Raw genomic sequence first — 71,329 nt, 5'->3', positions numbered from 1 at the left:
GGCTTTGACCTGGACAGAATGTACCAGTTATGCTGGCCCTGCCCTTAGGAGCTGACAGGCAAAGGCTGGTAGCAGTCACTTGATTTTGGCTGTTAGGGGTGGACACAGTGGTGGCTGCTGCGGGTGTTACCTGGTGGGTGGGGTGGTGGAGAAACAGGTGGGTTCTTTCGCACGCCTTACATTTGTGAAGGCGGTTTTGTGCTTGGGGGCTGTTCGTGTCTTCGCCTCGCAAGCTGTTGGATGCCTCTGCTCCAACAGAGGCTGATTTCCCAGCCTGAGGCTTGCTCAAGTGCTGCTGTGGGGAATGCTTTCTTTGCACACAGGCTTGTCACCCAGGCTCTCTCTCCAGCATGCCTTCTATGACAGGGAGCAGGTGGGCAACCCGCAAGGGCTGTTTTGCCTGGGATGGCACCAGAAGCTGAGGGGGCAGGAGATGCCTGAAGGTGAGGGATCTAGTCAAAGGAGGTCAGCTGTGGCCTGGGCTGGAGGCTGGCTCCACAGTCCAGGGGTCACAGAGGTGGGCCAGAGGGCCCCACTAGTAGTGAGAATGTGCACTTTGCTCCACAGGCCCAAGCCGTGTGCTGCCGGCCTTGCTGGCGCTGCCTGTGGCATGGGTGGTTGCTGCTGGCAGGCTGGTGAGCTGCAGCTGAACCTGGTTTGATTCAGGTGAGGGTGGAGACACCAGAGCAGCATTTCCCAAAGGCTGTTCCACTGAATACTGATTCCATGGAACCTAAAAAGGATGAATGGGTTCTGGGATTGTATGAATTAAAGCAACACTGAGAGATATAAAGGGAAATGGATTTCTTTACTGAAAAAATGTCTCAAACTTATAATTTGCTAAAGAGTGTAGTAAACCTTTAGGCAAGAATTAGAGTACATCTATTTCCCAAAACTGTTTGACTATGAAACAGTTTTTGGGAGTAGCGTCTCTTGGGGTAAGTGCGCCACAGAACACGCTTTGGGAAACACTGCCTGTGCTTGCCTCGTATACTGAGTTTCTGTGCCCAGGCCAGGTACTCAGATCCTCATACCAGGATGGTGGATTAAAAAAAAAAATTTTTTTATTCTCACTCAAGGATTTTTTTTTTTTAATTGCTTTCAGAGAGAGAGAGAGAGAGGAAGGGAGAGAAAAAAAAAAACATCCCGGGCATTGAACCCTCTACCTTTTGGTCCATGGGATGACTCTCCGGACAACTGAGTCATACCAGCCAGGGCGTGGATGGTGGATTGTGAATCCAGCTATTGGTGGGGCTACTCATTGGTACTTCATACAATGCTAGTCAATGAATATGTCACAGAGAATTCTCTAGAAAAAAAGACCTCTTGATATTAAAACAATACTAAGAATCTTAAGCTGCCTTCCTCAGAATTGTGCAAGTGACTTAAGGAGGAGATAAGAGGTGCCTGCCTGTAGCAGGGGGGATGCCAGTGGTAAATAAGCCCAGCCTTGAACAAAGGAGAGGGGAGGACCAGCGTGAAGATGAATCTGCAAGGAGTGTAAGGTCACATCTCAGGGCTGAGTGAGAGGGAGCAACACAGTATGGTAGTAATAAATTGGGTTTTAGATTTGGATTCAAATCCTTGCTCAGTTACTCGTTGGATGAGGAATCCAGGCAAGTTTCTTACTGATTCTTAGCCTCAGTTTCCACATCTATAAAATGGGGTTAATAATATCTATCTCCCAGGTATTTGTGAGGAATAAGTAAGACAATACCTGTCAATCACTTAGCACATGACGTGCCACAAATCAGGAGTTCAATGAGTGTTTTTTTAAAAAGCTCTGATGCAGCCCTGGCTGGTGTGGCTCAGTGGATTGAGTGCCGGCCTGCAGCCCAAAATGTCGCCAGTTTGATTACTAGTAGGGGCACATGCCTGGGTACAGGCTGGGTCCCCCCGGTTGAGGGTGTGTAAGAGGCAACCACACATGAATGTTTCTCTCTCTCTTCCCTCCTCCCTCCCCTTTTCTCTAAAAAACATTAAATAAATAAAACCTTTTAAAAAAACGTTCTGATGATGCAGCAACAAATATATGTCAGCGGATGGAAGGACCCAGGGGCTGAGCGTGCACTGCCATACACAGAAGGCAGGCAGACAGGGGCAGGGGAAGTGAGTGGGTAGATGGAGTTTACCCTGGTGCGTTCAGGATGGCTGAGTGGAGGAAAGGAAAGGGGTGCAACACAATTAGTTTCCTGCTTCTGCAACTAGGGCCAACCTGGTTTCAACTTGGCTTTGCTACCCCCAGTCAGTGCACCGAAGGGGAAAAAAACCACTAATACATGCAGTAAACTCTAACCTGTGCCATTTAGAGTCTAGAATCCCTTGACATTCAATGTGGCCTCAGGCTGCAGCCTGGAGGAGAGACCACTGCAGCTGGAAGCCTGGCTTCAACTCCTCAAAGGGAAAGAAAAGGTCGCTGGCATTTGGGGATGCCTGGAGCCTAGTGAACCCAGCAATGAGCTGACCAATTCACCCTCTGGCTGTAGAGCTCCATCTCAAGAGGTGATTCATATCCTAATGGAAGGGAGGAGGCAAGATAATGAGCAGCTGCTTCTTCTGCCCTCTGTGTATGGTGTGCTGCCTCCAGGCCAAGCACAGGCAATTTGAGGAAATGATCTGAGGGTTCCAGGTGAGCCCTGAATGCGGTGAAGCAGTTTGTACCACATGAAGGGAAAATGGGGTGCAGCTGGCTTGTGAGTTATTAAGGCCACACCTGGCCAGTTTCAAAGAGCATCCTCCTTGATGTGGAAAGGCTTCCTGGCCAGTCTCTGCCTGGCTCTCTGAGAGATGATAGGTGCGGTGAAGGTGGTGGCAGGGCTGTTTCATGCGGGAACGGCCAGTGCTGCCTGGATAAGGGTCTTTGTGGGTGTGGTGGATGTGCACTCGGGGGGTGTTTAAATCACACCAGATGGAAATAGCATCAATAGCCAACTTATTATGTTATGAGCCTTTCCGCATGCTAACTCACTGAGCCCTCACAACCCTGAGTGGTAAGTTTTCTCTTTAGCCCCATTCTGCAAATGGGAAACTGAGCCAAGGACAGGTTGAGTAATTTTGCTAGAGGTCCTATTAGTAGCAAGAACCAGGACTTGGACCCAAGCAGTGTAGCCCCTGGACGTAGGTGCTGAACCACTGCACTTAGCAGAAATGGAATTCAGCGGTGGGCTAGATGCGATCCACAGGAAGAAGTATGAGCTACTCATTTGGCTCTGCGCTCTGGGAGGCAGGGTTGAGGTAGCTGGCTGTGTCAGGAACAAGTTCACACCAGAACCAAATATCTGAAGTACAATCCTGTTGCAGACAAAAGCAAAGAACCACAGAGGCAGCTCAGATACATTTTACTGAGCAAGTTGCTTGTGACCCTGGCCAGGGTTTACTGCCCCAGATCCATGTGTGATATTTGGGAGGTGGAGATGGGGGTATCCCCTGGCCCTGCCGCTGTCCCATATGTTTCAGGGTCAAGAGGATTCTGATTCCCAAGAAGGAGGAAAAGAACACTTGCTTGGCACGGCTTGAAATCCAGTTCCAAATTGCAGTAACTGTGTGACTTCGGGAAAGTTATTTAAACTCTCTGAGCCTCAGTTTCCTCGTCTGTAAAATAGGGGTAATAATGTGTACCTCCATAGCATTACTATGAGGATTCGATGGAACTATGACTCACACAGTGCTTGGGGAATGGTAGGTGCCTGGTCAGTGCTGTTTCCTCTGTATGCTTGCCTTCTTCTCCCTCTTTCCTAGAATAATATTATTTCCTAGGGTGAATTAAAAAAAGAGCAAGGGAAAGGCAATACAGCTGCAGGGCCTACAGCCCCCCTCAAATGCCCACAGCAAAGGAGAAAGTTATTTCTTTCTTTTTTTTTTTTTTCTGGGTACCAAATTACTTTATTTGAAGGAATGGTACAAATGAAGGACATAAGTGGATGATTGGTACAAGTTATAGAAAAGGTAAAGGTAACTCGAACATGCACATACTGCTTTGGTGTCCGGGGAAGTCACTCCCGTAGCTGTGGGAAGGCAGCCTAAGGCTTAGCTCTCTGTACTGTCTCCCAGAGTGTGCTTGTCAAAGAGATCCTCTGCCAGGCCAGCGGCAGGGGCTCCCAACCTGCGCAAGTTGGTTACATGGTCACCCAGTTCTTTGATGGATTTCACCCGCTCATCCAGGTAGTGCGTCTCAATGAAGTCACACAAATGAGGGTCATTTTTTTCAGCAGCCAGTTTGTGCAAGTCCAGCAGTGACTGATTCACACTTTTTTCCAAGTGCAATGCACATTCCATTGCATTCAGACCATTCTCCCAGTCATCACGTTCCGGTTTCTTGATATCCTGACGAAAGATTCGGCCACCTCGTTGGTTCTGCAGCTTCATCAGTTTCTCGGCATGTTCCCTCTCCTCATGAGATTGGTGAAGAATATACTTGGCAAAGTTCTTCAAAACCACATCATTACGGTCAAAGTAGTAAGACATGGTAGAGTAGGAAGCGTAGAGCTCCAGGTTGATCTGGCAGTTGATGGCGGCCTCCGAGTCCCGGTGCTAGTTCTAGCGCACCTGCGAGGTGGACGTGGTCATGATGGGCGGCTGAGGACAGGCGGCTTCGCGGGGCTGGATCGGTGGCGGAGACCTTTGGGCGGTCCGAGGGCGCTGTAAGCAGGTGGCAGAAGGATGGATCTGGGAAGCTGGATGGAATGGGGGTGGAGCGCCGGGTTCCGTTCAAGCACTGTTGGAGCAGGAAACCACGGCGACTCTCAGCGAAGACTGTGGCGCAGGATCAAGCCACCCGGCTTTTTTAGCAGGAGTCAGAAAGTTATTTCTGATTCCAGTTGTTCTTGGGAGGATGGGGGTGCAAAGAGAAGCCCTTTGGCCCTGCCTGGTCTCTGTGGTTGTAATCACCATGACACTGATTCTGCCCGAGGAACTGACACCAGAAACTGCACAGGTAAGGGAGATGGGGCTGAGGGGGTAACTGGGAATCTAGGCAGGAAGCTGCACCTTGGAGAGGGCTGAGGCCAGAAGAGGTAGCTCTGAGGCCCTAACTGAAGAGGGAGGAGAGGATGGTGACCCACCTGGCAGGAAGGCCAGCCTGTCACCAGGAGACAGCCACCATGGAGTCCTAGGTTCAGTTCACAGCCACTCCCTCCCTTCCCTTGCCCTTCCTGGAAAAAGCAAACCAGGTGGGTTTTCCCACTGGCAGCTCAACCTACGCTCTGAGCTGCCAGGAAAGAAAATGGCCAGAGAGAGGAGGCAAGTGGAGTGCATCCATTCATTCATTGATTCAACTGATATTTACAGAGCACGAATTTCCTCCACATGTGTACCAGGCCATAGACTACTTACGCAGGCCTCACTTTACATCAGCACACTTACTAGCCGTATGACCTTAGTTAAGTCACTTAACTTCTCTGGACATTTTTTTTTTTTTTTTAATATAATGAGTAAGAAGTCACCAATGTGGTATACTGCAGGCATTCAATGAATATTGTTTCTCTTTTCCCCCACCATTTCCTCCTTTCCAAATGTCTGCGGAGAGAGGACGATCAGAGGCAGCCAGCATTCATTTGCATGTGATTTTATACAAATGTGGGATGCTTTCAAGCTGGGGAGGTGAAAAGCTGCCGGAGACCCACTTTTGCCTTCACTTGCTCTGCCAACCATGCCTGTTCCGGTTTTCTATTTCTGCAAAATGAATCATTCCCGCAAATAGTGGCTTAAGACAACAACAATCATTTTATTGTTACCCCTGGTGGTTCTGCAGGTTAAGTGGACTTGATAGGTTGTTCTCACTGAGGATCCCTTGGGCAGTTGCAGTCGAATGGTAGCCAGAGCTGGAGTCATTTCAAAGGCTTCCTCACTCGCATGGTTGGCATTGATGCCGGCCTGTGAGTAGGATCTCAGCAGGGGCTGTCGCCCGGACCCCTACACGTTGCCTCTACGTGTGGTCTGGGCTTCCTCACAGCATGGCAGCTGTTCCGGGAATGAGAGTTCCAAGACAACCAGGTGGGAGCAAAAATATTACCTCTGCCTAGTCATAAGTCTGCCTAGTTTCAAGTCGAGGAAGTGCAGACCCTGTCCCTCAATGGGAAAATCATCAGTGTCACCTCGTAAGGATACGTGGGGTGGACAATCTTGCTGTAGCCATCTTAGAAAATACAATCTGCCACACCGGCCAACTAATGGCACAGAGAAGACAAGGTCCCTTCAGAAAAGCCTTTGAGTAAGAGGTGGGAGAAGGGGGATTCAGACACCACCAAGGCAGTTTTTGAAAATCAGGAATTCCAGAATTGGATCAGATTCTCCCAGAGGGCAATGGGGCAGAAAAACAGAGAAACGACAGAGCAACATAGACTGGTGCTACGGGAATTTGTTAAGTTTAGGAAAGAGCATCTGACCTTTCTCTGGTGTCCTGATATTCTTTCAGAAGACCTACTTAAGCTGTTGAGGAGGACCCTGGGAACTCAAAGGATGGGGAACTATACTGGGGTCAGAGGTCAGTGGGCACTGACCCTGGCACCTGGTGAGGAGAGCTTTAGCCTTCTCCCTGACATCCCAATCCCACCTGAAGGTAGATGGCCATTCCTACCGGGAGATGATAGGCTGATCTCTTCTCTGCTATGCCTGAAACAAGCCCATGTCCTGTATAAGCAGAAATCACCACACATGTCCACTATTCAACCTATTCCTAAAGACTTAATATATATGAGAGTGAGTTTGGAATTAGTCTTTAAAAAAGTAATTCTCCAGGCAGAAACAGAATGAAATATATGGAGATATACATGATCACTCCCCATGGAAAATAAAAGAGGGAACTCTCCCTGCTCCACCCGATGTGAATGAGGCAGAGATTAATCTAACAAAATCAAATGTATAAATTATAAATGGACAGGAACTGGCACAGGCATAAGGTGTCTGATAGTGTGCTGATGGAAATGAAAATGAGGCTTGAAAGATCAATTCTGCTTTTAAATCAGCTCCCGTCCTGCTCATGCCCCTGGGCCTGCCTGGCAGAAACACCCTGACTTATCAAATTAGAAAATACCCCATTCCCAAGCCTTTAGAACATGCACTTTCAAAGTAATTAGTAATGTTTTGGATGATGTTTCTGTGCGTCACCAGCAATAATAAAAAGGCCATAAAAGTTTGAAAGCCCATATTTTTGCTGCCTGGTGCCTGATGTAAATCAAACCCACTCTTCAAAGGGATAGACAGGAGGTTTTATGATGTGGGCTGTTGCTTGCCAAGGGGAGAAGGGTGGGTCTAAATCTGGGGGCAAGTGTCACTCGCAGTCCAGTCATTGCTGTGTGACCCTCAGCCTGTCATTTAACCACTCTGGGTTTATTGTTCTTCCATTTGTCTACCCACTTATAACCTCACCTACCCATTCAATGAACTCTGTGAGTACCTACCATGTGCCAGACATTATGCTGCTACACATGTATTTGGTGCTCACTAAATATAATCAGTATAATTCCCCGTCTTCAAGAAATTCCAGGTCAAAGAATATAAACAGGTAGATTGCAACACTACCTCGTTAGTGTTAAACCCAGCTGCTGTGAGCACAGGGTTTGAAGACGGACAGGTTTATAAAGGAATAACGATTGTTTCGCCTGACAAAGGATTACTCCCTGCTAATGATCATCTGGCCAGAGCTTTACAATGTGTCCTCCGAGAGTCTTTAATACGACCTCTGCTGAAAGAGCAGAAGAGGAAGGAAGCTTAGGTTGCAGCCAGAGCTATTCAGGTGAGATAAAACAGAACTTGACCACGCATGTTGTAGGTGGACGAGTGAGATAGCAATGGTTGATGCAGCTCCTGAGGTTAGAGACTTCCTCTGTACAGCTAGGAACTTGCATAGGACCCAATAAAAGAAGGTGTTCCCCATAGTTTTCTTTAACAAATGAATAAACAAATGCTCCATTGCCTGACCTTATTTCAGGATAGAACAGATCCTGCCCTGTATATACAAACAAGGTACACACTTACATAACAACCTGGCAGAGGGGAAAGATGTGGCCCTTCCCTGTCTGATATTGTTACTCGTATCCTTTTGAACGAGATGGCTCACTTCCTTTTTAAAATGATGTTATTGAGGGTGCAATATACATGGAGCAAAGTATGTAAATCTTAATCAAACATCTTAGTGAATTTTTCCATCTGTCCACACCCATAAGGTGCATGTAACCATCCGCACCTCAAGATAGAGAACATTTCCTTCCCCTCATAAGGCTCCTTCGTGCCCTTCCCAGCTCTGCAGAGGAAACTAGTGGCTCTGCTAACCCTTTCTGTAGATTCTCCTACCTCCATGTTCCCATTCTGTATGGAAATAAAACTATTCAAAGATAAATTCGTGTTCATTTTAGGAAAAATAATTAACAGGTTGATTTTATTCCTCCTGACATTAGGAAACATAGAATCACTAAATGTCAGTTCAGGCAGGGGCTTTGCACGTCTAGGTCAAGAGCTGCTCACCTTTTCAGGAAGTAGGACTTCTTTTCAACATCAATTTATTCCGCAGACCAGAGGTTCCCAGGGCTGGGTGGAGGGGAAATAATGGGGAGTTAGTGTTCAATGAGCACAGGGTTTCAGTTTGGGAAGATCCTGGAGACAGATGATGGTGATGGTTGCACAACAATGTGAATGTAAATTTTATGATAAATTTTATGTTATGTATATTTACCACAATAAAATAAAAAAGATAACGTATCATTTAAAATGAAAGAAAATAATGACCAAAATCCCTGCGAATTCTGTGACCGCTTCAAAATAAATTTTCATTGTGTTAATAACGGGAGATGCTATGTTCATTTGGAAAACCATCGTTCACATGAGTGTGAGAGCTACTACGAACGGCCAGTGTAATGTACACGCAAAGATTCCTAAACCTTAGCAATGCCTGCCATACCCCTGCCTCTTCCCAGTCTGTGACCCACAACCGAGATTAACTCTTCATTCCAGCACACTCAGTTGAAGCCACTGAGGCTCAGAGAGGGGAGTGACTTGTTCAGGATCACACTGGCCTGTAGCAGAGCTGGGAGAAAACCTCTGGGCTCAGGGCCCTCTAGCAGGTGCCGTTGTCTCTGGACCACCTCTGTTCTGCGCCACCTGAAAACCACATGTGCTCTTCTGAGCCTCAGTCTTTCTTTCCTGCAAATATTTAACCAGCTGCGATTACCAGCCTGGGGACACCTCACTTGCCTGTCCCATCAAGGCAGGAAGTAGGATGTACAACCAAGAGATAGGGCTTCCAGATTCCTTGGTAATTAGACCCTGAAGCTCAGTGGGGAAGAGGGGGCTGTTACAGGCTCACTCTTATCATTAAGGCTGTGTTATGGCTCCTGTGAACCAGGGCAGATGCACCTGGAGGCACAATGTTCAAAGCCGAAGGCTGAGAGTCAGTTTCAGAATAGAGGTGCTCTCCGAGGCAAGAGTGGGTGCCTTGGCTATTTCGGCCAGCAAGAGCTGACGGTAAGGAACGCTTCTCTCGCACAAGCTGTGCAGAGCATTCTGTACTGTGGGCTGTCCTGCCCCCGCTTTCCCTTTCCCAGGCTTGGTAGATGCTGCTGCTCCCCAGCCCCCTCCCTGACACTGCTAACGACATCCAATTAATTCAGTGTAATTTGGTTCATTACAAGCCCTTAGATTGGTAACAGTGTTTTCTCTCGGAATCCAGAGCAGTCTTCCTGGATTTCCTGAAAGGGACAAGGCTCCGAGATGAGGAAAGGAGAGAGGGCAAAGTCCTGCTTTATCTGCCCAGTTGAGTACCTAGGAGCTGGTGGGTGCCTGAGACAGGCTGGGCTGTGATCACTCCAGCAAAACACGTCCTCCCTGGTGCCCCCACAGCTCTAGTTAAAAGTGTGATGTAAATGGGGACATGGCAAGACACCCCAGTGGGATCATCAGGCCACCCTGGGGGCCAACCCAGAGGCACCATCCTTGAAGGGCTAGAGATGTTGGCTCTGTGCTAAGTGGGCCTGTCTTGAGGATTGTGGGGGCTCCGTCAGGGTCCTGGGGAAAGGAGAACCCTGGCTGTGGCCAAGACCCAGCGCTTAGGAGAGCCAGAACCTGCCCACGCAGGGTGCGGCCATGAAGGAGCGCTCGGCCACGGGAGCGGGCTGGGCAAAGGGCTAGGAAGCGTCTCAGAATCGGGCAGCCTGGGACTGGGCTCATCGTCAGTCCTCACCTACGGTGTGACCGTGGCCTCCCTGAGCTTTATCATCTTTGATGAAGAGCAAGATAATGATATTCTTCGGATTGGGAAAACAAAATGGCCTGACAGGAGGTCTTTGATACGATGGTTTAGGGAGGCGGCTCAGCAGGCAGACAGCCTGGATTGCAATCCTGGCTCCACCCCTGGGCCACCTTGGGCAAGTCACTTCGCCTAGCTGAGCCTCAGTTTCCTCAGTTGTGAACCAGGGATAACAATAGTATCTGCCTCATCCAAATGCTGGGAGGATGAAATGAGCACTTACAGGAGTCTTGGTGCGCAGGGTGCACACCGTGCGTGTGACCTATTACTACTTTTATTAACGATACGTTTCGAGTGCCTAGCACCCTGCATGGAGGAAACATCATGAAGACTCTGAAGTGGTTTATCCCTTCCCTCTCCTCAGTGACTTAAACCCCTCGTTTTGAGAGATATTAACCCCTACTATTTCAGGGGGTTTCTGCGTGGCTCTTCCAGAAAACCTGTCCAAAATGCTCTCTTCCCACCTCAGGAGGAAATGATCTGCCCCTCGCACCCCAGTGCAGAGATAGAGACTTTCACTGGAGCCCTTGAACTTGTGGGTCGTGGTGGTCTTTTTCCTCTGGGGACCGGGGGCTGCGAGGACTGCGGCATCCTTGTGTCTCCGCACCTCTCCTAGCACCTGGCCTGTGGGGAGACGCACAGGGAGGACCTTCAGGGTGACTGGGGTGGGCCCGAGGGCCATGTTAGCTGGATGTGGGGGAAGACACGTGACAAGATGAGCCTGTGCCACTGAGCGGCTGCCCTATGAGTTGGGAGCAGCAGGGCCCACGCCCTGCAAGGGCCAAGCCTGCCTCCTTCTGAGACGCTGCATTCTCCCCAAACCCTTGGGAAATGGAGAGGAAAGGGCTGGGATGGAACAGAGGGGGGAATTATGCAACTATCCCCCTGTCCCTGCTCATGTTCCAACCCTCCACCCGACCCCCACCCTTGTTAATCTCCAAGTCTGCAACAAGAAAATCTCAGGAGAAGCTGTTGCAAACCTGGAATGCCCAGGCCTCTCCCCAGACCAATTAGATCAGAACTCCCCGGGGACGGAACCCAGGCGTGTGTATTTTCTTGTCAAATCCTCAGGTGATTCCAGTGTGCCACCAAGGTTAAAAATAATCAGATCGCCTAGGGAGAGGCACTGTTTCAGAGTCTCAAGAATTGCAGGATGAATGATGTGTCTCAGCAGCTCCATCGATTCGGGTTTCCGGCAGTGCTGTCTTAGAGGGGAGATGCAGAGAGTTACTGATGTTTACTGGGCATCATCTACTACTGGGCACTGAAGGCAAAATGCCAATAACCCACAGCAAATATCATAATAGCAACACTTATTAAATGCATACTGTGTGCCCGGCATTTACCAGACATTTGTTAATCCTCACAAAAATTCACAAATTGTTTACCCCCATTTTAGAGATAAAAGATGTAGCAATACCATCACCACCCGAATTAATTTCACCCTCCTACACCCAAGTCTGCTTATTACAAACATCTGCGAGCTTGGGGTTTTTTTCTGGTCCAGGAAACTGAGGGTTGTTTTGTTTTTGGTTGGTTGGTTGGTTGGTTGGTTGGTTGGTTGGTTTCTGGCCAAGGGAGCATGCTGGGACCACTCACAGAACAAGCTGGAAACATCTTCAACCAATAATGGATGGAGAATCGGTGGGTCAACACTCCAGTTTTTTCACCCCTTGGCTGGGATAGCTCTGAGGTGTATTCTACACCAATGACTCAAACTTTGCTGCGTATAAAATCACATAGGGAATATAAAAATTTTTTCAAGACCCAGGCCACATCCCAGACCCATTAAATCTGAATCTCTGTGGGTAAGACGCGGGCATATGTATTTTTTAAAGTTCTCGAGTGATTGCATTGTTCAGCCAAATTGTGAGCCTATAGTCTACATTGTTGCTCAGCATTTCCCAGCAAGATTGAACTCCAATTACCCAGTGTGGTAATTTGCTTGATAATGCACCCTATTTGGGGTTTCTTGCTTTCTCTCTCTCACTTCCTCATTTGCCTCCTAGAACTTCCTGGGATCACCTCCCAGTACACTTTCAATATTGAATCCTGGTTTTAGGGTCAGCATCTGTGGGAATCAAAGAACGCTAAGATCTGGAAAGATTAAACATCTTGTCAAAAGCCTCACAGCCAGAACACGGCGGAGCCAACATGTGAGGTCCTGCTCTCCGCAGACTTTGTGGTATGATGGAAGAGACAGGTATTCAGAAAAGAACAATATAAGATAAAAAGAAATGAAAGATCAAACAGCTCTTCAAACAAATGCCAGAGGAACATTAAAAAAATTCAAAACCTCACTCCTACAATTAAATGTGATCAGGAATCAGGAAATGCTACCGGAGTTGGAATCCTTTACGCTAGGCAAACGGGAGGAATTTTCCTCGTGGAGCTGGAGGCAAGGTCGTTGCCCGTGTTGAACCAGCAGGAGCAGAAGCCCAGAGACAGTGTCCAGGGCAGATCTGGACGAGTGAGTGATCAGTGGGGATGCGACGTGAGCTAGGGCTGGAGGCGGAGGGCAGGAGGCTGAGGCAGACCCTGAAGATGAGAAGCTCCTCGTCTTCGTTCCCCAGGGTTCTTTCTTAGCCCCCCACATTGGGTCTCCTTCTCAGGCATGGGTGGGCAAGAGTCTTCTCCTCTCTGCAAATTTTGACCCAGAATGTGAGGGCTAGGGGCCAACCTCAAGGACATCCTAGGACAGGGGTAGAAAGGGGAGAAGAGGTCCACTGATATCAAGTCCTGATGGTGAACCTGGGCTGCTTATGAAGGACAGTCATCCCACAGGGACACAGTGCCAGCGGGTGGTGGTCTGCCCTAATCCCAGCCACCTCTCTGCTGCTCGCAGCACTAGCTTCTCTTGCCCAAAAGCCTCAGTCTGCTCCTGCTGCAAGGCTCTGTCTCTGCTGCTCCCCCTGCCCTGAGAATTTCTTCAGCTCTCAGAATGTTCCCTTTTCCCTATCACTCAGGGCTCAGCTCAAATATCACTTCCCTGAAGAGCCCCTCCTGGGCTACCTTCCTCTTCCTCTTTCCCTTCCCCCCAGTCTCTCTCACAGAACCTCCTTTTATTTTCTTTATCTCACACAACATATTTGAAATTCATCTTAGATCTCTTTCTGCTTCCTTCCCTATCCTGTCAGTCTGCCCTTCCAGGCTCCTAGAACAACGAATGATTGAATGGGGTAGGTCCAGAGGGTCATGCAGCAGGGCCTGGTGACAGAGGGGGGTCCGGGTGAATTCTTGGGGGGTGGCAGGAAGAGCAAGCTGTCTTTGCTCTTCCGCACTGCACACGTGATGCTGAGCTGTGCTCCCGCGGTCAGGCTGGCCTAAGTGAGCAGTTCCTAGCAGTGACCAATCAATACTGATAGAGGAGCTAAATCAGGTTAAGACCCAGCTCTCCCAGGTTGGTGTCATGCCATAAATGGCTTCCCAGAAGTCTAAGATCAGGGGTGCAACTTTCGCTCCACTCCCATCCCCCACCTCCTGCAAGGGGCCCCTCCCCTGCCGCCCAGGAAGCCTACCCAGCTGCATGTATATGTGCTCTGGGCTGTTCCTCTTCTTCTGCCCTGCCTCCCTCTAATCCCAAGCATTAGAATGCCCTTTCCTTATGCATTTTATTTCTGTGCCCAAGGTCTGAGGTGGTCACGCTCACGCTGACATTTAAAGACCCAGCAGAGAAATCAATCAGTGTGGTCTGTCCTTCAGCGCCTCAGGAGCCGGTGTGGCTGAGCCAGGCCTCATCTGGCTCACACCCTATCGATTTGTAATGGTATCTGTGGGCTGGTGAAACCGTGTGGGGGACCTGCTTTGAGAAGATGGGAGGCAGCGAAGCAGAGTGGTCAGGAGCCTCAGGAACCAGACTGCCCAGACTTGAATTGTAGCTTCTGTCATTTGCTGGCTGTGTGACCTGGGCCATTTGCTGGACCTCTCTGAATCTCAGTAAAGGGGGCTCTCTGGAGTATCAGCACCAGATGACTGCAGTGAAAGTAGAATGAGTTAATAAATGGTGAGCAGGCGAGTGACAGCTGCTACATCAGTGCTATATAAATAAACATTAGTTATTGTTATTGTCTTTGGACTGCGGATAGAAACAGTACCTACTTCCTAAGATTGTTATGAGGACATAATGAAATAGCTCAGGTAGAATCCACTTAGTGTGTTGGAAACACTCAATCGATATTAGTTCTGCCCACAACTGAAGGAGACTCAGCCTGTTAACTAAAAGCCAAGGATAAGGACCCCCTGAATTAATGATAATCATTAGGAGTAAAAGAGGGCTCGATTCATGCATTCACATATTAGCTAGCTTTTGGCAGGAAGATGGCTGACAAGCAGAGCGAAGTAAGCCTGCTAGGAGTCTGACTGGGAGTCAGGCAGCGGGAAGCTGCTTTGTCCCAAGGAGCTTGTCCAGTCCGTGATGAGATGGAAAGCCATCTGGGCCAGGGGGGTCACGGGTGCTCATGTGACTCCCCGAGCCTGCTTAGTGAGCTGTGGGAGGTAGAAATCCTCCCCCAAGCAGATCCGGCTCCCAGTTTCAGAGACAATGTCCTTTTTATTTCTACCCAGTGCCTGGGCCAGGACCTGATCATATGCCTGTTTGGATTGAGGGCAAAGGGGAGAGAGGGCCAAGAGGGAGAGGATTAAGAATTACCCAAGTGCCATAAACATGTCTGGAAACAGCCCTCAGGATAGGGGTGCGACAAAAGAAAAGTACCTGGAGAAATGCTGTGTCTGCGGGAGGGAGAGGGGAACCAGCCGGAACTGGGCTGTAGCCTGTGAGTTTTACATACGTTCACTATGCATGGAAACCCCTGGGAGGATGGAGCAGAAGTGGTGTCTGAAGTCACGTGGCTTATAAATGGGGGAGCTGGGCTTTGAACCTAGGTTTGTGTGTTCCAGAGCCTGTTCCCCTGACTGATGGTGCTGGTCAGAGTCTTGACGGAGCAGAGATAAATGAGAAATCTTCCAAGGTTTACCAGGCCTTCTGCAAAGGGAGGGTCCACTGTGTTGGGGAGATGCCAATAGTCAAGTCACCAGAGAGGAGGGTTCTGTCGTGGGTCAATGTTAGTGTGGCTGTGGTTTTGTGGATGATGCCTCCAGGTGCTCTGTGCTCTTGACTCTCATTCTGTGTTCATCTTCAGATTAACTCTAGGTCACAGGGATCTTGTTAGCAAGGAGAGGTGCCCGAGATATAGACATACTTGTTCCTGTTCCCGGCGAGGCGCACTTCCCATCGCGACTTGCAAGTTTTGGACTGTGGGGCAATGTGGGGTAGAGGAAAGAATATAGATTTTAAAGTCAGACTGGCTCCGCCATCCATTAGCCTGAAAGTTCCTTAACCTCTCTAAGCTTCAGTTTCTTTCCTAATCTGTAAAATGGAGTTTAATAAAATCTACCCTGAGGGAGCTGTTGTAAAAATGTGCCTAACCCAGTGCCTGGCTGGCAGTAGGGGCTCAATGAATGGTAGATATTTTTGGAACACATTAACGTTCTGGTTTGTCAATAAGTCTTTTGTGAGTTGGTCTTGCAGCCAATGGGTAGCAGTCAAGTCAGGGTGAGAATCCCATCAGTTTTCACAGAGCTAGATTCTAAAATGCTGACCCTTGGGAGAGAAGCCTGGGAGCTGGACCCTTGGAGGGATAGGAGGCGGTCCGAAGCAGAGGGGGCGCAGAGAGGCGTATTTGAGGAGGAGAGCTGGAGGCCAGGGCGCTTCGGAGTCCCCAGCTCTGAGAAGACCCCAGGAGGCCGTCCAGGCCGAAGGCAGGCCCACAGAGGGAGGAATGGCAGGGAAGCCACAGGCTGGGTCAGCCCCATCTCTGCTGATCGCTTGCACGTTCACAGCTCCTGGGAACTTAGAAAAAGCAGATTCCTGGAACCATCCTTGAAAATTCTCATTTAGTAGATCTGGGTTGAAGCCCATGAAACTGTGTTTTTAAAACATTCTTCACTGCTGTACAGTATGTATGGTAAGATATATAAGTATATAAAATATAAATATGTATATGTATAGGCTTAAAGTATTTTGAAAGAATACACAAAAATGTATAGTAATTGCTTACGGGGAGACCTGAAGGTGAGGTATATAAAGAAGACTTAGTTTTCATTTATACTGATCTGTGGAATTGAAATTTTCTTTATCATGTATATGTTAAAATAATAACATTCATCATTATAATTTGAAAAATAACTATTGAGGGGAAATTTATGTAACATAAAATTGGCCATTTTTAAATGAACAATTCAGTGGCATTTAGTACATTCATAATGTTGTGCAACCAGCAACACTATGTGGTTCCAAAAAAATTTCCTTTTTGCCAAAATAAAACCCCTAACCCGTTAAGCAGTTTCCCCCCATGACCCCCTCCTGGCAGCTGCTGGCAATGACCAACCTTTGTTCTGTCCCTATAGATGTGCCTCTTCTGGATATTGAATTTCACTTTATATGATTTCATATAAACGGTATCATACAATGTATGTTTTGTGTCTGGCTTCTTTGACTTGGCATAATGTTTTGAGGTTCATCTACATTGTCACATGTATCAGTTTTTCTTTCCTTGTTGTGGCTGAATAATATTCTATTGTATGAGTATACCACAATGCCTTTGTCCACGCATCTGTTGATGAACACTTGACTATTGCAAATAGTAGTAGTACTGTTATGAACATGCACATACATATAATTTTTTGAGTAGGTTTTCAATTCTTTTGAATTCTCATATGGTAATTCTAACTTTTTGGGGAAACACCAAACTGTTTTCTATAGCAGCTGAAACTTTTACACTCCAAGTAATACAATTTTAAAAGTTCCACAGGTATTGGGTGCCAAAGAAGGAAAAAATGTGCTCTGAAACTACTGTTTTCTAAGTTGGAAAATTTAAATTATTTACCTAAACTCTAAGCAGGCTTTTGGTGCACTGTCTGACTGACCCTCTGCGCCGCGCTTGCACAAAGAACGGCCCTGCTCCCCACCTTCCTCCCGTCCATGACTCACTTGCCCTCCACGCACTCAGTTGCTTATAACTTGTTGTTACTTTGAGTGGAAGTTTTTAACTGCTCCATTCTTCATCTTTTCATTGAAAGGCTGTCCATGGGATAGGAATTACAACCTTAGCTACTGTCATCTGTGTTGTTTGACTAGCTGGCATGTTACTAGCTGCACTTCCCAGGGAATCAATTCTTTAAGTGTGGATGGTAAATGATGAAAACCTGGCACATAAATAAGACGGCAGGCAGCGCTCCACCGACACCCCTCAGGAAGCGATCAACTTGGCCCCATGTGCCATAATCAATGTGCCCAAGCCAGGACCATTCATTCACTGGGAAATAACCCGCCTTCCCTCCCTCCCTCCCTCCCTTCCTTCCTTCCTTCCTTCCTTCCTTCCTTCCTTCCTTCCTTCCTTCCTTCCTTCCTTCCTTCTTTCCTTCCTTCCTTCTTTCCTTCCTTCCTTCTTTCTTCCTTCCTCCTTCCTTCGCCTTCGTTTTCTCTTTCACTCAACAAACATAAAGGAAACAGAGCACCTAATCAGACAGTGTTCTAGATATTTTTATTTGAGCTGTATTGTGTAAGACTCATAATATGAAGATGTTCTTCTCAATTCAAAATGAGGACCTGGAGATTCAGAGAAATTAAAACATTTTTCCAAAGTCACGCAACTAGTAAGTTATAGAATCAGGACTTGAAGGTGGGTTCCCGAGTGGCCTAGATTATTTAGAATTTCTTTTCTCTTCCTCTTCTTTCTTCCCCTTTCCCGTCTCTGCATCCCTTCCTTCTGCACTTACGTCCATCCCGCTTCATGTGCCAGGCACCCAGCATAGACACAAAGGACGCCATAGTGAAGAAGATGGACAAGCACAAACGCCCATTGCTCTTTCACTGAGTCCCATGATCCCTCAAACCTATTCCATCTTTTTCTCAAATGTTATCTCTTATATAATGGACAAATGTAGCAGATCAAAGAGCTGCGATGTTGAAGGGGGATTAAATTCAGCCCCAGGTTGATTCTTCCATTGATAGAACCCCAAAAGTTCACGGTTCAAAGATGTGATTAATAAATCCCATCATGCCTCTCCCCTGCTCTCAGACCACTGGTGGTCCAGGGCCGGCAGATGTTTCTGACATGAGGAATGGTCAAGATCCAAGTCAGGCCTTCCATGTGAACTGAACCACATGGAAGGTTTGGGGAAAGCATTTTCAGAAGTGCTCTTCTGTGTGTAATTGTGAAGTTCATGGAGTGAGTGGCATTTCTTCAAGCTGAGAGGCAAGGTGAAGGCTCCCAGGCTGAAAGATTACCATTCTTAGAGAAAAATGCCCTCAGGACATGTGCACACCAGCTCACTTGCAAACAGCGCTCATCCTGCATATGCAGGTAAGTTTGTGTTTGTATCATGCAAGTAAACATATGCTGAGAGGTAGCAATGTTTATTTTAGTGGAAGCATTTATTTTAATAGCTTTATAAATCACACCAGGATTTCATTTATAGCATCATTAAGGATCTGAAGGGATCACTCAAATGTTTGAGTTAGACTTTACTGCTGCAATTTATGGGAAATACATGCTATCACAGGTCTATTGTAATTCTGAGCAAAGCAGAAGGGTGTTAAGCTTGATCTCACATCCCTGCTCCCCTAAACTCCAAACCTTCCCAGAACCTACATTTTAGAGTAAGGGGTTGTAGACAGTGAATGAGGAGACTTTACTAGTGTGGCCTAAAGAGGTCAGGATTTGAAATGGGAGCCCCAAATTCTAGGCTCTTTGCCATCTAATTGGGGGACCTTGGACAAATCATTTAAAATTTCTAGGCCCTTTTCCTCAGTTGTTTAAAAAAAAAAAAAGGAGTAATAATAACACAGCCTTACCTATGAAACAATGTAACATCGCAAGGTTGTGGGTAGACCAAAGTGAGATAAGGGTGTGCTTGGTAAACTATATGGCTTTTGTAATTCCCTGTCTCGCTCTGCTGCAGAGTTTGGGGGCTGAGATGAACCAGGGGTTTCTGAAGGGAGGTGTATTTGTTTCCTGTGGCTGCCATAACACATTACTGCAAAGGGTGGGTGGAATGGGGATCTTAAAACAACAAAAACTTACTGTTTCATGGTTCTGGAGGCCAGAAGTATAAAACCCAGGTGTTGGCAGGGCTGGACCTCCTGGATGTTCTGAAGGTGAACCCTTTCCATGCCTCTTCCAGCTTCTGTGGCTCTGGCCGTCCTTGGTGTTCCTTGGCTTCAATCTATGTAGTAATTCCAATCGCTGCCTCCGTCTTCACATGGCTTTTCCCCTGTGTCTGTCTCAAATCTCTCTCTCCTTCCTCACTGGATTTAGAGCCCACCCTAAATCCAAGATTATCTTAAGATCCTTACCTTCATCACATCTGCAAAGACTATTTCCAAGTAAACTCACATTCACAGGTGCCACGCCTTAGGACTTGGACATATCTTTTTGTGGGGCGACCGTTCAACCTACTACAGGAAACAAAGTTTAAATCCTTTTCAATACTTACCTGGCAGGGGAGATACCATGATCACGAAGGTGGTTTTCCCAGGGCGAGGCTTACCCATTGCACTCCGGATGTGCTGACCCCTGCGATTTCCCCAAAATGTGGGAAACTCGACTGCATAATTTGTGGTAGTGGAGGACTGCGTTCGCGCTCTCCCCTGAAAAAAAATAAAAATAAAAATAAATAAATAAATAAATAAATAAATCCTTTTCAAAAGAGGAGGCTAAAACTAATGGCAAAGGTGAGGATCTGGGTCAGGCTGCTGAGGGTGGGAGGTAAAGGAGGAAGGTTGGTGGGGGGAGGGACTGGATTTTACAAGGTATCTGTGAGGTGCATGGGCTAGATTTGCACCCCCAGAAAGCCAGACTGAACCGGACTCCCTTGTCTCACGGTAGGAGTCCAGAATTTGGTGCTACTGGTATTAGTTGTTCTACCAGAGGCATCGATAAGAGCATGGACTGTGGAGTCAGCCTGCCTGGGTGCAAAGCCGGGCTGCGTGACTGGGCAAGTTCCTTAAGGCCCTGCTTAGGTTGAGTTCCCTCAGAACAGAGCCTGGGACAGGATTCCCATGTCCTTGATTTATTGAGGGAGTGCTCTTGGGAGGACAGGGGTGACAAGCCGATGAGGAGTGGCAGATCGAAACAGGGATGCAGTTCTAGTTAGAGTCTAGCTTTTGCCTGACCCTGCAGGGAACTCGAGGATGAATTGCACCATAGAGTCGGTCCCACCTTGTGGTGGTTCCACCATGCGTGCTAGTCATTGGCTGAGGGCTGCCACAGTGCAGGGAGAAGCAGTGTTGTAACTCACTCGGTGAGATCACTTCCATTCAACCAAGAGTAAAGCTCTGGAGAGGGAGCAGCTGTGAGTCATTAGCAGCTAACACAGCAGCTGGGGGATGGATGCACCTACTCAGCAAGGAGAGCTGTGTCCACTACACTTAACTTTGTTTAGTATAGTCTCCTCATCTACAAAATGGAGCTGATAACAGTAACTATCTCATGGGATTGCTATGAAGTTTAAATAGGTTAATATGTATGAAGCTTGCCACATAGGCATGTTCAGTAAATCTTAGCTATGATTAGTGTGCTCTTTATTGCTGGGTAACAAATTAACCCAAAATTTAGCAGCTTAAAACAACAAATATCTGTTCGAGAACTCAGTTTCTAAGGGTTAGGGATTGGGACTGGTTTAGCTGGGTCGTTCCGGTTCAGGGTCTCCCATCCCTGAGCTGCGATCAAATGCCATCTGGGGCTGCAGCCGTCGAAGGCTTGACGGGGGCGGGAGGGTCTACGTCCAAGATGGCTCATTCACAGGGCTGTTGGCAGGAGGCCTCAGTTCTTCATCACATGGACATCTTCATAGGCTGCCTGAGTCTTCTCATGTCATGGCAGCTGGCTTCCCCCAGAGTGAACAGTCCAAAAGAGAACAAAGGGGAAGCTGTAGTAGCCTTTATGATCTAATCCTGGAAGTCTCATACCACCACTCCTGCTATATTCTTTTTGTTTGAAGTGAGTTACTAAGTCAAACCCATACTCAAGAGGAGGAGAATTAAGTTCCACCTCTTGAAGGGAAGAGTATCAAATGATGTGGGGAATTTTACATTCACCACAATTAGCTATTAATTTCTATAGCAAGCTCGGAAACTATTATGTTGCTTTCCAAGGGAAACCTGTGTTTGACAAATGAACACACAAGTGGGCAATGAATGAATCTCAAGTGAGGGATCATTCAGGCATTGGAGTAAAGGAGCTATCTTTGAAAAGGAGCGATTTCCAGGGCCCATCAATAATACCATGCCTTCCGTTTGCACACCAGCAGGCCACCCCTGCCCCAGGCAACTCTGCTTCTCCTGGTTTACCAGTGGGCCCAAGAGCCTGCATCTGGAAGCTCAGCAGGCGACTATGGTGTGCAGCCGAGTTTGAGAACCTTGGGTGTAAGCAATTATTGTACTCTTCCTAGAAACACACATAGATCCTGATTCTGCTTTGCTCCATCTTCTAGCCTCCTGGCTTCACACACCAAATCCAGTTCCCTTCAGATGGCATTTCTGGCTTGTTGGACTTTGTTTTTCCACGTGGTTTTCAGTGTTGTTTTCATTTTCCACCAGCTCCAAGGAACCCCCAGCTCCTGACGGGCCTAGTCTCTGTCTGCCATGCCCTGGGGGCCAGGCTTAACCCACTGTCCTGTCCCCTCTCTCCAAATACTTATAACTTCCGCTCTTTGTTACTAGATCTATCAGCCCTCACCATCAAACCAAAAAAGAGGGTGGGAACAATTATTCAGATAATTCAGACTCTCATTCAAGCAAAAATGATTTTTTTCCCCCTCCTGAATGATCCAGATAATTGTTTTAATTCTTAGCTGCATTTTGTCTCTGGAACCCTGGCCTCTTCATGCTGTGGCTCTCGTTAAAATTTGGTCCCAGTGATAAATATTTCTGATTTAATTGTTTCCTTCACTCATGTCCCATAGGGCACATTTTCAGGGAAGAGGATCTATAGGTAAATGAAAATTAACTTCAATCTTGGGCAATGTTAGAATCAAAATAAAGCTGTCGCAGCAGACCTGCTGTCTGCATTTCACTTTCTGGAAGGGTCCGTCTATTTCATCCATTCCCCAACCCTGACACAGGCAGCAGCAAGGAGCAAATTACCATTTATTAAACTCTAATTATCTTTCCTATTTTCAATACCATCCTCTGTGTATGTGTGCAGCACACAAGCCTGTACTCCACTGCCATTAAATTAGCAATAAGTCTTGTTAGCATAACATCCATATTTATAGACAGTGTTGAGTGATGTTGTAGTGACATGGTGCAAAGTTGAATGCCCTTAATAGAAGGTTAGGGACATGTCCTCATCCTGGAGCGATTCAGGCACAGAGCAGATGTAGGGGATTTGAGGGGACTTAACAAAGACTTAGGCTGTTTGGAGACAGCGTCAAGCCTTTCATTGGAATCTATAAAAGTTCAAGCAAAGACATCTCATTTTGGGAGCAAAGCCCATGCTTCTTTATTTGGGTGTCACAGAGACCCAGAGGCTGAGAGGAAATGACAGTGTCATATTTTGTGGCTTGCAGAGCAACCATTCAGAAAGTGCACTGCAGACTCTGAGCTGAGTTTATAAAACTGGGTTTATACCACTTCTCCAGACCCAGGATGCCCAAGCTGGGCTTCTGTCTGAGCAAAAAATGTTACTCAGAGGATTCTTTCATCATTGCCTCCTATGCTAGGTAACCCTCAAGTGCTTGTCAGGACAGTAATATGTGACACGTCAAGTCCTCTATCTTACCAGTAGTGAAAGGTTAGCGATACACCGAGTTAGCCCAGGTGTATGGGTAAAATAGGGCTGGTCGATCTGGCTCAACAAATCCAAGTCTGTACATTTACGAAGTCCACGCCCTTTTCAATAACACTGAGCATCTAGAAATTCAAAGCAGACTCTTTTATTTCCTGTTTTCCAAAGCAAAACATTGCCCTGGCTTCTGAAAAATGTGCAGATTCTGAGCCACCATCCTTCAACCAAATGCCTCCCAAAGAGGCACAAAGTGACCTGCCCACTCCACAGGGTTCTGCTTCTCCTGCATGGGTCCCAGTTCCACTGCAGCTGCCAGGTGGTGCATCCCACCTGGGGAAGCTGCGTGTTTCACAGGCTGCCCATCCACCCTTCCTGCTCTTGGTTAGGTTCAGTAGCCTCTAGACAAGACCCAGGTCTTACCTGGTCTCCCACTTCTCTTTATCTTTACTCATGGGATTTAGAATCTGGGAGCTATAAGGAACATAAGGAAGAACCTGGCCCGATATTTGCATTTTGCAGACAAGTCCATAGCACTGAGAGGATGGGGCCGGGAGTGCCTAAGGGTAATCCATCCCCCCCTTTGCAGACACCTGGCTTCCCTTCACCTATTGTTCAGCGGGGCTGGCAGCTCCCTGCAGTGTAATCACCCTTAGCTCATTAACAAGCTGTGCTTATTTGCATATCTAAATATCCCAGTACAAGGAAAACAGAGCCGCGTACATCTTCCCCTTCTGTATAGACAGGAAAAGGGCAGGGAGGAGGCCGACAGGAAAGTCAGATCACATACTCCTTCCTCTGTCCCCCCAAATTCACCTGTTGGTCAGTTTGGTTTTTTTTTTTAAACATCTCATTTGTTCCTTACAGAGAAAAAATTGTTAAACTTTATCTTGTATTTACTCATTTCTTCCTTTTCATTTGGAAAAGCTGTGATCCTTTCTTGTTTTTGCCTCCCTTCTTTTTACCTTTTCTGGCTCCGTTTCTGGGAGAATACCCTTCCCCCTCTTTAAACACACACACACACACACACAAACACACTCCATTGCCTTCTACATCCATCAGCTTTATGCAAATGTATAAACACAACCACCCTCTTTCAGGATGCTCAGAAACAGGAACTGTCTATCTATAGATCAGCCTGATTACAGTTCATTTTTATATAGCTTGAGAAGCGTGAAAAGTCACAGGCTGGGGATAAACCAGGCCTGAATTGCTATACAGATGATTGTGAAACACGTAGATCATTTATTCCAGAAGCACTTTAATGGGCCCCCAGGATCCACCCTAGGGATTTGTCAGTTTGTAGGGAAAGATGATGCTCGAGTGATGCCTTCTAGAGCGGTACCATCTTAATCATGCATGGGCGTGGAGGATGCCCATCTCTGCCCAGCTTCCAGCTTCCTGGGAAACAGCTCCTAAACAATGGACCCCAGGGCAGGGAACCAGCCCTGAGAGACGGAGTGGCTGGGGGGAAAGTCTAGACAGTAGTTGGGCTTGCTCCCAGCTTTGCCGCTCGTTCCATTCTGTCTGCAAGCATTTATTGGACCCTCTACTGTGTGCACAAGCCTCCACTAGTTCTGAACACATTTATTTAACAAATGCTTCTAAATGCTTGCTAAGTGCCAGTCACTGTTCTCTTTTACAAATGCTACTCATTTAATTCTCATCACAATCCTATGAGGCAGCTTCTATTATTATCCTCACTTTACAGATGAGGAAACTGAGGCACGGAGAGGTTAAGCAACTTGCTCAACGTCACAGAGCTCATAAGCAGGATGCCAGGATTCTACCTCAGGGAGCCCGGCTGCAGTCTGTGCTCTTGCCCCCATGCGGACTTTCCGTGTAGCTGGAATGCTGATAGGATGCAGTAATGACTACTGTTGCTTCTCCAGCACTCAGTCACCCTTCCTCTGCCACCAGCATCCCTGTTCTCCAGGTGGCTGGGGTGGGCGTGGCTCCATTTCCAGCTCCAGGAGTGGGTCTTTATCAGTTTAGGCCAATCAATGTGTCTTATCCCCAGCCGTTCTGATTGGTCAGGGACTAGCACGTGGCCGGAGAACAGGAGTCCTTGAGATTCTAAGGGAGATATTTGTGGAGACTTCTGCCTGACAGTGTAATGTGAGGAACGAATGCTGCGGTGTGAGGGGAAGGGAGAGTGGAACAACTATCATGTGACATTTAAGAATGAACATGTAGAAGGCAGAGCAGAGAGACAAACAGACAAATTAAATTCTTGGTGAAACTGTTACGCTGCTGGATCAGGCTTTGCCTGAAGCTACTACTTCCTCCAAACTTTGTAATTGTCTGACACAGAGTAGGCTATCAATAAATATTTGTTGAATACATGGGGTAACAAAATCCCTTTATTGCGTAAGCCAGTCTGAATTGGGTTTTCTATCATTGCCAATTGAAAGATTCCTAACTAAACACACACATACCAGTGACAAAATAAATACAAGGATAATGTGGTATGGCGCTGGCTGGTGTGGCTCAGTGGATTGAGCGCTGGCCTGAGAACCAAAAAAGGTCACTGGTTCAATTCCTGGCCAGAGCACACGCCTGCATTGTGGGCCAGGTCCCTGGTTGGGCAGCATGTGAGAGGCAACCGGTCGATGTGTCTCTCACACATCCATGTCTCTCTAAAAATAAAGAAATAAAATCTTTTTTTAAAAAAAAGAAGAATATGGCATCTATGTATATAGCACACCCTGATCAAAGTTCCTTTTGTTAAAACAATGTTTTATAAGATAGGCAGTGGGGGTTTTGCTCTCTTTAACCACAAGCATCTTGACCATAACGGGCATGATTCCCTGGTCTGGATGCCTGTTTATAACAGTAGGTTTTTCTAAGCTGGGACTTTCTGAAAGCGACAAAAGGATTTGTTAAGGGTAAGTGAATCCTAGATGTAGGGCTGATGCACATTCTGCAAGGAGACCTAGAGGTAGAGTGTGATACATATTTATGGGCTATTAACGACCTCACAGTGATTCCTGCTGCAGGTCCCGTTCCAAAGTAGCGGCTGTCCTCGTGGCCTGCTCTGACTGCGGGAGCCATTGCTGGTCAGCTAAGATCCTCTTCCTGGGTTCCCACTGCTTTGCCCTGAGCTCTTGGAGCTGGGGCCCAGCCTGCTTCTCCCTCCTGGACTTTTATTATTAAAGCCTAGAATTTGGTTCTTTATTTGCTCAATGGTCAAACTTTAAAAACTGGGTTGCTCTTAGCCCATCTGTGGAAGGCTGTTTTCCTCTTTGCATTCCTCTAGCTGGGGCTGTGGGGTTGGCAGTGCTCTGCTCCCAAGCAAAGAGCCCTGTGTTTGCTTGTCTGCATGTAGCCTGGTGGCAGGGAGGGGGCGTGGAGCCACAGCTCACACCCTCCTCCCCTCCAGGAGTCACTCTCTGTTAGGATCCAGTCTGAAAAAACAAACCCATGGTTGTACAGAATCACAGAAGGTGTTGAGGACACCAACCTCTCCCAAATCAGAAATTCGTGTCACATATTCAATTACAACTACACCAATATTTTATTTCTCTGACCCACATCATGACCATTTCATGGATCTTCAACATTTCACTCCCCTTACTTCTTCAAAATACCCAACTCCTCTTGTTTTCAACGTATATCAGATCTGTTTGCAAATGCAAGTTATGAATTTTCTCTTCTGGAGAGTTCCCACCCACTCCTTGCCCCACCCCTCTGGATTGTGCCTCTCTCTCTCTTGTGGACCACAAAGCACCGTCTTTAAAAAAAAAAAAAAATTAATTTTTTAGAGAGACAAGGAAAGGAGGAATAAAGAGAGGGAGAGAGGCTTCGATGTGAGAGAGAAACACAGATCGTATCGCCCCTCGTATGTACCCCACCCGAGGCATGTGCCCTGACCAGGAAGAGAACTGGCAATCTTTCAATTTGAGGGATGACACCCAACCAACTGGGCCACACTGGTCAGAGCTGACCACAAAGCAATTTCTGAAAGGTTGTGTGTGTAAGGATAAGTCTTAGGAATACTCAGGAACATAAGAAAGCCTGCATGTAAAATGAGTGTGTTGAGAAGCTGGTATGAGGGTGCCTGGGCCCTGGCTGGCAAGCATTCTCTCCTTCCTCCCTGTACAACAGATCTTAAAAGCAGCAAAGTCCAGTTTTAAAATTTAGAGTCTCAGATTTTCTCCCCCCACGCCGTGGAGGCCAGAGGCAGAGACTTTGAGGTTCAATGGGTGAGTCTTATCTTAGGAAGGCACTTTCTAGGTCTTGTATATTCCCAGAGAGGCAAAGACATTTCTTATTCAAGACTGCAAAGATCTAAATGAAGGTTGTTATTAGATAAACAAACTCCCAAATCTTTCACTATGGTAAGAAACAAGAAAATAAATTGCCTAGCTGTTGTCTACTGTCTGGCTAGCATAATGCGAGCATCAGAACTCTTGTCTGACATGTAAACTATACTCAATCCTCCAGCCTCTTTAGTTCGGAGGTAAAAATAGTCCTCTTCCTAAGCCGTCATTCACTTCTTGCCCTGCTTCCTCTTCTCCTGGGAAAGCCCAACCTCCGGCTAATTCCTCTCCCACTGGCAGTGTTGCTTGCATGTGTCCCTGGTCTGGTCCTCTTGTCCCCCACCCCAACTCCATATTCCTACTTGGACTCCAGCTTGTCACCAGGTGTTTCCTGCTGATACCACCAGAAGATACATGACTGCTGATGCCTGTCAACATCTATGCTGACGCTGCCGGTGCCCAGTGTGGAGAGCTGTTGTATTTGTGCCAAGGGTACTACTGTTTCCTATGGCAGCCAGGCTATTTCTGAGTCATTGCTCGTTGTGGTCTAAGCTTCTAGGACCCAGGCCAGGGTATCTTAGGCAAAAGCTTTTGTTGGTGTTCTTCTGAAGTCATTGAAGCCCCCTTGACCCTAGAACTCACTTGCTCTCCATCCAGAGGGTCAGGACCTCCCAGGTAACCAGTTAAAGGACAATCTCAGAGACAGACATGTGACTGTGCTCACATCACCGCTCTGCCTCTTTATCTTTGAATTAAACTGGGATGCCTTTACTCTCTGTCATAGAGTCAACTCCTGTTAGCTAGGTGATTTTTAGCAAGCATCTTAACCAATCTGGGTCTTATTTTCTCATCTGTAAAATGGGAATAATACTCATCTCACTGGGTGGTGTACAAATTAAATGAGACTAAATATTGCAGGCCCAGGCATGGAGTAAATATTCAATAGACATTATCAGTTATTCTTAGGAAGCTCTTCAGCACCTAACCAGTTTTCTGAACACGCTGACCCTTGGGATTATATTATTATTTTAAAATTTTTTGTTTCCATTTATTGAACACTTTCTATATGCCAGGAACAGCCCTGAGTACCTGTCATTCATTATCTCATTTAATTTTCACAATAACCCTATGAGGTCAGTACTATTGAAAGCATTGGTTTAAGGTTGAGAAAATTGAATCCCATAGAGATCAGTTTGGCTTTCCCAGGGGCATCCTTTTGTTAAGTGCTAGAGTCAGGGTTTAAATTCACAACAAATAAACTCCAACGTTTGTGACCTTAACTGCTCTGATATAGTTACTCCAGGGTAACACAGCTTAGTTGCAAGCTAGTCCCTTGCCGTAGGATTTTTTTTTTAGACTATTATTACTGAACACAATTCTGTAATATCATATTAGGTTAACCAGGAAACCCCCAAAGCTGGGGTCATGATCCTCTAACTGTCTGGTGTGTTCTGCTCGTTTGCCCAGATATGCTGGAACAAGAGTGCCTCTCTCATTTCCTGATTCAAACCAAGAAAGTCCTGTTAAACTGGGTGGAAAGGGTGTTCCCTTTCCTTTGTCTCTCACAACTTTGGCCTTGGCCCTTTGCTTCCATGGCAAGGGTACAAGGAAAGGGACAGATATTTCACACTCCCCTTATTTAAACAATTTTTAAAATTATATAGATTGATGTTAATTTGTTAGCTTTTGAATAACTTCTTGTTTTGATATAATTTGAGACTTGAAGAAATGTTGCAAGAATGGTACAAGGAATTCCCATATAACCCTCACTCAGATGCACCAGTTGTTCACATTTTGCCCCATTTGTGTTCTCTCTCTGCATCTTTCCTAAGCTACTGAAGAGCAAGTCAGAGACATCATGTCCCTTTTATGCCTGAATGCTTTAGTGTACATTTCCTAAGGACATAACCTCAGTAGTCATCAAAATCAAGAAATTTTACATTGATACGAAAGAGTTACCTAATTGATAATTCATGTTCAATTTTTTTCTAATTATTATAATAATGTCCTTTACGGATGTTTTTCCAAGTCTATAATTCCTTTAGGATTATTCACTGCATTAAATTATTATGCCTTTTCCATCTGGAACAATTCCTCGGCCTTTTTTGTGCTTTTTTTTTAACCATGACATTTTTGAAGAGTAGAGGCTCATTATGTGGTATAATGTACCTAAATTTGTGCTTGTCTGGTGTTTTCTCATGGTTAGATTCAGGTTATATATTTTTGGCAGAAATATCACTAAGTGATAGTGTGTCCTTCTTAGTGTATCATGTCAGGGGGCACGTGACATTGGTTTGTCCCAGGACTGGTGATATGAGCTTTGGTTATTTGATTGTTTTTATTATAGAGTTACCATTTCCCTTTGTAATTAACAAATTATTGTGATAGCCTTTTTTAGTTTCTGCTTTTTCTTCTTTGCCAAATGTCCACAGCCCCTTGATGTTGACACCAGCTCTTATATTAGGCCTAAGGCTGGGAGCTGTGCTGGTTCTAGAAGTAACTCCCAGTCTCCTCCTCCATCTATTGTTTTCTTTCTCGCTTTTTTTTTTTTTTTTTTTTTTTTTGTTAACTGAGGTATCATTCACACATGTAGACGCATACACATCTTAAATGTACAGCTTAATGCGTTTTTACATGTGTGTATGCCCATATAACCACCATTCAGATCATGAGACAGAAGAGTATTTCCAGCTCTCTAGCTGGTCTTGCCTTTTAATTCTAGATGTAAGGAGAACCCATTGGAAAGTTTTGAGCAAGGCAGTGATCTGCTCTGATTGATGTTATCAAAGCCACTCAGGTTTCTGTGTGAGGAGTCAACAGTGGGAGGAAGGTAGATAGGCTGGGAGGTGTCTTACATTGGGTTCACCCAGAAGCACAGCCTGCATCAAGCATTTAAGTGCAGGGAGTTTTCTGGGAGGGGATCCCAGCAAATGCCCATAGAAATGTAGGGAAGTCGGACAGGGAAGGGAACGTAGTCAATAAATGATACATTAACTGACTTACTCGTGTGGGAAACTGGAACTTAATTCTCCCAAAGGACCCTGGAGACCTGTGCAGAATGTTCATCTTCAGGTTGTTCTAGAGATGAGAAGGTTGGCGTGTTTATACCAACTCTCTGCATCCATCAGTTGAGGGCTGTGGCTGGAGTGGCTAAGAATGGTGTTGATTCACCAGCCCGCCCTGCTGTGTGGAGAGAGCAGGGTCTCACCACCAGAGAAAGCCCTCCCTCAAAAAGATGCAGAAAGGTGCGGCCTGTGGTGGGAAGGTCCGGGAGAGGGAGCGAGCCCTGCGGAGGACACCGGGGGTGGGGGGTGGGGGGCGGTTCAGGCGCCTGGCAGGTGCTGGGGCACAGCAGCGGGTAGCCGGAGGCAGCTGGCCCAGCGTTGGGGGTGCTGATGTGTGGGAGGATGTGCTTGCTGCTATGAGAGCAGTGGAGGTTCCAACAGGGAATCTGGCAGAAAGCAGCTCGGAGAGGGAAAAGGAGGGCTTCTGGTCGCCACAGCACTTACTTGAGAGGCCACCTGAGAATCACTCTGGAAATGACTGGAAGGCGGGGTGGGAGTGTCTTTGCAGGGGTCTGGTGGTTCTGAGGGAGTTGACAAGGATGTGAACCAGGGAAATGTGTTCTGTTCCTATTCACATGCCCCATTTCTTTTCTATCCCCAGGCCTGGGAAATGTGGTTATATTTTGATTGTTTCTCCCTGTGACTAGTCTGGATTTCATGCTCAGACAATATCTTTCCTGCCCAGTTTAGTTTTCTAAATGCTGACTCCATTTACCCCTCCAACCTTTGACCTTAACTCGGTCCTCTGGACTGACTCAAAGCACCACCCCTGTCCCTGCACACACCTCTTTCTCTGTCATCTGACCTGGTTGTGACCTCCCGCCAGCACATTGCCTTGTCTTGCCAGCCTGGCACAACTCCCAGAAAGGCTGCCCTTGGCTTGTCCTATTTTATTTCTCTCTTTAATTTGACACTGACATTGACAGATAAAGACAAGAGAGAAGCCAAACCCCAGGGCGTAACCAGTATCATTCAAGCTCCACCAAATTAATCCTCAGGATTTAGGATCATGCGGCCTGGAATATAAATCTCCACCACTATATCCCCTTGGATAGAACTGTCGTCCACAGGGACGTCTTCAGAGACCCAATTCTGAAACAAGGCCCGACGGGACGCCAAGGTCAAGTTCAAAGAGAGGCGCAAGACCAGCAAGAACAAACGGTTTTTCCAGAAGCTGCAGTTTTAGATCTTTTTTGTTTCAGTCATTAAAAATCCAAAAAATAAAAAAAAAATTACATACACACACACACATCTCTGCCACTTGGTATGGAAGTGAGGAGTAGCTTTTGGAATTGACAGGTAGAGCAGCCACTTGCCCACACAGACAACTCTGATCTCTAGACTTGGGGACCCCAGAGTCCAGTTTCTGGACATGATAGAAAATCCTAAAATCAGGGAGGGACAAGAAGAGATAGAAAATATGAAGTTCTACAAAGATAAGATGTATTGCATGGTTTTGCCCAAGCTTGGCCCGTGGTCTGTGTGGGATCCTTCTTATTCTAATTGGCAATGTCATTCTATGTATTTACTATTCCATACCTGCCGCATGGAATTGTCTTCTGCCCAAATAAAAGCAGTTGTAGCTGAGAACTCTCTGGTCCTTGATTTTAGACAGCTTTATTATAGCACTCTATGTTATTGACTATTAAATATCCAGCACATTCTTGAAAAGCAAAATAATAAAAAACAAAACAAACAAATAAAAATACCCTAGAATGAGAGAGAGTTCCACCTAACAACAAATTGGGATGGGAGCTGCCTGAATGCCCTGAACGGCCATAGTGAAAGGAGAATTGGGGGCCCTGGCATACATCGTAGACACGTTCGGGCATCCTGGAGTCCTGGGCTTGATCCAAATCTGGCAGCTTTACACTTGCTAGCCGCCTGTCCTTGTCAGTAAAGAATGCGAGAAGCACCCACAGTCTTAGAGTCTCCTTTGGTTCTCATCTCTTTCCTAATAAGCCTTTATCTAAATGCAAATGTGATTCCAACTTTTTGATTAGGATATTATCTAGTCATCCATCCCAGAAAAACCACAATCACTGAATGATTTTACTTCTGACTCAACATTTCTGTTTGGGTCGCTCCTTTGTTGTGTGACGCTCCTGGTAGAAGCGGGCGGAGGGAGCCATTCTTTACGTGTGGGGGGACCTCTGCCAAGCTTTCTGAGATGGAAAGGTGTTAGCTTTTTATCATCGTGGGTAGGGACTGAGAGTGGAGTGGGGAGTGTGATGGAATGTGATATTCTACCCTAAAATATTTTTCTAAAACATGTTGGCAGCTAAATCTGGCTGTTTGTGGGATTGGGTGAAGTCTTAAAGTGAAAAGGCAGGGCACACTTTATCTCCGGATTTTAACTGTGGTTGAGTTGTATTTGCTGGGGAGACCGCTTAGGGGCAGCCTGATTTCGGGAGGCATCCCGACTTACCACATGCTGGCTGCATGACTTGGGCAACTTATCTAACCTCTCTGGACCTCCAGTTCTTCATTTAAATAATATTACCTAACTCCTAGGGTTGTTGGGGATTAAATTAAATGAGCTAATATTTACAAGGTGTTTAGAATAGAGCCTGTTTGTTGTACAGGACAGTGCATGAATGATAATACCTTTCCTGCTTCCAATAATAAAGCCTACCGTCTACTGAGTATTTACTAAACGTCAGGCATTGTGCTAAATATTTTATATGTATTTATCTTCTTTAATCCTCAAGGATTCAAAGTTGAATTATGATCCCTGTGAGTTTTGATGTGCCAACTTAGCCAGTCAATAGTACCTAGCTATTTAACTGAACGCTAATCTAGGTCAGTGGTTTTCAACCTTTTCATCTCATGCCACATATAAACTAATTATTAAAATTCTGCGGCACACCAAAAGATATATTTTTTGCTGATCTGACAAAAAAATAGGTATAATTTTGATTCATTCACATAGGATGGCTATTGCTGTGCTGGCTGGTGTCATTTTTTTATTTGACAATCAAAGGGAAAAGAGGACTAGTCAGGTATTGCATATTTTAAAAATTGTTGCAGCACACTGGTTGAAAATCGCTGACCTAGGAGTTGCTGTGGAAGTGTTTTGAAGATGTAGTTAACATCTATAGCATTTGACTTTATGTAAAGGGGATTACCCTTGATAATGTGGGTGGGCCTCATCCAAAGAGCTGAGGCCTGAGAAATTCGGCCTCAAGACTCAACATTATTAACTCCTGCCTGAGTTTCTAGCCTGCCCTGCAGATTTCAGACTTACCAGCCCCCACATACGTGCACACATTTGAGGGAACTGATGATCAGAGAGATCAGTTGCACAAGGGTCGCCTAGAGAGGAGTGGCAGGATCCAGTCCAGGTCGGTCTCACTGCGCAGCTCCCTTTCCACCCTCGGCTGCTGTCTCTCCCGTTGCAGGTGGGAGGACCTGCCATTGCAGGCTGTTTATGGAGTGTGGAATGCGCTCGTACCCTTGAATTCTGAAGGAAGATCTTACAGAAGTGCAACTCCTCTGACTGGTTTGCTCTATACCCTGCTGGCATTTGGAGGAAAGGCAGAAGCGGGGAGCAGGGGAGAAAGAAAATGGAGGAGAAAGAATTTTATCAGTGGGGTTTTGGTTCCAAACAACAGAAACTGACTTTTACTAAGTTTCGCGAAAAGGAAAGGATTAGAAGAATATTGCTGAGGTGGGGCAGCACACAGGAAAAAGTGCTCTCTGGCCTGGACCACGAGACCCTAGCAATAGTCTCACTTCAGGGACAGTCTGGTGAGTCCCCTCGGGCCACAGAGACTAACCTGAGACCTGCTCCTTCTTCCTTGGGTGAAATGCGCAAGAGGACATCTGTCCAGCTGAGCAGCTTAGGTCACATCCTTTCCCCGGAACGCAGAGAGAAGAGCTGGCCTTAGAGAGGCAGGGGTGTCAGAAATTCCCACCCGCAGAAAATAAGGGAAGCTCTGTTTCCCAAAAGAAAATTGGGCTGCTATTAAGAAAGGAAATATACTCTTGACAACCAAAAGGATAAATGTCCATTAGAGCAGCAAAAGAGTTCTTAGATTTTTGCAAAATATTTCAGGATGGGCCCATCGCCGGTCTCTAGGAATGGCTCTTGGGTTTTTTGAGGTGACAGGGAGCACATCTCTTGGCTTTAGCTTGAGGTTTTGGGCCTTGGAGGAGCCTCTTTGTTTAAGAGTTTGCACAGTAAACATACATAGCAATAATAATAACAGCGATTAGCCTCCATCAAACACTGACTGTGTGTCGGGCACTGTTCTCAGTGCATCGCTGGAAGCTCATCTCATCTCCACAACTCTTGTAAGGAAGGTCCGATTATTATCACCGTTTTACGTGTGCGAAAACAGAGGGATGTAGAGGTTAACTAACTTGCCCCTGCAGCTAAAAAATGGCAAACAGTACACAATAATGTCTTTTTACAATTCTAATCCTAGAATATTAAATAGGATAGGGGATTGTCATATAATCACAAGCAGCAAAATGCGTTTTGCCTAGCTGGAGAGCTGACAAGGTCTGATGTTTGCTTGATAAAGGCCCTGCCTTGATGTCTGATCTGAGACGTTCAATTCCATTTTCTTAATGGCTGTCAATCAGTTCCCCACTGTTTCCCCTGAGGCTGGACCCAGCAGGGGGCTCGTCAGCACTTAGGAGCAGCATTAAGAACAAAACCTGATAGGGCTGTTTGTTTTTCCCCAGTGAGAAGGCCCAGTCCCTCAGCACAGTCAGAGATGAGCTCAGATGTCACCTAGTGCTGAATGAATTGCTTCCCAGATCACCGGGCTTCCCCAAGGCACTCAGTATTACCAGAGCAAACAGAACCCAGGAGTGAGCGCAAGCGAAGCCTGCCTGCACTTCTGGTTCCAGGGACTTCTTTCCTTAGACCAGCGATGATCAATAGAAATGTAACGTGAGCTACATACATAATTTAAAAGTCTCTATTTTTAAGTAATTAAAAATACATTTTATTTAGCACAATAATCCAAAATGTTATTATTTTAGCATGTAATCAATATAAAATTTATTACTGAGATATTTTAAATTCATTTTTTCCATATCAAGTCCTTGAAATCCAGCGTCTATTTTGCAGTTTGGATCAGCCCCATTTCAAGTGCTCTAGACCATCACTCGTTCAACTTCATTTCCAAATATGGGCCCCCGTGAAGTTCCTCCATGGTCTGAGACCTCATGGAATTTACATTCTAGAGAGGACAATGTAACTGTACACTAAACAAGTAAACGTGGAAGTAAACAAGGTAATTATAGGTTGTGATGAGCAGTTGCCTCAAAGTAACTTGGGAGGACACTTGAGCATGGTGGGTGGAGGGAGTATACCCGGGAGCCTTCTCTGAGGAGGGGACCTTTGAGCTGTGAAGATGGGACAGAGCCTTCCAGGCAGAGGCCAGAGAGAGTGCAAAGGCCCTGAGGCTGGAAAGCCCTGGGCCTGGGAGATGCAGGAAGGATGGCTTTACATCTGGGCACAAGTAGCTGAAGAGCTGAGTTGGCAGGGACCAAATTTTCTACTCCGCGTTTTGGATTTTGTGCTAAACATGAAGAGAAACCACTGATCTGTTTTAAACAGGGAAATGGCGGGATATGCTCTCTGTTCTAAAAATTTGGCTCTAGCTCTGGCCGGGTGGCTCAGTTAGTTGGAGTGTCAACCCATACTCCAAAAGATCATGGGTTTGATCCCTGGTCAGGGCACATACCTAAGCTGCAGGTTGGATGCCCAAACCACGCTGCACCCTGCCTGCCCCCGCGGCATGCACTTACAGGAGGTGACTGACCGCTGTTTCTCTCTCACATTGATGTCGCTCTCTTTCTCTCCCTTCCTTTCTCTCTAAAATCAATTAAAACATATCCTTGGGTGAAGATTTAAAAAAAAGATGTCTCTTGCTAGGAAGAGACCCCTTTCCTTTCCCTTCCCTCCTACAAACACTCAGAAATGCCTTTAGTTTAAAAACCTAAATAAAACTAAACTGACATATAGATCTGAGTTTTATAGAAAGGCAAATTATCTTGGGTCAGAGAATTAAGAGGAAAGTTAAAGACATTGCAGGAAGATAAGATGCCAAGTGGACTCTGGCTGCTTGGGGGTGAAAGTGGCATCAGGGGAAGGTTCTAGAATACAAACCCTGATGGATATGGTCTGAAGTTTTTATGCCTGTACTGGGACAGGGGACAAGGCTTGGGACCACTTGAGAAGTGGATTTAGGATTGAAACCTCTTCATAAATGCAGGACATTGAGTGGTTTCCCCATGAAATGGCCTAAAATACCTTCCCTCAGTGAGCTCAGGTAGGAAACAAGAAATCTTGTCTTTGTCTTGTGAAAAAAGGAATCTGTAAGATCTTAGAACCTTAATCGTGGGCCACGTGAAGGGGCGGAATAAGGAAAAATCACACTGAGTGGCATGGGAATTGGCAAATTGGTCCCAGACCAGTAGGCCAGATGGGGAGAGGTCGACCATTTCAGTGGCTCCTGCCATATTCTTGGCATTCTTAAATTTTAATGTGTAAAATTAATCATCTGGGGATCCTCTTAAAATGCAGATTTTGGTCGCCTGGATCTGGAGTGGGGCCTGAGAGTCTGCATTTCTTACAAAGTGCTCGTCCCCAGGCCATTCTTTGAGTAACAAGGCTCCAAGCAACAGACGACGGTGACTTGGACGAGGTTGGTGGTGGGATGAACAGAAGAGGATGGATTCAAGAGAGAAAGTGGGGAGAGATGCGACAGGACTTACTGAGGGACCCACGTGAAGTGAGAGGAGGGCGAATCGAGGACGACTCCCGGGCTCCTGGCTTTGGTAGCAGGGGCGTGAAGGTGCCGGTTACTGACCGAGGGAAGACTGGGGCAGGGACAGGCCTTTTTTTTTTTTTTTTTTTTTTTTTTTGGCAGGGGGACGGGGGACTGTGGGTGTTGGAGGGATCAGAAACTCAAGGCCAGGCAATTGCAAATGCCATGCCGAGTCTCCTTTTTCTGTAAAAGAAATGCCCCTAGGAGACAGCCAGGACATGGATGATCTATTTTCCTAGCTTGAGTTGCTGACAACAATCTTTGCTTTGTAGGCCCAATCTGGCAAGTGTTAAAGGCCTAATAAATAGCCAACTTTGTAAATGAGGTCCAGAAACGACCAGCAAACTCCCTTTATCTGTTCCTCACACACTCATCACACCACCTCCCTTGCTTAGCAATGGTGAAGATCATGACACTTAAATCAGTTAAATTTAGACTGTCTGCTGGAATCCCCCAAAGTCCTCAGCATGTACGCAGTGTGAATGAGCAGAGTGCTTGTATTGCAGTTGCTAATAAATAATATATCATGTGCAGTTTAAGGACATTTTAAACAAATGTTTATTTTATTCTATTTTATTTAAATATTTTTTTTATTTGTTTTTAGAGGGAAGGGAGGGAGAAAGAGAAGGTGAGAAGCATCAGTGTGTGGTTGCCTCTTACGCAGGTTCATTGGGGACCTGGCCCGCAACCCAGGCGTGTGCCCTGACTGGGAATCACACCGGCGACCCTTTGGTTTGCAGGCCGGCATTCAGTCCACTGAGCCACACCAGCCAGGGCACAAATGTTTATTTTAAAAAAGAAAAGAAGTTATCTTTGTGCCAGGCACCCTTCTAGGTACTTTTACAAACATTATCTCATTCAACAGCTACAACAATTCCTCCAGGTGGGTTCTGTTATTCCTGTTCCCATGGATGAGAAAAGTGGGGCTCCGGGGGATAAGTAACGCGCTCAAAGTCCCACACAGCCAGCTGGGTGTTGAACCTCTGTTAGCTTTTGTCCGAAGTGCAAGTTCTTTTGACATTGCCTTGGACTTCCAATTCCAGGCTCTGTGCCCTGTGCTGAGTGGGATACACAGAGCTTTGGAAAATATCACTTCAGCCCCGGAGTTTACCCTAAATGGGAAGAGAAGTCAATTGTGCAAACATACTTGACACGTGGCCTTGTGCTGCTAGTTAGGCGTCAATGTCACTGGAGATACTCCTACAGAGCCAGAGTGAGGGAGGCTCAGCAGAGTGTTCCGGACCTTAATCATGCTTACAAGAATGGTTAGCACCTGCAGAGAGAGGGGAGCCTCTCAGGCAGCAATTCCAGTGCAGGTCAGGCAGGGAGGCAGCCTCTGCTAAGAAGGTTTCCCTCTGCTCTTTTCCGCATTCTGTCTTCACTGCTAAAATCCAACCTGGTTTCACCAGGCTCAGGGTTACATACATGCCTGACTTCTTTAGGCTGAAATAGGGGTCCATTTTCCATTCACTCATGATACCCTGTATTATTTCTATCACTGTTATTTCTGCAGTGAGTGATTGTTCTATGTGTTTTGGTTTTTTTTTGAGGTCACGGATTTTGCTCCATTTATTTTTCAGTCCCCAGAGATAAAGCAGTGCCCGGCACATAACAGGTACTTGGTAAAGAACATTTTTAAAAATAGTTGACTATTTTTCAGGATGATTTCTTCTCCTTTGCATCTCTTTGTTCTTTGGTTTGTACCAATCTATATTGGTTGGGATATACCTGAAACAGCAAGAGTCAATACATCAGTGATTGAAACAAGATAGTGCATTGCTCCTACGTCACAGTGAGAGCAGAAGCAGTCCACAGCGATGTGGTGCCTTCATGGCGTGGGGTACCCGGCATCCTGCTCCCTGGCAGCTCTGTCATCCCTAGTATGCCACCTGCATTTGCATGGTTGAAGGTGGCTCCCCACATCTGCGTTCTAGCCAGCAGGAAGGGGCACAAAGGAAAGGGCAGGCAGGCTGCCTTTTTTCTTTTCTTTTCTTTTTTTTTTTAATGGTGCATCAAGGTAGTAGCACACATCACATCCATTCTCATTCTGTTTTCAGGACGTAGTTGCATGGCCAGATCTAGCTGCAAGGGATACTGGGAAGTCAGTTTTTGTTTGGGCAACTACCTGGGACTAAAATTTCTATTACCGGAGAAGGAGAGAGAAGATATGGGGGTGTAGGGGGTCAGGGATCAGTGGCAGTATCTGCCATACTTTTTTTTTCTGTACCGCCTTATTGTAGATGTCCAGACAGTTCCATATGATATGCTTGACCTATATTTTTTCTTTCCAAGGTACATTTACTGTCGAATTGCTTGCGATTGCTGAATCATGTTTGGTCATCTCATCCGTCCTCTGAGGGCAGGAGTGCTTTCATGGCGGAGGTTGTATCTTACACAGCCTTGATCTTGTAGCATGCCTTGTGCCGAGATGCTCAGTCAATAGCGCTGAATGAATGCGTGGGTGAAGACAAGAGCTCTTTCATTATTCCATTACCTTGTCCCTGTGGAGTGGGATTTGTCAGTTGTACATTGAGCCAACACACAAATAAATCAGCACTGCCCATGTTGAAGCCTCCCAAAATGTTGGAGCAGTGAGAGACATAAACATCACCTTTCCTGCCCTCGGTGATACACTGGAGTCGGGAAAGAGTCAGATCTGGGACCAGGTTGACTCTACTCCTGAGACACACGTCACAATATCAACTGTACCACCACCATCCTCTCCACCTTCCCTCTGGCTCTCCTTCATAAGGAGGATCCACTCTCCCTTTCATAATTTTAGAAACACTGTTTTTGAGTCTGACTGTGAACATTTTGGGGGAAAAATAATCATGAGGATCAACATTTTCTAGAGTTCTGAAGTTGCCCTCCCTGTACTTTTTGGCCATCTGGTTTGGGTATGGGGTGGAAAGTGCTCATCCACCTTATGAAACTGGGTTACATTTTGATGATGCCAGGCCAGCTGGCCTCTGCGAAGTCTGTTACCATGGCAAATGCTAAGGTCACCTTGTGATTACCCACTTGACCTGAGCTTGTTATGTCTAGACACGCACACTGAGGGCAACATCACCCAGGAAGTCAGAGAGTCATAGACCTGCCTTGGTTCCTTGTTTGTAACATTTTCTCCAGTCTGCTGGACCAAGTCAGAGTTTCCAGCTCCTTTCATATTCATGCCTGGCATTTCCTTGCTCTCAGTTTTCAGCGGAGAGATGCTTCCCCTCCCTCCCCCCACCCAGGAAGGGCCCTGGCCTCTCTGACAGCAAATCCATTGCACCATTTAGGTTTAATTAGAGCACAATGACAGATGATTAGTTTACACATCAAAGCACTGAAACAACTCAACAAATTGGCCCCATCCCAAAGCCCAGCACAGGAGCTGGCCTTGAACTCAGAGGCTCTGCCCACAGGGACTGGGGAGCTAGCGATGAAAGCCTGGGAGCCCCATGCAGAGAGGGACACAGAAGGAGTTCTGTTTCTCAAGTGAAGAAATGGATCCCAGCTGTTTCCAACCTTAATTGTGTGCCTTGGTCTCCCTCACCTTGACTTGCCTCCGCCAAGCCCTCCCTAACTGCTGTGTAGAGTTCACATGCAGTCAACTTTCAGTGCTTTGGGGACTGATTTATTAATCCATGGGTTACCCAAGCCCTTTGCTAATTTTCTTTTTTACCCTGTTACTCTGCAACTGGGATTTTGATTATTCATTAGGACACCCCCTGCCAAGGAATGAGAGAGAAAGCAAACAACTTGATCTTTAAACCAGGCCACATTTGATATTTTTGTTTGAGGCTTGATGGGGAAAAAGTTAGAAGCTATAGATTGCAACAAGGTAAATGAGTTACTTCTGGGTCTCCTTCATGCATACCGCCCCATCCCTTGTAGATAACCAAGAGCCAGGTGAACGAACACCTGAGAGCACTCTACATTAGACTGTCTTTGCCTTTTACTAATTATTTCAGATCCCTTATTGTCACGCTGGGGCCCTAGAGAGGCTGATGATGTGCTGGAAGACATAGCAGTTTGGTTCTGGCTCAAAAGACCAGTCTGTTCATCCTAACATCATCATCACTTCATTCGGTGAGAAACTAAACGGACAAAAAACCCCAAATGTCCATCTAGTAGTTGAACTAAATTCGTTTTCTTACTTGGACTACACACATGCTCATCAAAACAATAAGCATGTCCTGCTTCAAGGTCAAAGTCAGTGGCAGAGGGGAAACTTGAATCTAGGCCTTCCTTCATAGCCCTTATCCCTCAGGACTCTGTGATCTTTCTAATTGTTGGAGAAAAACAGGGCTGCAACTATATAAAAATTTCACAGAGCACAAAGGCTTCGGTCTCTCTCCTGAACAATTGATGGAGATGCAGTGCATGGTGGGATTGTCGTCTCCTTGCTGTTGGCCTTGGGGTGAGCAGGCATCAGTCTCACCACTGTGATGTGGGCAGACAGATGAATGCTGGCTGCCTCTAGCACAGGACAGCGGGCAGACCGGTACTGGGTTCAGACTTGTCTAAGCAAAGCACTTCAGGAGGAGTATGACACTGCATTATTAGCATAAACCAGGAGCCTATTGATCTGGCTGATTAGAAAACCTTCCAAGGCACTGGGGTAATTAGTGTAATTTACAGAGTAGCTGTTATCAGCTTCATTGCCTAATTAACAATGTAAATATCTTTCTAAATTACATTTTATAATCATGATCAGGCCCTCTAGCATTTGCCCTGTTCACTGAAAATTCTTTCCCAGATATATAGATAGTCACCTTTCTTCCATACCTAACATCGCATTTCTGCATCACTTATGATAAAGCAATTGTACATGCCCCACATCTCCTCTGTTGTATCTTACCAGGGGTTTGCTCTGCCTTCCTCTCTCCAGCCCGAAATATACAGTCTGCCAATTGAATTGCCAATTAAAAGTACTTAATTAGACGTGAAAGGGGAGTTCTGTCATGTTCTGGATTCTGAACTATTTTTTATTTATGTGCTTAGTAGGATAAGTCGCCTTAAATTAGCATCACATTTTTTCCTCAGAAGAGCATGTAAGAAATGAGGCTATTAGGAGGAGAGGTTTAACACAATATTTGTTTACACTAGTCATGGGTGCAGAGAATCATCCCAAACGCATATGTTGCTTTGGCAAGCAGGGCTACTTTTCATGTTTATTTTACTTCCTTATCATTTCTTGTTGAATTAATGTTTGTGATAGAATATTTGGCCTGCCTAATCAAACATATGTTCAGGGAAATTGATTGTGTTACTTTATTTTATTTTTACATTAAATGCACTTATTCTTTTGAGTATTAGGGCCACACTAAAGATTACTGTTCCATGTCTAAGTTCCAAATGGCCTGGACACACATTCAAATCTTTATGGAGACCTAGAGGTGGGAAGTTCAGAGGCTCATAACCTTCGCTACAAAGAATGCCCTGAAAGCTTTCCATTAGTGAAGGCCTGGTGATTTTTGTTGGTGGATTATTCACTTCCGATCTTTTTGCTTCCATTCACTGCATGCAGTTAGACAGAAAGGGAATTTAATACAAATCTGTGCATATTACATTGGTAAAGCGGGAGGGAAGGCAAAGACGAATTTTAGAGGAATTTGCTGTAGGTTTTAATTAACTATCTTGCCCTTGTTCCCATTATCATTGATTTGTGTGATAAGTGCCAATTATATGTGTCATAAGTATACTCCTTTTTGCTGAAGACAAGAGATCTTATGTGTGATGCAAATAAGGGTTCTCAGAATGCTAATTTTGTAATGAGCCAATGCATTCTTCAAGGAGTTTATAGTCTAGTGGGGGAATAAAACATGTGCATAAATAATTATAATGCAAAATAGGAAACTAGTGCACCATGAGACAGTACAGAAAGAATTATGGCCAAAAAAGAGGGTGGAGAAATAAATTATAGTTGAGAGATTCAGGAAGGCCTGCTTGAAGGTTGAAGAAAATTAGCAGAAACGCAAACGGAGCATTGGGTGTGGTTTCCAGATGAGAGGAACAGCTGGATGAACACACAGAGGTAGGACAGCATGGAATCTAAATGAGGAACTAGACAGTGTATGGCAAGGCCATGACAGGAAGAACGTGGAGGAAAGCACCACAGAGGACGCTGTGGGGCCGCCTGAGCTCCATCGCACGGAACCTAGAATCCAGGCTGAGACATCTGCACCGCTTTCTGTAGACCAGGATTGGCAAACTTGTTTTTGTTTTTGTTTTGTTTTTTTGTAAAAAGCCAGAGAGTAAATATTTTAGGCTTTGCAGGACACGTGGTCTCTGTCACAACTACTCAATTCTGCCATTGTAACACCAAAGCTGTCACAGACAGTATGTAAATGAAGGGGCATCGCTATGTTCTGATAAATCTTTACTTATGGACACTGAAATATGAATTTTGTATAATTTTCATGTGTCACAAAATATTCTCTTTGATTTTATTACCGTCCTTTGCTGTTGGGGAAGACAGGGGCATAAAGCTGGAACAATCTCCAAACCTCTGATTTTTTTGCTTCCATTCACTGCATGCAGTTAGACAGAAGGAATTTATTACAGATCTGTGCATATTACCTTGCTAAAGCGGAGGGAACCATCTCCAAACCTCACCTTCCTGCCCATATTCCCTGAGGCCTAAGGCAGGGCTCAGGGAGGCAGGTATGGAAGGAATGTTGAAACAGATTTTTCTTTGCCTTTGGTCATATCCCCATAACCACCAAGAGCCAAGATCTGATGAGCTTGGACCGAGTGGGCAGAGAGCCTCAAAATCAGGGCATCAAGTGGCTATGATCGTACACACGTGCATAGGGCTTGTGGTTCCATCACTGCTGTTGGCCCCGTGGCACATGGGGGCCATGTGCTCCTGATGGGCTTAACAGTGTTTGGTAATTAAAAATAAGTGTCCAGGTTAAGAGTTGTGATAATCCATGTGTGGTAAATGTGGTATATAGACTGTCCTCTATGTTTGTGAACGTGCACTTTGGCATATGATACCTTGACATCCTTGAACCACCTTCCCTGGGCTGAATTAGGTCTTTCTGCATATCAGCAGGCTGATAGCAACTTCCCTCCATCTCGTAGGTGAGGATCTGTAGCACCCAGCAAATTGTTTTCCTCCTCCCCACCTCATGCTCCTTGCTGCACCCATCTGCCCTTTAGGACTGGCAGTGAGTTGAGACCGGGGGTCCTGTGGGAAGCCTCACAGTCCCTGCCAGCTCACCTTCCTGCCCAGATTCCCTGAGGCCTAAGACAGGGCTCAGGGAGGCAGGTATGGAAAGAATGTTGAACTAGATTTTTCCTTTGTGAGTGAGATCAAAGCAGTTATCTATCTCATGTCCAGCTACACCTAACATAACAAAGGGTTGTATTTTTTTTCTTAATTGTAAAGTAAAATGTGTTTTTTAAAATTTGGAATTAACTGTTTATGCTTGAATAAAATTCATCTCATTCATTGCCTTCCCCCTCACCTCTCTGCCCTTACTTATCTTCCCCAGAAAAGTGTTTAATTTTTTTTCTAATAAGAGCTAAAATCGAAAAATTCCATGGCAAGGAAAAGGTTAATTAGGTGATGAACTTAATTCAACAACTTTCAAGGAGGAGGATGTGGTCAGCTGACCCAAGGAATCTGAGAGGTAGAGGAAGCTAAGGACAGAGAAGGGGCTGTTGCTTGTGACAACAGGGAAGCCATTGGGAATCTTGTTAAGAGCAGGTTCAGTGCTGTGAAGATGGAAACCAACTACATCCCCTGGAAGGTGAATGAGTGAATGAATGAGGAAGTGAGCCTGTGTCAACAACTCAAGTGATGGCTTCTTATCAGTTTAACTGTCACCAATTTGGAGTGATCTAAAGTAGCCATCTGGTGACTATCACATGGCCACATTTTATTTCTCTGCAAAGCACTTATTTATGACCTGATCATGTCTCCTTTCTTTGTGATTCTCTGCCACTAGAACACCACAGACACAACAATGATAACGTTTTATTTTTCTGTATTTCCAGAACCTAAAAGATGGCTTGGTACATGGTAGGTATTCTATAAACATTTGTTGAATGAGCGGATAAAGATTTAGTGGTGATGGAGAGTGGAGAGATAGACTGGGAAATCATGGGGTGCTTCTCAAACTTTAATGTGCCTAGAAACCACCTAGGCATGCAGATCCTGACTCTGCCGATCTGGGGTGGGAGAACCTTGTATTTCTAACAAGCTCCCAAGTGAGGCCAATGCTATTGGTCCATAAACTGCATTCTGGGTGGCAAGGCTTCTAGACCGATTCGATATGTTGCTTAGCATGAACAGGAGGCGGGTAATGAGAAGGAGAGAGGGGACAACGAGAGCAACAAAGATTTTAGGAAGGCAGAGGGGATGGAAGCCAGACAACTCGTGGAGGAATTGGTTTTTCAAAGATGAAAGGAACCTTTCCTCAGTGTAATAGGAAGGAAAGGAAGGAAGGAGAAGGGGTGAGAAAAGAAGGAAGTTCTTGACTGGGGTGTCTGACTTTTCTACGTTGTCTACAGCTTACGTAAGGGTGAAGGCGAACTACGGGAGTTCTGAGAAAGAGTCATTTTCTTCCCAGGCAGCATCTAGTGTGCCTTCGAGTTTGAATCATAAATTTAAAGTCAAACCCATCAGCTAGCTGTGTTGTGTCATTTTCTCTACATTAATCTTGGGTGCAGGTTGGAGAAGGTGGACAGTAGGTTCATTCAAAGTGAGTGTGACCGAGAGGGAGAGGATCCAGGGAGTAGAGGGTATTGGTAAGGGGGCAGAGGGTTATTTAAAAAAATTCATTATTTAACATTTTTTTTTTATTCTTCAATTAGAGTTGACATTCCATATTATTTTATATTAGTTTCAGGTGTAGAGTATGGCGGTTCGATACCTATGTAATTTTCAAAGTGAAGGGGAGTGATTTGAATGGCAGACCAAGAAAGTGAGGCACAGGCATGGGGAGAGACACTGTTATTCTGTCTCTGTTTTCACGAGGGTCTGGTGGGAAGACAATATACATACGAGGGGGGACCCAAAATAACTCGGAATTATCTTCTGGAGGGTGGGCCTCTTGCAGTACAGGCTTCCCCCTGCTAGGTGAGTGTTCTAAGAACCCATCTGTATCAGTGCACCAGTTGGTATTGTGTGAGAGGCTGCATTCAGCTTCGGTGAATTTTTTTGAAGACTCTTTCAATGCCGTTGCCCATTTCATGATGGGGGATTCTCTACCGCACCTGCCCACACCGCGCTGAGTGTTCAGCAGTTTTTGACCAAAAAATGGCATGACCCCTGTGCCCCACCTCCCTATTCATCAAATCTTGTCCCAAGAGACTTTTTGTTTTGTTTCCCCAGATGAAAAAAGTCCTCAGAGGGAAACATTTTGCTCCTGTGGAAGAGGTGAAACAAAAACCAGCAGAAGCACTAAAAGGCATCAAAATCGACGAGTTCAAAAACTGTTTTGAGCAGTGGAAAAAAAAATTCTCGACAGTGTATTGCATCAAATGGAGAGTACTTTGAAGGTGACTGAAGTTTAAACCTGCAAGAATAAATACACAATAAATGTACGTGTATATGTAGTTAGCAGAACCGCTCCCATAGTGCCTTGAGCCTTACCATTGTGTACTCCTGGCTAACTTAACAACTGCCAGCCTCTGTGTTTCTTCACCTGAGAGCATGGAAGGCCAGAAGCAGTACCAGGGGGTTAGCATCCCAGAGAGCAACATTCAACCGGTAACTAACAGGAACTGATGTTTAAATACCCCGGCTCTCATGACCCTGGCGGGGATAACTGGTATGCATTCCACATTGGCTCCCCTGTAGGTGGTAACTTGATGGGCAAGATTCTCTTCATGGGCTGCCTTCCTTTTCCTTTCTCAGTTCCCTTCCTGGGTGTTTTCTAGCATCACCTACCAAATAAACTACTTGCACTCAAATCCTTGCTTTAGAGTCTTCTGGGGGGTCCCCAGCTAAGGTTGATATAGGAATTATAAACTGTGGTGCATGCCATGGAGAAAGATACAGGCTCCTATCTGGGAGGAGGGTTATCTGCCCCAGTGTCAAGTGATGGAGGGGGACATCCGGGAAGTGGAGGAAGAGACATGTGAGGTGGGATCTAGAGGAGGGGCAGGTGGAAGGAACATGGGGCATTTGAGGGTCTGAAAGGACAGTTTGGCAGCAGCAGGGGACCAGGGACACGGAGTCAAGCCTAAGAAACCAAACCCTGCAGGGTGCTGTAAGATGTGGATAAGGAGTTGAGGGTGTCTGTTCGGAGAACGCTGAGAAGCCATGAAGGGGGCTCCAGAGAGACAGCAACAAGATCAGATCTGCCTCTAACAATAAGTGGAGAAGGGCAGGAGAGGGCAGTGGGAGAGAGGGAGTTCAGGGGCCTCTGTGTCACCCAGGGCTTTCCACGGGGTTTTGACTTTGAGGAGTCTCAACAAATGTTTGAGGAAATGCAAGGTAACTTACTAGCTACATATTTCATTGACTAGACACCTTATTTCCTGGTCAAAATGAATTATGGTTTCCTTTGATTAATGGTGCCCTTTGGTTCTGGACTGTTTCCCTAAAGTTTTTCAGGCCTTTCTCTGTGGGACAGTACCAAAAGGACAACTTCCTGCTTCTTTTTCTCATTCTCCACTCCCCTCCTTTTCTCTCTCTCTCTTTTTCTTTCCCCTTCCCTCCCCCCATACCTCTCTATCTCTCCTCCTTCTCCAAATACTCTTATTTAATAAGGTTCATTATTCCATAGGGTCTCCATTTCTACTAACTGTGGCATTAATTCTTACCTGTGGCTATCTTAAGACTCTGTAGACATATTCAGAGAAAACAGAATTATACTTTGTGAACATGGTAATTTTAAAGTGGATTTTTAGTTCAATGCTATCAAAATGCAAAAAAGAAAAATGTTCCTAAGCACATTCACTCCTTTGTTAATATCACCATATACACAATCTTGCATTTGCTTATTTTTTTCATGGGAAAAATTCCATTTCAGAGATGATTTATACAAAAAGCCTGTGCATGCTATTTATAATCTGAAATCATGAGCCACTGAGAATATTTTAAAAAGATGAAAAAATGGAGACTCATATTCATACGTTTGATCATCAGTGTGGTCTCACATGTGGCCACTGTAAACATATCACTACAGAACACACCAAGAAACGTGGTATGATATTTACCAGTCAGCAAGTTCAGATTTATGGAGCTGTAGAAAGTAACACGAGAAACCCAGGCCATAAATTAGTCTCCAAGAATATACTGTGAATAGTCACAATTGTACCCTTTTCTCTCTTATGCTCCTTTATATAAAAATCTTGAAATCCTTGCTCATCCCCTCGTTTAAACCAGCAACTAAAGAAACAAGACATTAGGTGTCTAAGGTTTCCCATGACCTTTTATACCCAATGTTTTCATTTTCTTAAAAGTAAACCTTCAGCAGTTGGTGAGGGTTACCCTTTGCCGCCCCCGGGGGCTGAGATCTGTCCACGGGGTTCTCCATTTTCACTCTGGCGTCCCCTTTCGGCACTTGCACCAGTCACCCCAAGCCTCTCACCCTGTGCCCTGGCAGGATTTGAGACATGCAAATTGCAAACTGATAAATAGCAACTTTGCATATTTGGAACAGAAGAACAACGTGGCACCACTCATTCTGTTCACAGGGAAATCTGAGATAATGGGAATAAGAGCAAGGGCAGACTGAGGGTCCTAGATGTTTTCTTCAAAGTGTTTGTTATGCTTATTATATCTATTGTACAATGATGAGTTAATTTGAATTATTTACATGGTCAACCTTTGAGACAATAACCTGATTTAATCAGAGGATGCAAATGTATCATTTCTCTTTGAAATCTAAAAACTGGTTTAAATTGGAAGAAGCATCAGGACTTGTACCTTTTCCTACAACTATTGGTTACAAACCTGCAGTTGTCAGGTTAAATGACATAATGTCAGAAATCAAGAGAAGGTGGTGTATTGCTCATGAAAGCCGATGAACTCCCCTGGGAGAACACATTCCCTGGACAGCTAACTTGGATGACAAATATCTCAAGTAAAGTCTTTCAATTCCATTTATTGGTAAATATCCTGTATTGTCTGACACGAGGGTGTCCGTCTGCTAAAATTTCAGTGTGAAAGAAAATAACATAGTAAGAATGGTTAGGTATTCATTAGATTTGGGCCAGGTGTCATTTTAGTGAATGTTTATACTGGTAAGAATCCCTTAGTTTTACTACTGAAGCTGTAAGAATCCCAGATTGATGTCAAGTTTGAAATACTATAATCCAATCATTTAAAATATCTAGGTTTCCCTTATGACTTGGGAAAAAAATTGGTAATTCTTGTTCAAGCTTATCCTACTTTGGGTTTTTTCCCCTTGGTGTTTAGATGTTTATAAAGAATTTTTAAGACAGGTAAATTCTTGTGTGTTTGTGAAGACAAAGAGGCACACGTGATTTGAAGGTGGAGTCTTTCTGAGGTAAAGTGAACAGGTTGCATCTTGAATTTTTATGAAATCTATATATTAGAAGAATGATTTTCAACTGGTGTGCCAGAAGAATTTTTAAAATGTGTTAAAATATGTAATACCTGACTATTTAGTCAGGGGCACTGACCTCTTTTGCATTAGACTGTAAAAAAAAAAAAAAAGAAAAAAAAGACAACAGCCAAAGACAACAGCCAACAATAGCCATCCAATGTGAATGAATCAAAACTATATCTATTTTTTTCTGTCATATCAGCAAAAAACATATTTTTTGGTGTGCTGCAGAATTTTAGTAACTAGTTTATGTGTGCTTGCAATTAAAAAAGGTTGAAAATCATTGTATTAGAACAATGTTTCTCATGTAGGAACACAGTAATCTGGGAACAAAAGGGAAATGGGGCCAAAGAATGAACTGTGAAGATTTTTCCAAAATATTAAGTGATTCTAATGCTGAAAACAGGAATGGATGTTGATACTGCAGATGGTTCCTAGCAAGGACTTTAAAAGCTTAATGATTTATTGATTGAATCTACACTAATGATGTGCCCCTGAATATGCATGTGTGAATAAGAGGGCTTATTTATGAAAGTTCAATTATATCTTTTAGATATATTTGGTCCATATTGAAAATAAATTGAAGGACTGAGGCAATGATCTGAATGTCTGAGGGGCAGAACCCCCACCTGATTTGAAGGAAGGATAGTGTATCAGGTGAAGAGGTAAAACAAGAAAGGGAGAGAAAACTCTATAGGGAGTGAAGGAAAAACAAAAGGGAGAAAAGCCTTACTCCCCCTTTCTCTGCTTCCCCGCTTCTCTTATCCCAAAAGGAGAAAAATAGATTCCCAGGTGCACCAGGGAGCAATGTTTGCCTTGAAAAAAAGAAGAAAGAAAAAAAGTTGTCCTGTTAAATCAGCTACACATGGAGTCTGTCTGTGTAAGGAAATCAGCCTTTTCATTACAAATCGGTTTAAAAAGCCTTAGAGAAGAGAGACGTGAACAGAAGCAATATTATCCACTGACAACCTAACTCCCTTTTAGACATCAGCTGAGAGACGATCAGCGGCATCACTGAACAGGGGGTTTGTCTGAAGATAAAGACTCATCTTTATTTCTTTCAGGATATAAAACTTGTATTTAAATCAATTCAGAGAAGCACTTCAGCTTTAAACATTAGGGAGAGGAGAGAGCCTATTTAATAAAACAGCATATTTCATTTTCAAAGAGTGATAGTGGCAGTAGCTCTGAGTTTAAATTCTGTATTCTTTTCCTCAATTATAATTATAGATGGGTCTGAAAGGAAACATGCCTATTACTGTCATATTTATTCTTTTGACAGGTGTTATAAGACTGTAATTTGATGAAATGACTCAAAATGCAGATTCCCATCCAAATATAATTCCTGTCATCAACATAAGTGGTTTAGGAAAGTCCTCTAGCAAGCCTTTACACAGGTCTTGAACACACCCGATGTTTTAGCAGCAATTCCTATTCAGGAATATGAGGGAGAGCCTGCCTTCAGGACTTATATCCGAGGTAGCAACAACCAGAAGGGAGCGCGAATGTTAACGTAAGAAGGCTGTTAGTGGAACAGCTTTCTTTTTCAACCGGGTAGGGTCCGATAAGGGAAGGGGCACCCAGTAGGTATAACACGTTGGGTTCCCCTATAAACAGACCCCGAGTCCCGCGCGCGGCCGACAGAGGGCGCTCGGCACACAGAGACCAGGCAGAGGCGGAGCTGCGCAAGTCTGGAGACGCAGGCGCACTTGTGGCCCCACGTCCGCCGCGTCCGGGGTTGACGTTTCCCAGTGGAGGCGGGTGAGCCGCGCTGCATTGGCGGAGGTCGGGGGCACGGGCGGGTGCGCGGGGCCCGGCCCTGCTGGGGTGGCGGGCGGGCTGGCGACTTGAAGTCTCGGGGCGTCCTCGGCTCTGCGTGGCCTGTGGAAGGCCTAGCGATCCGTTTCCCTCTTGGCCCTTTTACGTGCCTCCCAAGAGCTGCGTTCCCCGGGGCGCTACTCCCGGACACCCCAGGCCTATAGCAGGCCTCGCCGGGGCGGCTCGGAGGAACGGAGAAGGCCCACATCTCCGGGAGGGGCGTGGGGGCCACAAAGAGTCCAGGGATCTCCAGGGGCCTCCGTGAAGCCCGGCCTCCAGGCCCACTAGTGAAATGTTCATTGTCTGTTGCATACTCCGTGGTCAGCCTCGATTTGCACTTTTAACAAGATGTGGTCCCTGCATGGTCCATCTATTTGGAGCACCCCTGAGCGAGTTTACTTGGATTAACCTTCACATTTTGATGTATGCGTCTGAATAACGGATCAAATCACTCAGTGGCTGAAACCCCTTAGTCCTTAAGACTAATCTTTTCTTTCGTTTGCTTTCACATAGCATACAGTTCACCCATTTAAAGTGCAGAATTCAATGTCTTTTAGTCCATTTACAAATTTGAGCATCATCCAGCACCATAATCAATTTTAGAACATTTTCATTGCTCTCCCCGCAAAGAAACTCCCCTGGTAGCTGTTACCGTCTCAATCTCCCGTGCCTCCCCTAGCAAGGGCTAAGCTACTTTGTGTCTCTACAGATTTGCCTATTCTGCACATTTCTCATAAATAGAATCATACAATATTTGGTACTTTGTGACTCGCTTTTTTCACTTAATTGTTTTCAAGTTTTACCCATGTTGTAACGTATCATTTCTTTTTAATTATGAAAAGACATTCCATTGTACAAAGGTACCCTGTTTTATTTATCCCTCAGCTGATGGACCATAGGACCAAATTTAACTCTTCACCACCTACCAGACCCTTCTGAACCTGACCCCACATTGCTAGACAGTATCCTCTTTGCTCTTGTCTTCCCTGCCTCCTGGGGCTCCTGCGGGCAGGGGCAGTCCCTTCCTCCCTTAGGCGGTCATGTAGACTGCAGGCTGCTCTCTCTGCCTTCACCACCCCTCCATCTTCACCTTCACCCAGCCAACTCCTACTCTTCCTTCAGACCTCAGATTAAATGTCCCTCTTAAGAAAACTTCCCTGACCCTTGGCTAGGAGAGGGACCCCATGAGCCAGTCTCAGGGACCTGAATTCCACTTTTAGTATTTAGTTATATTTGAATGAGTGGTTTTTGTTATCTCCTCTTGTTAACGTGTGAGTTCCATGGGATCAGAGGCTGTCTTGTTTGTTTCTGTTTGTTCTGTATCTCTGGCACCTAGCGCCTTGTTGGTGCTCAATGATTAGTATTTCAACATGTGTGCGCATGGGCGCCTTCTGTACGTCGGGCACTTTACTAGGGCTGCAGCAAGGAATGAGATGAACTCCCTGCTCTTACAGAGCTTACATTCCAGTGGGAGAGTACAAACAGAAGCAACTATAATTCAGGTAGTGAAGAGCACCATGAAGATAAATAGTAGTGTGGTCAAGGAAGGCCTCTTCAGTGAGACCTGGACACATGGAGGGCAGGGGCTGCTGTGGACCAGGTGGGCACTCAGGAAGAAAGCCTGGGTATATGAGGACTAGCAAAGAGGCCAGAGAGAGGAGTAGGGGGAGAAGAAAAGGATAAACCAGGAACTTTCAGCTCAAGGATCCTGTCAGACAAGCTCTGGGTGTGTGTAGAAAGGGTTTGAGTTAGAAAAGCAGAGATGTGGGTACAAAGCCCAGCTGTGGCTCTTGCATGTTTCTGCATGACCTTGAGCCTCAGTTTTTTCCCTTTGAAGAGTGGGAGTAATGGGATTGTAGATTAAGTAGTCTCTCTGAAGTACCTGCCCCAGTGTTTGACACCTGGTAGATACACAATACATTAGTTCCTTTCTTTTGCCTTCAAACCAGCGTGGGATGTTGTGGCCTGTGTGTGAGAGGCATTCAGTTCAAGTTGCTGGTTGTTCCACTCTGAGACAAACATGTTTGCCTTTTGCATGATTTTTTTGATTTGCTTTGGCTAGAATAGCTCATTTGAAACTAGTAATGGCTCAGGGCAGTTTGGGCTGACAGATGTAACGTGACACCGTAGCTTTGAGACAGCAGGTGTGGTAGAAAAAGCTGAGGACTCAGAGCCAAAGGACCTGAGTTTGAGATGTGACTCTGCCACTCACTGGCTTTGTGACTTCAGGGAAGTCACTGTCCTCCTGTCTTTAGTTTCCTTTCTGGTAAAAGAGAATCAATCAACACACATTCATTGGGCTTTTGTTATGTTCTGGGCACTGTTAATAGTGGAGGGTTGCCTAATGCAATGTGGTTTCTACATTCCCGAAACGTGCAGTCAGCACGGATCATAGCCAGGTAGAGTAGGAAAGGGTAAGATGTTCAGGCACCTAATAAGTGCCAGCCCCTGGTCTAGGCACTTCGCTTATCTTAGCTGGCTTGATCTTTACAACCTGCCCTGCATGAGGTGTATTTTCTGTTCTCCAGTTTACGGAGGAGGAGGCAGAAGTCCAGAGAAGTCAAGCAAGTTGCCCAGAATTACATGGCTAGTAAACGGAAGAGATAGGCTCCAAAACCATGTTTATTTGTTTTTTGCTTTTTAAAAAATTTTATTGATTTGAGAGAGGGAAAGAGAGAGGAAGGGAAAGAAGGGGGGGCATCAATTTATTGTTCCATGTATTTATGCATTCATTGGTTGTTTCTTGCATGTGCCCTGACCAGAGATCGAACCTGCCACCTTGGTGGATTGGGATGATGCTCTAACCAACTGAGCTACCCGGCGAGGGCACAAACCAGGGTTGTTTGTGCTCAAAATCTGCTCTATGCTTCTTCATCACATTGTTACACAAGTGATTATAGCACAGTGTGATGACCCCATTATAGGAATATGGGCAGCATGGAAGAGGTAACCTAGGTGCTGGATCTTTAAGGATAAAGACGAATTGTTGAGGTGGGTAAAGAATTTAGGGTAGTGGAAAAAGAGGTATTGAAAAGTACATTTCATAGATGCTATTAACAATAATAATGGATAGTTAATAAGCACACGATGTGTACCAGGCACCGTGCTGGGTGGTTTAGGAGCATTACTTAATCCTCATAATGATTCTATGTAGGAAATACTATTAGTGGCCCCCATGGACAGATGTGCAACAAATTCTGAGATGGAAGTTAAGAAACTTGCTCAGGATCCCACAGCTTGCAAGTAATGGAGCCAGAATTTGAACCCAGACTGTCTAATGAATTTAACCTCCAAGTTCAGAGTGTAGTTAAAATTCGGGGAGTGTGGGAAGGACAACACAAGATGAGAGAAGAGAGAAGAGATGAGAGGAGAGAAGTTGAAACCAGGTTTTGGGAGACCACGCATAGAGAGTATTTCACAGAGGGTTTTGGAGAAGGGGAGTAACAGGGTGTGTTTTTCAGGATATGTCCTCGGGTGGCTCTGTGGGGGCTGGACTGGAAGGAGAGAGACTGATTGGGAAGTGTTGGGATTGTCTGAAGGAGGCATTGTCACAAAGCTGGGAAGCAAAGCGGTGCCTGGGGATGAAGGTGGGTATGGGGGTGATTTAGAAACTTGGGTGAGGAACGTGGAGGGTAGCCTAGACCACGTAGTAGAGGAACTGAGGAGTAAGGATTGCTGCCCCGTTTCTTGCTTGAGAGAATGTGCACGTGCAGGCTGGAGCCCCAGAGTTGGGGGGAGCAGAACCACTTCAGTGATGGGGGGTACTCGGTTCCTGCAGAGTCCCCCTGGGTCACTGCGGATGGAAAAATAAGTCATTCCAGACACTTCTCAGTCTGCCAGGAAAAGGGGGTGGCGATTCCCTCTAGTGGGGAATGCCCTGAGCCCTTCTCTTGAAGCTGCTTTTATTGAGAATGATATGTGCAGGGGTATACAGCGTGCATGCCAAGCTCATCAATCAATGTCAAAAGGCTGTGATTGAAGGAACACAGATTTGCCTCAGGTCAGGGTCTGGTAGATAGGGTGGCGCCCATTCAGCCCTGAAACCTGGGAAACTGATCACATCCTGTGCTTGACTCCAAACATTAGTACTCATTAATGGGAGGGCATTCTTAGCAAAGTAAGTTTCCTAGGATTTAATGCATTCCTTTTCCAGGCCTAATTATCCAGATTAGGGCTGTACCTGCCTCTAGTATTGTTTCACTGATCTGGTCAGGTGGGTGGAGCAGAGCAGCCAAGAGGTAAGGAGACTTCTTTCAGATAGAATGAGGACCCTGGCCATGACAAAGCTGCGGGGTGAGGTCTTTTGCCCCTTCTCTGTGTCCCCCAGGTCCTTCCCTGATGGTCCCTATGCGACTGTGCCTGTCTTAGGTTGCCCCTGCCATCGAGGGGTCTTACCCGTCATTGACTAGCCAGCCATCCTCTGGGGCCAAGCAGGGTGATGTGAGGGAGGCAGGGGCACAGGGGGACAGGTTTTGTCTCCTCAGTGGCCTATTTTCTCAAGGCCTCCATGCTCAGCTCCAGCCTTGGGACCCTCTTGCCTGTCAGTGAGGCTACAGTCCCTGAAACCAGGCGGGACGGTTCCCAGCACTTCAGTCCTATATTGTGACATTCCTCATCAAGAAGAGTAATCGCATATTTAAACAATGGCCGGTGTGGGCTTAATTTGGCTTGTATTGGTGCTCGGTAGGGCGTAATTTCTGGCTATGTTTCTCCTTTTCCTCTCTCTTTGTTCTTTGTTTCTTTCCTCTTTCTTTCTTTGTTTCTTTCAATATAGGATTCCACGCCCCCCCCCCCCCATTTATTTTTAGGTGCCCTCTTTCAGGGCACAGGTTAGGGAAAGAGACAGTGTGGTTAAATGGGGCCGTAGGCCTGCTTCTCAGCATCTGTGCCATTGCTACCACTTGGCTCCCAGAAATTCCCTTTGTGGCTTTATTTTCACCCTTTTCCTTTATTCTGTCATATTCTATTTTGGGTTTCCTAAGAGCTTTTAAAGCAAATCATTAGCTCCCCCTTTATGTAATTCACATTGGCCTTGTGACTTTTTTCCCATCTATGTTCAGGGGGAAGTTATAGACGGTGGTCCTTGGGTTTCTGAAAAGCATGAAGCAAGATTTTATGGAGAAGGTTGAAAAATAAGTACTGAGTAACCGAGCAATCAGGTGTTTTCATGGCTGCTTGGCCCTGGTCCTGAGCGAGCCTGCGGGAGAGTTCTCTGTGAGGTCCTCAGCCCGCTCTGGGCAGTGCTGTGTGTTTGGTTCAGATATGGACACTGCAGGTGGTATAAGAAGCAGGCGAGGACGTGGGCTTTGGAATCAAATAGACCTGACCCCGGACTAGCGGTGTGGCCTCTGGCGAGTTACTTAACCTCTCAGAGCCCCAGTTCCCTCCTTATAAAATGGGGCTGCTCGTATGTGCCCTGTAAGATTATTGTGAGGATACTTGAGGTATCACAAGTAAAGCTCTCAGTGTTTGCCTGGCACATGGTAGCTATTAAGACATGCCATCAGCTTTGCAGAAGGCTCAGGGTAGGGCTGCTCAGTAACTTTTATCTTTGGCCCTAGGGCTGGGTTCAGAGCCACACGTGTGTTAGATGCTCTGAATGGCCTTGTATGGGTGACCGACACAGCTCACTGGGGTTAATTTCTCTCTCTGGACCCCATTTGTACCTGGTATGTGACCGTCTGTGCTTTTGTTGTGCTGAATTGAGTTGAATTGGGTAACAGACAGGATCAGGCACCCCAGAGATTGTGGCAGACCCCAGTGACTCTGGACTCAACTAGTAAAAATCCAAGATGGGGAAAGAGACTTAAGCATAGTTCATGGACAACAAAAAAGAATAGTTCATGGAAGAAAAGACGCCTTTGAGCTGAATGCCAGGGTCACATAAGGGCCCAAACAGAGAATGCTGTCTGAGTTGCATTCTTTGAATTCCCAAGTGGAGGAGGTGGCATTGCCACCTGAGCTCCAGTGCCCATAGAGCTGGTCAGAACCCAGCAGACTGCGGTTTAAGGTTGAGGTTAACAATGAGGGTGTGTGCCCGTCCGTGGTGGGCAGGGGAAGCATTCAGAGATTACAGCACCTTCAGGATATCTTGGAATATAAACAACTGAAGGGCTGGGGAAGTCAACTTCGAATGATGGAAGACTGGACTTGAGGCTGGGTCTGCAGAGACTTTAGCCCAAACGGCAGAGCTCAGACCAATAAGTAGAATTTTACAGAGCAGATTTTAGCTCTGACACAAAAGGATTTTCTGACACCCTGGGCTGCCAAGGATGGGGAGGCAGAGATTTCGCTTACACTGGGTCAGGGAAGGTGGCTTTCCACTCTCCGGTATTCTGATTTTGAAAGACTGCCTACTTTGGACTGTTTTTCTGTTCACTGAGTTAACACCTTTTACGGGGAGCCTACTGCGAGCCATGCTACCTTTGATGTTTTTATCACTTTCTAATTTATGAAAGGCTACAGGATGAATAACCAGTACTCAGTTCTGATTCAGGACAAAGCTAAATAAACTTCAGGTGATCTTTCATTTGATTTAAAAGAAAAAAAGGTGTATTATTTTCTCCTTGATGTATGCAGAGCTAACTGAATCAATGAACTCCAAAAACTCTCCCAGTCTTACTTTGCAGTGGAGGCTTCTGGTAGCAAGCCTTTTTATTCCGGATGGAAGCAATAAAAAGGCATCACAACATATTTTTTCCCTGCTTTGCTGCATTTGCAGGGGTGGGGCCGGGCCGGGAGCGAGACCTCACCTTTAGTGAGCAGCTGCCATGAGCAGGCGTGCGTGCTCTCTTATTTAACCCTCACACCAGTCTTGCCACAGTTTGGTGCCCATGGGCTTTCACTAGTCCACTCAGTCTTCAAGGTACAGGAAAGTGACCTGTAAGTTGTTGGGGGGAGAGAGGACTCACTATGACACCCTTCTATCAAGTGACCACTGTGTGCCAGGCACTATGGCAGTAACAAAGTGACAGAGGAGACAGAGCCAGAAAGAGGGTGGAGTACGTGGGGGATTTGGTTATAGATGGGACAGAAATCAGCAGGTGACTGGGGAGAGCCTAGAACACCACCTTGCTCCTGCCAACACACAAAGGCATATGTTATATATACTGATGACTCAGAGATTGTTCTGTGGGTGCCATTGAAGGAAATCTAGTAAGGCTCTCAACAATGAAATTTTGTTTCTAGGGGCTCATTCTGGCTGAGCGTAGGGAAGGGTTGAAAAGGCGACCTGCTGGAAGGGTGTTGGGTTAACCCAGGAGAGCGGCTCTGAGAGCCTAACAGAGCCTTGGAAAAGGAAGGGCCCCCTTCCCTTCAAGAACTCAGGGAGGCTGGAGCCCTGAGAGCTCACGGCCCAGTGCTGCCGCTCCCTAGTTGCGCATTCACAGGTGTGTCGGCTCACTTTCCAGCCTCAATTTCCACAGCTGCAAGATGGGGACAATGCTTTCGGCCACAGGGTTGTTGTAGAAATGTCTAGCACCATGCTTGGTGCACCAGTCCCTCCGTCAGCTCTCAGGTGAGGATGCATTTCATGGTGGGGGAGACCAGAGGGTATTCCTCTCTGATGGCCTCTCCAGACTGAGGTATCGCTTGGCTGGGTAGTTCCTGCAGGTCAGTTACAGGGACCTGAGGGGACTGGAATAGGCTTGGAGTAGGTGCGTGGAAAAGGGGGCGATCGCCAGGGCATGGAGGATGCTGCCGAGGGCAGAGGCCGTCACATTACAGCGGGCAGGGGCTCTGATTTGTCTTGGACACATTTGGATCCCCAGGGCCTGCAGGCAGGGAGAAGGCTGAGCTGTTGCTTGCTTCCTCAAGGTTGGGGATTGGTTAGATTTGGAGGTTATTCGGTCAACAAACATTTACGGAGGAGCCCACTGCGTGCTAGGCATCGGGGAAACGGAGGTGGAGGACTCCGACAGCACTGGCTGACAGCACTCGGGGAGCTTGGTGTGGCAGGGGAGATGGAAAGGTGAGCGGGAGCGCAGGGTGATCCTGCCGTGACCTACGCAGGTACAACAGGCTGTGGGCAAACATGTGAGGGAGAGAGTCTCGTTCTGTGTGGGACCAAGAGGAGATAGGAGGACACAACCAAAAAGAAATTTATTGGAAGAGCGTTAGGAGCTCACAGAATCAAGGGAGGAGGCTGAGGAACTATGCAGGAATCTACACGTTTCTGGAAGGCCAGGCAGCAGGACCTATAAGGACAGTTCCGAGCAGGAAGAGGCCGATCAGACACACTACTGCGGGGGTGCGTGCACTCATTTTCAAGCTCTTTGTAACCCTGTTCAAGAGCCCGATACTCAGTTGGCCTAGCTTGGGTCTAATGCTCTCTTTGTGGCCTAGAGAGATGGAGCTGCTGGTGAGGGCCTCAGCAGGCCAAACTCAAGGGGACGAAGGCATCTCTTAAAAAGCAGTTAGGGTGTGTGGAGGGTGGGGGCGGTTGTTAGGAAGAACCTCAAATGTCAGCCTCAGGATGAGTCAAAGTCCATTTGGAGGATGGGGTTAGTGTTTTGGGTAGCACACACCACCGCCTCTGGAGCCAGACTTCCTGGGTGGAAATCTGGCTTCTGCACTCACAGCTGCTTGACCTTGGACAAATTTCCTGCCTTCTCTTGGCCTCCGTTTTGGTATTGGTAAAAGGAGAGCATAGTGGTACCCTCTTGTAACGTTATTGTGAGGATTAAAATTAGTTAATTTATGTGCATTGTTTAGAATAGGGCCTGTCACATGATAACTATTCAGTAAGGCTGTTGTAGTAATAATGCTAAGCGATTGTTGTTGTTGTCATGAAAGGAACTGTATAGGTGGTGTGTCAGTGCGCCTGGCAGGTGGAGGAATGACGAGGGATGAATCTGGCTGTTGGTGGGGGAATAGATTGGAAGACAGGGGGACGTGTGAGCTATGATAAGAGCCTTAACCAAAGATGTGCAGTGGAAATAGAGAGGAGGGGGCAGATTTGAGGGGGCATTTAGAGGTAGGATTTGATGGGCTTCGAGACTAATGACATGGGCATTGAGGGAGAAGGAAAAGTCTGGGTTGGCTCTGCAATGGTTTGGGTTTGGTGGCCTGGGATGATGGCGGTGCCTTCACAGTGACAGGGAACCCGGGTGGAGAGGCTATGGTCAAGTCCAAGGTGCAGGCTATGCAAAGCGAGTATACCTAGGACCACAGTGTTTGACTACAGTTTTAGCAATGATGTTATGTTGTGAGGTTCACTGGCCCTTAAATAATACAGACCCACACTTTAAATTAAATTAAACATTTTTAGTTTAACTCTTCTAAGTGGACCCACACATGTATTCTCTGCTAGTTATTACTGAGAATGACTAAGAATTATAATTGAGCTGAAAATAATCTCCCGCCCATACTTGCTGGGTTGGTTTCTAAGTATTGCTTGGGCTTTAAAGTAATGAAACAAAGTTGTGCTCTTTCCAAATGTTAATTTTGAAGACTGCAGCTGGTAGCCATCTGTTATACCACTAGCATTTTACAATATTTGATTAGCACTTTATATAGTTTGAGGAAGCCTGCCAGTGGAATCTGCCCATCACACTGGGGGCTTCAGTGGTTTGTCTTCTCTGGTGGCACTCTAAGGTCTTCGCCCCATTGTGTGGGGTTCCCCTCAGTGTGTTGGATGGACACATGGCTGGTCAGGCTGGCAAGTTGGTGTCCGGTGCACGAGGACCTTGGGGACCCTGCCCTGTTCGCCTTCTTCATTAGAGCTGGAACCATCACAGATCTTCGTGCTCGTAGAATTTGGGAGATTAAGATTTCTCAATCAGTTTGGGTGCTTTTGGTTGCAAGTGACTGAAACAAACCCAAGCTGCTTTGGCAAATGGGATTGTCTTGGATCATTGAAAAGTCTAGTGGTGGGACTATCGTCAGGTGGGTGGTTTTCGAGCTCAAATGAATTCTTCAGATTTAGGTTTTGCTCAAATTCTCAGCTCTGTCTTCTGCTGTGGCTTTAGTCTCAGGTTTCAAGAGGAGGCAAGATGGCTTTCCTGAGGGAGAATAAGTCCTCTCCGCATCAGGTCTGAAGAGAAAGAGCTGAGTCCTTTCCAGTCACTCCTGCTGAGGTGTTCAGATTCACTCAGGTCCCATCATGCACCTATCTGTGAACCAATCCCTGCAGGCACTGGATGCAGGCCTCTGATTGGTCAGGCTTGGAGTGGAGCTCCGCCCAGAACTTGAGGGCTAAGACCTGGCCAGGAGCAGATCACCAGCCGCACATGTGGGGCTGTTACCGGAAGGGAGGATGGATGGTGGGGGGCAGATAAGCAGCTGCCCACCCCAGGGTCACAGAGAGAGCCCAGAGTACCACAAGCGATTGGCAAACTTAGCTGTGGAGACTGACATTTATTGTTGCCAGGCAGATAACATGCTTCAAAAGGAATGAAGGAGCCTCTGAAACCAGCTACTTAATGCATTTCTTTTCTTAGTTGAAGGACCTCTGATAGATGTAGAATTCTGGTTCTTCTTCTTCTTCTTCTTTTTTTTTTTGAGGGGGAGTAGTTGTCTATTTTTTTCTTTTTCAATGTTGCTTTAAAACTAAGGCCAGTCATTTAATCTTGGTCTTTTAGCTCCTTCATTTGGAACATAGTGAGCTTCTCTGTCATGGAGGGGAAATCTGTATAGAAGAGATAACAGATTCCATTCAGTCCAGTTCAATAAACAGGGCACGAAGTGCTGGGGCCTGGACCAGGCTCCACAGGCCTGGCAGCAGACGAATCCCAGGCAGTGTGGGAAGCGCTGTATCAGCCCCATAAACAGGGCACTGCTGGCCCCTGGGAGGGACAGTCAGGAAGGACTTCCCAGAGGAAGTGACAATGAGATGGACCTGTTAGGATAAGCACGAGTTCCTCATGGGGAGAGGGGAAGGGAGCTCCACGCTCAGGGAGCTGTGGGTTCAAAGGGGCTTACTTGCCATTTTGGGGGATCTGGGAGAAGGTCTTTGCGGCTGATTGTGGGATGAGCCCAGGCATTGGTCTGGAGGAGACTGGGAAGTGACAGGCTGGAGGCAGGGACACCAGGCAAGATGCTGTGGCAGAGGTCCTGGCAGGAGCCTACAGGGCAGTGCGCATAAAGGAGGGGACAGTTAGGGGCCAGGAGGTACTTAAGGGAACCTTAACAAATCCTTGTGTTCTAGAATCTACCATTGGAAAAAAAATCTCTATGCTCTTAATTGAGTTTCCTACTTCAAAAAATAAGAGGCCAGATTAGAGTTGCGGATTCTTTGGAAAGAGCCATTATAAAGACAAAGCATAAAAATATGGATTCTGCAGACACAAAGGAGTACATGACACATGATTCCTTTATGTAAAACTCAGCAAACTAATCTGTAGTGACAGAAAGCAGAGGCTGCTTTGGGATGGGAGAGTGGCGAGAGCTGGAGGGCGGATTACAGAGGCAAGAGGAGACTCGGGGGGATGGAGATGTTTGCTCTTGATTGCGATGACGGTTTCTTAGGTGTATACATATGTCAAAACTTATCTAATTGTACACTTTAAATATGTGATTGTATGTTAAGTACATCTCAATAAAGCTTTAAAATTTAAAAAAAAAAAATCTGGGCTCTGGAGCCTGTCTGAGTTCAAATCATAGCTCTATCCTTACCAGCTGTTTGACCTTGGGCAAGTTGTCAGACCTGTCTGTGCTGATTTTTTAAAATGTGTGCACTAATCACATGTAAAGCAATTAGGACGGAACAAGAGCTCATTATTATTCCTGTTTATAACACAGTAAAATGAAATCGTGCTCCATGACAACGCTGCCTGCAGCTGCCGCTTCATGCAGAGCCCTCTAGGGTTGTATTTCTCAAACTTTCACATGCATACGAATCTCCTGGGCATCTTACTACAGTGCAGGTTCTGTTTAGTAGGTCTGGGGTGGGGGTTGAGACTGCATTTCTAACAAACTTCCAGGTGGTGTTGGTGCTATTGGCCGCACTTTGAATAGGGAGGTTCAGACCTTCGGGTATCCTGCCCTCTGTTACTTGAGGTTAGATGATTTCTCAGCAATTGTAATGCGGGGTTGTCTTGCTTGTCTCCCTTACTCTGCCTGTCAGTGATGCCTCCTTACCTACTACCTGATGATGGTGTCCAGAAAGAAGATGCCAGGATGAGGCTGAATACCTCACTTTTGTTCCCTGCTGGCCTGCTCTGGACTGAGGCTTCTGCAAGACTGAATGCCCAGCTGGGGCTCAGGGTCTGGGTCCCGTGAGGTGTGGCATCAGGGGGCCCTCGCCTCCACGCTGTTATCAAGCCTACTCTGCAGAGCACTGGAACCTGGGGGCCGGGGCTGAGAGTCATGGCCCGATGCCTTAGAAGTGATGCTCTGTGCTTTCCAGGGACACACAGCCTGCAGATGGCGCCGCTCCCAGGGGCAGAGCTGGTCCAGAGGCCGCTGCAGCTCTACCGATACCTGCTGCGCTGTTGCCGCCAGCTGCCTGCCAAGGGCATCCAGGAGCATTACAAACACACCATCCGGCAGGTGCGAGCAGGGTCTTCCGGGCCTGGGGCTGGGGGTGCTTCTTTCACAGGGGGCCTCTTGCAGGGGCGGGAGCCAGGGGCAGGAGCAGGGATGGTCTTTCAGGGAATGGTGGGGTGGCATTTTGGTAAGAGCCACTGGAAGTCAGTGCTGGGCAACTCAGCTCTTCTCTCTGGTTTTGTTGAGGAAACACAATGGATACATCACCCAGCCCACCAGCTCTGCGCCAGGCCTTGGATTAGGCGGCTGGACAGATAGTTAAAATAGTGTGGGACGCATCATTTTGACAGGGGTTTTTGTCAACAAAGTACACCTGTATTGAACCATGAGAAAACATCAGTAAACTGAGGGACCATCTACCACATAACTGGCCTGTTCTTGTCAACATGCCAATGTCATGAAACACAAAGAAAGGCATAAGGACCACCCTGGTTTAAAGGGGACTAAAGAGATGTGACTGCTAAATGTAATGCACGATTCCAGATTGGATCCTGAGCCAGGAAAAACAGTTATTGTAAGGATATTATTGGGGAAATTCATGAAATTGGAATATGGGCTATAAATGAGATAGAGATAGCCATACTTTATCAATGTTCAACTTTCTGAGTTTGAGTACTGTGGTTATTAAGAGATACCTTGTTGTTAGGAAATACACACCAAAGTGTTTTGGGGTTAACAGCTTTCCTGCAACTTTTAAATGCTTCCAAAACTTTTATACAAACACATAAAGAGAGAATGATGAAGCAAATGTGACAAAATGTTAAAAGTTGGTGATTCTGAAGGCAATTCTTTTGTATTGTTCTTGGCAGCTTTTCTATAGGTTAGAAATTACTTTTAAGTAAAAAGTTAAAAGCTAAAATTAATAACACATATAATGTGGAAAGTAAAAAGATAGAGGAAGCAATGGACGGCTGTGGAAACGTGGAGAAGGGAGCAGGTGGTTGTCTGAGGAAGTCAGCGAGGACTTCCCGGAGGCGAGCACTTGAGGTGCGTGCTCCTAAAGACAGGCAGGAGGAGGTGTGGGGTCCAGAGTCACAGGGCAAAAGTACCAGTACTTTTGATGGGCCCGGAGTGCCCTGCATGAACCCGAATCTCCTGCTGCTTCTGCAGCGTGCGCATCTCATCGAACGCCCACGGCAGCCTGGGCTCCGCACTGGGCCTGGCTGGGTTTCCCCAGACCACCCCCTCCAGGCCCCTTCCTTCCCTGCTGGGCCAGGAGAAGCCCCATTCTTCACTGTTGTGAAGCCAAGCAGAGACCTCATCCGAGTGAATGCAGCTTCCTGGGAGGAGCAAATGAAACACAGAGATGGAAATTTCCATTAGACCCTCCACTGACCTCATTCCCCCTGCCTGATAAGATAACCTTTGGGCCCAGCTTGATTTGGGGGTAACTTGGGGACCACGCTTTGTTTTCACAACTGCCCTGCTGGCAGGAGTATGCAGTCGAATAGACCAGGATTCAAAGACTGACATCATCGCTTAGCAGCAGGTTAAGGCTTCTGAGCTTCTGTTTCCTTGTCTCTGTGTGGTACCCTAACTCTCTACGGAGGGGTAAGTGAGATGCTGAGTGTAAAGCGGCCACAGTGTGCCTGGCCTGCGACTGGGGCTCTGTGGCTACTGGTCTTGTGAATTTTGCTATCATCTTTTTTTATGCTTAAACTTTCAGAGTTTCCGGGTTCATGCAGATGAAGACAATCCTGAGAGAATCCAGCAGATTATTAAAAGAGCCATTGAAGATGCCGACTGGATCATGAACAAAGTAAGTGCTTGGCTCTCATTCCCATGAGCTATAATCTCCGTGACCAACAGGGGTCGCCTCTGCTCAACCTCTGAGAATAATCTAGCTGCTCCCAGCCTCTGGGAGCCAAAAGGCGATGGATGGCAGATGCCCTTCTGATTGCATTTGTGTGTATGTTGGAGGAGGGAGGAACGCACCCTTCATTCCTAAAGGCAAATTTTTGCCTGACAGTTCTGAATAAACTGAGATGGGGCAGCAGGAAGAAGGAAGAGAGCAGCCTTGCTGGAAGCAGTAATGACAAAGCTGGCAGCTGCCCTCTGGTGTCTCAGACAAGAGAGAGTGGTGGGGAGGTAGGGTGCTCCCTGTCTCTGTGAGTACCCACACTGAGGCAGGGTTACTAAGGACACATTCCAGTACCTGTTGTGGCGAAGAAAGGACGGGAGTCAGGAATGCAGACTGGCTTGCTGGTCCTTACACTTTGCCATTAGAAAACCTAGAGAGCCAGAACGTACCCCATTTCCCTCTTCTTCTAATTCAGAATATGAGGATATTGGGCCCAGAATTCATTTTTTAAAACCCAGTGATTGCACTAGATGGCTTCTGAGGTTCCTCCTCTACCTGAGGGGTTTTTCCCCTTCCAAACAAGACTCATCTTAAAGAGAACGCTGGGCGTGCCAGTATGTGTAGTTCTAACTCCCCAGTGTCTTTCTTATCCTTCTTCCCAGCCCCATCGACTACCTTTGCCATTAAAGAAGAAAGGGGGGACCCAGGCGCCAACTAGAGATTCCACCACCTTCAGGAAGCCCCTGCAGGGGACGCCTGCAGCCTGGAGGGCCATAGGTCCTCCCTCTCCCATCGCTTCCCTCACCCACCTCTGATGATCCCTCTGTCTTGCAGTATAAAAAACAAAACTGAGACTCCGAGTGAAGCTGTCCTGGAGACACTGAAGTTGAGAGACCTCACTGCCCCTGGAACGAATCAGTAGCCGCAGTTCTGGACTATCCATTGGTCTTGTCGGTTGAGAGAGCAAGAAATCAGGGGTAGGAGAAGCTGACATTTGCTCAGATGGCTCTTCTCGGCATGTTTGTGTCCCCAGTGACATTTATGTCAGCTTTTCCAGCCAGTTATGATGTGAGATTTGGGGAGAATGTATTTTTTCACTTTGTTCTGGAAGTGATTCATTTATCCTGGACGTCATCCTTTGAGACCCAGAGTGGGTGTCCCCTCGGATGGCAGCCTGCATAGATGACAAAGCATGGATTTTAGAACCAGACAGATCTGGATTTGAATCCCAGCTCAGTGGATTTTCAAGGGTGTTGACTTTGAGCTCGGTTTCCTCCCCTGTGAGAATTAAATAAGATGAAGTCAAAGAGCCTATCACAGGACATGGTATGCGGTGGTACCAGTAAACGTCCCACAGGGGAAGCCGTCCTCCCCGTCCCTCCTCTGCTCCCACAGTGCTCCACGCATCTCTCTCTAGCCCACTCCGCATCAGGTCTTGTTTGCCTGTGGACTCGGCCTGTCCCTGCCTGTTGCCTTCCCTGCCTTCCCCCAGGCCCCTGAGCGCTCACTGTTGCACTGCGCCCAGCACTCAGCCGAGCATCTGCGCTTCCGGACGCTGCCCCTCCCTGCCCAGAGAAGCAGAGCCCTGGTCTTTGCCTTCATGGAGTTTACGGAGCCCCAGATGGGTGTAATGCAGTCTGCATGAAACGCGGAAGAACGCCAACATGTAGCATCGGCATGTTTAACCTGCGATCTGTCTTGATTGTCCCTTCCTTCCTTTTGCCACCATCTTGGAAGGAGGGGAAGGAGGAAGCCAACAAGCAGTCGTATGGGTTCTTGTGAGCCTGAACTTGGTGGAGAAAGACGGACCTGGGTCACATGGCAATTCCACTCAAGTTGTGCTTGGGTAACTTACCTCGCCCCTGGCAGCCTGGTCCACCCTGTCTATCCGGTGGAGTAATGAGCGTACCTACCTCGAGGGCCGTGGAGAGGAGTAATGTGTGCCAAGTGCTCTTGCAGCTACAGCCACTAGGGAGCCCTGCTTTGCAGGCAGGAGATGGGAGCTCAGAGAGGCTGAGCCCCTTTTCAGGGTCACAAAGCTACTAAGCTAGGTCCGAATCTACCAAACAGCACAGATTTGGGAGGGAAAGGAGAGCAGCAGGGAAGGGGAGAAGGAAGGGAGACCGTGAGGGCGGGAGGGGGGCTGAAGAAGGAGGGAGAGCAGCAGGGAAGGGTTGGGGGACCTGGCCAAGCAGGTGGAGCAACCAGAAGACACAGAGAGAAGCCACACTGGGACCTGAGTACCCCGAAGGACTCTCAGCCAGAGCGATGAGCTAGCATGCGTTTGTGTCCTAGCATTTATATGATTTAAAGTGCCTCAGGTACATCTATGTGCACTCGACAGATCAGCAGATAATGAAATAAATACATCAATTTGTGAAAGCTCTGGTGCCTTCTTACCATATGTTGTTCCCTACTGTGTGCTAACTGTCATACCGGGTGTTGAGGACTTAGAGAAGGCAGACAGAAAGCTGCCCAGGAGGGGAACACTCTTCAGAGATGGTGACCAGGTGCTGGTTCCACTGCTAGACAGCAGTTGATGAGGTCGGGTTTGCCTGCCAGGATGAGGGCGACCTGAGGGGTTTCAGGCCCGTCCCACAGCTGAACCAACCTCCCTCCCCTCCCCTGTTGTTCAGCCCCTACGAAGTCAGGGGTCCGTCCTTGGTTGGCAGGGATGTAGCTTGATCACAACAGTGGGTCGGTCGTATCCCTGGCCTCCCACCAGCAGGAGAGGTGTGAGCAAATGCTGGCCAGGGTTTGGGAGAGTAGAGTCCCTTGCCTGTGGCTGGCTCCTGGGGGTGGCTCAGGATGCCTGTGAATGAGGCCCAACACAAAATCGTAAATTTATTTAAAACATTATGAGACTTTTTGGAGTCACCTGTCGCAATGTATTTAACGTGCGGCCCAAGACAACAATTCTTCCAGTGTGGCGCAGAGACGTCAAAAGATTGGACACCCCTGTTCTACGTCTATCTGTGCAATGATAGGCAGCTGCTTTCAAAGGACATCAGGCCTCCTTGAGAGAACCTGTCACATCTGGAGGCTGATCTTTGGGGTAATGTCTCGAGTCCTGCTGCCACCAATTGCTTCCTGAGACAGCCTGTCCTGCTATGCACGGGTTCCTTTCCCTCCCCTGTGCTCCTGTCTTCCTGACTGGTAAAAGGACTTGAGATTCCCTCATTCAGCTCATATGGATGAACCCATGGTAACAAGGAAAAGAAAAAAGAATTCATCTCCTTTGTCTTTAGAATAAAAATATTTTATAGATACTAAATAGCATATCGAGATGCCATATTTAAAAGAAAAATGGTGACCTGGCCATGTGGCTCAGTTGGCTACAGTGTTGTCCCGTACAAGAAAAGGCTGTGAGTTTGATCCCTGGTCAGTCATGTACAGGAGGCAACTGATTGATGTTACTCACATCGATGTCTCCCCCCGACACCCCCTTCCTCTCTCTCTGCCAGCCTTCCTCCCTCCCCAGATGGTATAGGTTTTTAAAAAGTAACGTGTTTGTGACTGAAAAAGTGAACAAATTCTATTATCAGAGAAACCTGGGCTCATATCCTGACCTGGGCACTTGCTAGTTGTGAGAACTTAGGCAAGTTACTGTACTTTTCTGAGCCTCAGTTTCCTCATCTGTAAAATGGGATAGGTGTATGGGTGGGGGAGGCAGTAATCCTTGTTCAACAGGGTTATTTAGAAATGATCACATTATAGCACAGAGACGGCAAGTGGGAGATCCCCATTCCTCCTCTGTTCTCATTCTTTTCTGTTGCTCCTTTCACTTACTTGTCCCTTCCCAGACCCGTGGGCCCGGTCCAAGCTTCAGGCCTGCCAGAGGGGACTCCAGGACAGAGCTCACAGCAGCTTTCCTTCATTAGCTCCTGGCATCCCCCTCCCCCTCCCAGAAAAATGGAACTCCTGGAGCTGAGCCCGCTGGTCTCCCTTTCATCCTCCTTATCAAGCCAGGGTGATGACATCGAGTGGCCCGAGACCTGTACCTGTGCTATCAACTGTCCTTTGTGCAGGAATTTAATCAGAACTCACTGATCACACGCTTCGGTTGTTGCAATTGGGGAGCCCAGACATTCTGGCCTCACCCACTTTGTGCTGCTTTTCCTAATATTGCGAGGACTTCTGGATACTTATCTTTATACAGGGAAGCACTGAATATCAGACTTTTTAATAAGAATATGGAGGGATGTGGTGAAGTGATACTGCATCTTAGGGACCACTTGCTACTTCAGAGACCAAAAGTACAGCTTTTCAGCAAGAAGACTAATTTAAAAAGCTCAGGAAAGTCCCCAGACTGATGTGTCTCTTTGAGGCCACAAGACAAGCTGGTTTGGGGATGAAAGAGGGGGACCCTTTCCTGGAAATGATGCCAATTGACCAGAATAAATATTTTCAACCCACCCACTTTTCCAAAGGCCCAAGGGCTCCTCCGTTGGGGGATTCCCATGGGGATTGTAGCAAGAATTAGGGAGTAGGGCAGGGGCCAGGACTCCCTAATTGTTTTTCTCCAAATAGAGGGGCGTACCACCTGGAAGCCATTTGTTTAATAAATTAATTTTCTTATTAATTAGTTCACTTAACTAATGAATAATTGTCATGCAAATTTACTTAGTTATAGACCAGGTGAGATGTTTGCATGGTTCAAAATTCAGAAGGTACTTTGTCAAAGTCTCCGACCCGCTTCCCAGCTGCCGGTGTCCCTCCCTAGCGGTGAAGCAACGTTACGTTGGCGGTTACTTAGGTCTCCTTTTAGAGATGCGCTATGCATAGAAAAGCTATACATATTATTTTCCTTTGCCTGGTTTGTTTGCTTTTTATGAACCCACACAAACAATAGTCATTTATAAAGTCTGCCATGAATCTTGTTTTTTTTTAACTTTACAATACATCTTGGAATTTTTTTTTTTAAATGCGTAAAAGTCTTCATTCATTTTTCTTTTTCTTCTTCTTATGGTTCATTTTAGTCCAGCGGATGGAGGCATCACAGTTTTTTTCAGTAATCTCCTATTGAGAGACATCTGGTTAGTTTCTATTCTTCTGCCATTGCAAACAACACCACAGTGAATAATCCAGTACAAATGTCATTTCATACATGGCCAAGTCTACCTGTAGAGCAAGTTTCTAGAAGGGAATTGCTGGGTGGAAGGTATATACATTTGTAATTTTGAATGATGTGGTAAAATCACTCGTAGAAGTTGCATCAATTTACACTTCCACTAGCAACATGTAAGAGCATTTTCAACATGGGAACATCTTTCGTTGAGTGTTTATTATGTTCCGTGTACATTGGGTGGGAGAAGAGGTGAAACCAGCCTTCGATGTCTTCCCTTCACTCATGAAGGAAAGGCAGCCCCCACTGGCCTTGCGTGACCCAGCCCGTGCGCTTCCCGCTCACACCCCGGCCTCAGTGCGCGCCTCTCTCCTTGCTCGACTCCCTACCCCCAGGGGCACCCATCTCTTTCAGTTCCCCAGACACGCCAAGCTCCTTCCCCGCACAGGGTCTTTGTCCATGAAGTGTCAGATGCCCAGAGGCCCCTTCTCCCCTTTCCTCATG

General features: G+C 46.4%; 2 protein-coding genes and 1 non-coding gene across 3 annotated transcripts; 2 read left to right on the top strand and 1 right to left on the bottom strand.

Moving 5' to 3' along the window:
* Positions 1-3,849: 3,849 nt before the first annotated feature.
* Positions 3,850-4,750, bottom strand: LOC129070137 (ferritin heavy chain-like). The gene is given in 1 exon segment (XM_054572939.1): positions 3,850-4,750. A coding segment is annotated over 1 exon segment (540 nt). The 5' UTR covers positions 4,567-4,750; the 3' UTR covers positions 3,850-4,026.
* Positions 4,751-19,724: 14,974 nt separating this feature from the next.
* Positions 19,725-19,889, top strand: LOC129070391 (U1 spliceosomal RNA). Its single transcript, XR_008529131.1, has one exon. It is a non-coding gene; the product is annotated as a U1 spliceosomal RNA (small nuclear RNA).
* Positions 19,890-51,338: 31,449 nt separating this feature from the next.
* Positions 51,339-68,105, top strand: LYRM9 (LYR motif containing 9). Its single transcript, XM_054573183.1, has 4 exons — positions 51,339-51,416; positions 63,820-63,962; positions 65,626-65,718; positions 66,595-68,105. Exons 2-4 carry the CDS (start codon positions 63,837-63,839, stop codon positions 66,610-66,612), a joined length of 237 nt encoding a protein of 78 aa, XP_054429158.1. The 5' UTR covers positions 51,339-51,416; positions 63,820-63,836; the 3' UTR covers positions 66,613-68,105.
* The last annotated feature ends 3,224 nt before the right edge of the window (positions 68,106-71,329 follow it).

Source organism: Pteronotus mesoamericanus, unplaced genomic scaffold (assembly GCF_021234165.1).
Source record: "Pteronotus mesoamericanus isolate MK-2021 breed Mesoamerican mustached bat unplaced genomic scaffold, CSHL_Meso_final contig_246, whole genome shotgun sequence".
NCBI classification, from domain to species: domain Eukaryota; kingdom Metazoa; phylum Chordata; class Mammalia; order Chiroptera; family Mormoopidae; genus Pteronotus; species Pteronotus mesoamericanus.
Note: the sequence above shows the minus strand (reverse complement) of the source record. Positions and strands in the feature narration are given on the sequence as shown.

Excerpts from the sequence above, each read along its gene's own strand:
- LYRM9 (XM_054573183.1), top strand. The coding sequence starts at position 63,837 with ATGGCGCCGCTCCCAGGGGCAGAGCTGGTCCAGAGGCCGCTGCAGCTC. Across the intron at positions 63,963-65,625 it reads ACAAACACACCATCCGGCAG|AGTTTCCGGGTTCATGCAGA; the intron begins GTGCGAGCAGGG and ends TTAAACTTTCAG.